This window comes from Pituophis catenifer, unplaced genomic scaffold, assembly GCF_029215685.1.
Source record: "Pituophis catenifer annectens isolate HBS135680 unplaced genomic scaffold, rPitCat1.0.hap2 SCAF_4, whole genome shotgun sequence".
NCBI classification, from domain to species: domain Eukaryota; kingdom Metazoa; phylum Chordata; class Lepidosauria; order Squamata; family Colubridae; genus Pituophis; species Pituophis catenifer.
In genome coordinates, this window is record NW_027256884.1 from 48,663,599 (window position 1) to 48,735,687 (window position 72,089).

The 72,089-nt window shown below is 38.7% G+C and overlaps 1 protein-coding gene across 1 annotated transcript; it reads right to left on the minus strand.

Moving 5' to 3' along the window:
- Window positions 1-4,743: 4,743 nt before the first annotated feature.
- On the minus strand, window positions 4,744-35,370 carry CLTRN (collectrin, amino acid transport regulator). Its single transcript, XM_070943486.1, has 6 exons — window positions 35,271-35,370; window positions 34,238-34,296; window positions 21,528-21,613; window positions 17,516-17,632; window positions 9,912-10,106; window positions 4,744-4,900 (listed from the first exon to the last, which is right to left on the minus strand). Exons 1-6 carry the CDS (start codon window positions 35,368-35,370, stop codon window positions 4,744-4,746), a joined length of 714 nt encoding a protein of 237 aa, XP_070799587.1.
- Between the last annotated feature and the right edge of the window lie 36,719 nt (window positions 35,371-72,089).

Below are 72,089 nucleotides of genomic sequence, written 5' to 3' on the forward strand. Positions count from 1 at the left end.
GGTAAGGAAAATAAGGACTTTTCGTCAATCGGTGAAGAAAAATTCCAGGAATGGGTGAGCCTCTTTTTCTCAGTCTCAACTTGCTGGAAGACTGAGTTGAACTGGGAAGCACCCAGGCAAGGGAGGCATGACCAAGAAAAATTGACTTGGTCTCCAAGCAGAGAAGCAGAGTATTACCCAATCCTGGATGATTTTCCCCACCACAATGGAGAATTACAACTTTTCTTATCTGCCAGTATCTTTTTAACCAGTATGCTTCACCTAGTACAGTGATGGCTAACCTTTTTGCCATCACGTGCCAAAAGCAGGGGTTGCACAGGGGGGGTTGTGCGTGCGCGTGCCCATGCCCATGATGTAATGCCCCATGTGCCCCATCCCCCATACATGCACATGTGAACCCCCATCCCCCATGCCCCCCAGGGATGCACACGCAACACTCCATGCTCCCCCACCCCCATGCATGCACGTGCGACCCCCCCCCATGCTTCCATCCCCCCGTGCATGTGTGCACAACCTCCACCAGCCTGTTTTGGGCCTGGCAGGCCTCCCTGAAGCCTCCTGGGACCTAAACCATGTGTGCATGACCCCACCCACCCCTGCACATGCACACGGGACCCTCCACGTAAGCACACCCATCTCCCGCCTGTGCCCCACCCCCACACCAGAGACGCAAAATATCAGCTGGCCGGCAGGAGGCGCATGTGCATGTTTGATAGAGATGAGCTGGGTGTCGGCTCACATGCCAGCAGAGAGGGCTCCATGTGCCATCTGTGGCACGTGTGCCATAGGTTTGCTATCACGGACCTAATACATCTTTAGAGCACCAGTCCAAGACATATGGTACTGGGAACGAGGAGGTAAAAAACTGTAGCTTCTAGGAGGAATTAGATCAGGAGTGTTAAACTTGGGCCCGCGGGCCAAATGTGTCACATGCTAGCCCCACCCCCACCTGGTTTAGCAAAGGGGGAAAAAGTCCCAATACATCATGTGACGACGCGAGTTTGACACCCCTGAATTAGATCAACTTATTTATTAGGTAAAGTAAATAGATAAAGACTAAAGAATTAGTTATATCTGTTCATACAACACAGCCTGTGAATTAATTACAACTGTTTAGATTTACCCAAGCTAGCAGCCATGGTTTACAAACTACAGTGCTGGGTTTGTGTAATGCACTAAGCCACAAAGAAGCATGCCACATAGCTTAGTATAGTACTGAATTCAGTTCGGTTTAGAGTAGAGAATTAAGGAAGCTCTTTGTCACTAATTCCCACTGAAATTAAAAGTATTGATTTCTGAGTAGATTATATTGCTTTATAGCTGCAGTTGTAGCACTGGAAATTAGTCCCATCACAATAAATAAATTATCATAAATGTTTATCCTGGGACCAAGCAATTTAGCATTTACCTTAAAGATAAAAGCAATAGGCAGAATGCCTGATTCATTCATTTGCCTTCACAAATTCCAAGCACCGTTTGATGGCAAGATTTTCTACAGAGTGATCTTATACAAGAATGAGTATCATGTGTTTTCAAAGTTTGCAACATATGTATGGTTAAAGTTGAAACTCGAAACTCACTTCAACTCACTTCAAATGACATCTTTAAACTGATCAGGCCAAAATTCTCCTTTGGCAAATGTAACTCACTGGAAAATGAGGAAAGGCTTTCAATGTTACTACCCAGGAGCAAATATTGTATAAGGATTAGGATAAATTCAGATTGCATTCAGGGTATGAGAAAAGTTTTGGGGGTTTTCCCCCTGATTCCAGCATAAACACAAAATATTCCTATTTATAGATTATTAGATCCAAGGGAAAAATCATTCAGTGACTTTGTTAAAATAACTTTTACAGTATGTTGCAGATTTTAAATTCAGAAATGTTAATGATCTAGGTAAATTGAGATTAGAGTATACCTGGTGGGATCCAGAAGAAGGGCCTTCTCTGTGGTGGCCCCCTTTCTCTGGAACATCATCCCCACAGAGATTAGAATGGCCCCCACTTTAGCATTCTTCCAGAATGGTTCTGCCAGCAGACCTGGGGAACCCAGAGTGGGATGGAGCCCATTAAATGGTTTGTGTGAGGTGCTGTCGCTGGGATGGGGGATGATTTTAGTATATTAATTTATTATGTGACTTTTTTTATTAGTTTTATTGTTTTTACATGGGGTTTTATATTCTGTAGGCCGCCTTGAGTTGCCATGTGCGAATAGGCGGCAATATACATTCCCTAAATAAATAAATAAATAATTTCTGCTGCCACAACTCCCTGAAAACATCTAATTTGATCAACAGTCTAATAAACAACAGAATACTGGAAAGGGTTTTTTTTTTTTGCACTATTCTTAGCATTAAAATAATTATTACTAATTCATAACAGATTCTGCTGTTAGATTCCTTATCTATTTTCTGAGTTATTTGACCATTTCTCAGTTTTTGAACTTTAAGTGATTTAGATTCTTAATTGTGTTATAATTCACTGTTCAAAAATCCAAAATATATTATATACCCCTTTTAATATTCAACTTTGATGTATGTTCTATTATTCTATCTATATTCTATCTATTATACATTCTACTTCAGCTATTCCATTTTCATCATCCAATTGGTGCCCCTGATAAAATATGCTAAAATAAACACATTTATTTATTTATTTATTTATTTATTTATTTATTTATTTATTTAATTTGTATACCGCCCTTCTCCCAGAAGGGACTCAGGGCGGTGAACAGCCAAAATTAAAAAACATACAAATGCAAAAGTTAAGATAATTAAAAGAATTAAATCATTGGCTACCCAAATTTAAAACCCCAAATCCATAAAATTTAAAATCCCAATTAAAAAACCATTTAGGCTAGGCCGGCTTGATGAAATAAAAACGTCTTCAGGGCTTTACGGAAGGTCCGGAGGTCCGGGATCAATCGTATTCCAGGAGGCAGCTCATTCCACAGGGCGGGTGCCCCCACAGAGAAGGCTCTCCCCCTGGGGGCCGCCAGCCAACATTGCCTGACCGAGGAGGCCCTGTCTGTGAGAGCGTATTGGCCGGTGGGAGGTTATCGGTAGCAGCAGGCGGTCTCGCAAATACCCTGGCCCTAAGCCATGGAGCGCTTTAAAGATGAGAACCAACACCTTAAAGCGCACCCGGAAGACCACCGGGAGCCAATGCAGCTCGCGCAGGAGAGGTGTTACGTGGGAGCGCCACGTCGCTCCCATAATCACCCGTGCGGCCGCATTCTGCACCAGCTGGAGCCTCCGGGTGCTCCTCAGGGGGAGCCCCATGTAGAGAGTGTTACAGTAGTCCAGGCGTGACGTAACCAAGGCATGAGTGACTGTGCACAAGGAGTCCCGATCCAGAAAGGGGCGCAACTGGCGTATCAGGCGAACCTGATAAAAAGCCCCCCTGGCCACGGCCGTCATATGCTCTTCTAAAGACAGCCGTGTGTCCAGGAGGATGCCCAAGTTGCGAGCCCTCTCTGTGGGGGTCAGTGACTCGCCCCCAATAGCCAGCGATGGCACCAGCTGGCTATACCGGGACGCCGGCATCCACAGCCACTCAGTCTTGGAAGGGTTGAGCCGAAGCCTGTTCCTCCCCATCCAGACCCGCACGGCCTCCAGACACTGGGACATCTCTTCGAGGGCATCATTGGGGTGGTCTGGGGTGGAAATGTACAGCTGAGTGTCATCAGCGTACAGATGGCATCGCACCCCAAAACCACGGATGATCTCACCCAGCGGCTTCACATAAATGTTGAACAGGAGCGGCGAGAGGACCGACCCTTGCGGCACCCCGCAAGCAAGGTGCCTCGAGGTCGACCTCTGCCCCCCTGCCAACACAGACTGCGACCGGTCAGAGAGATAGGAGGAGAACCACCGCAACACGGTGCCTCCCACCCCCAGTCCCTCCAGCCGGCGCAGCATGATACCATGGTCGATGGTATCAAAAGCCGCTGAGAGGTCTAACAGGACCAAAACAGAGGAACAACCCCTGTCCCGAGCCCTCCAGAGATCATCCACCAATGCGACCAATGCCGTCTCCGTGCTGTACCCAGGCCTGAAGCCGGACTGGCACGGATCTAGATAGACGGTTTCATCCAGGAACTGTGGGAGCTGTCGCGCAACCACACTCTCCACAATTACATCTATAGGAAAAAAACATCTGCAGGACAAAAACTTAAATTACGAACCACTATAAAACTTTGCAGTAAGTTTGTACAAAGACCCTAGTGGGAGAATTGTAATAACATCTATAATAGTTTAACTGTACAGGTGTCCAAGAACACTTTGTAAATATAACCTACCATTTGTTATTTTTATCAGTTTTTAATAATTATATTTTGCTGTTGCTTTGGTGCCCATTGAGGTGAATAGAATCCTATGGTAGCAAAAGTTGGCTTGTATGTTAGAAGAAAGCAGCTCACATGTTTCCTGCTATAAAATAATAGAAAAGGTGAAGATATGACTAAATCATAATAAGGAAGCATCTATGGCCTTTCATCACTGATACATCCAAAGAACATTTAACAGTGGAAGTTTTATTAAACATTTACATGTTTTCATGAAGAACATTGCCTTGAATGAGAAACTCTTATCACTATATAAGCTCGCTTATCAAAAGAAATGCACCAAAGGGCAAAAAAACCCCAAAGTACATAATTTTCTTGTTATTGATAATCAGCAGTAAGAACCAGATAAAAAGAGGTCAGAGTCTCAGAAACAGACTGAGAAATGGCATCCATTTATGTTCATAAGGGAGTAAACCGATCGTCATCTGCTGCTACATAGACTCCATTAATATGCCCAGCTTTTAAATCTAAAGTATGACAGGGAATTCTATTTTCCATTGTTATGGCTGCTTCGTATTTATCATCTAAATCTTCTGTTTTTTCAGCATTCTTGTGTCTGGAAAAGAGAGAGAATAAAATTGCTACTGTCAGTAAAATATGAAAAGCATACATCTTTTCAGCCTTAATGCTGCAGATAAATTATCCTTCTATAAATATTACAATATAGTACAGCTTTGGTGTAGTAGTTAAAGTGCTCAGGCTACAAACTAGGAAATTGTGAGTTCAAGTCACTCTTTAAGCACAAAGATAGCCCTTGGGCCAGTTACTCTCTTTCAACTCTAGGGAGGAGGCAATGGCAAAATGTTGCCCAGAAAACTTCACAGCTGTGTCCACCAACTGCTTGGAATCAATACCAAGCTGAGGGCACCAGAAATACCACCACCAAATAGTTATACTTTAAACAAATTTCAATTACAAAGTCCTATCTCAAAAATATTGAACATTCTGTGCCTGCCTCCCCTCAGCCATGTTTCTTTTAAGATGCCACTACCGCTTATTTGAGGAACATTTAGATGGAGGAGAAAATATAGTTTCCTTGTTCCAATGCTTTTGCTATTAAAGGATTCAATAATTTAATTATTTAAAATGCACATAGTAACTCTTGATGTACTGTGATAAACCAGCCTGGGGTTAAACTAGAGGAATCTCCTTTGGTCTACCCTGGGATTCTGCTCTTAGGAAAAGATCTAGAGCTCCATAACCCTTAGACAATGGGCAGGTTGGCTGGCTGAATTCTCACTATCCATGTAAACATGTCCCAAATACCTCATCCTCCTGCTATCTCTACAACAGACCCAGTGGTGGGATTCAATTTTTTTTACTACTGGTTCTGTGGGCATGGCTTGGTGGGCGTGGCATGGCTTGGTGGGCATGGCCTGGTGGGCGCGGGCGTGGGCATGGCAGGGGAAGGATATTGTAAAATCTCCATTCCCTCCCCACTCCAGGGGAAGATTACTGCAAAATCCCCATTTCCTCCCGATCAGCTGGGACTCGGGAGGCAGAGAATAGATGGGGGCTGGGCCAGTCAGAGGTAGTATTTACCAGTTCTCCGAACTACTCAAAATTTCCGCTACTGGTTCTCCAGAACTGGTCAGAACCTGCTGAATACCACCTCTGAACAGACCCCAAACAACTATCTGACAAGCAAAACCTGCCTGATAACCCTAACCCAGTGGTGAAATTCAATTTTTTTTACTACTGGTTCTGTGGGCATGGCTTGGTGGGCATGGTGTGGCTTGGTGGGTGTAGCTTGGTGGACATGGCAGGGGAAGGATACTGCAAAATCTCCATTCCCACTCCACTCCAGGAGGATACTGCAAAATCTCCATTCCCACCCCACTCCAGGGGAAGGATATTGCAAAATCCCCATTCCCACCCCACTCTAGGGCCAGCCAGAGGTGGCATTTGCTGGTTCTCTGAACTACTCAAAATTTCAGCTACCGGTTCTCCAAACTACTCAAAATTTCCGCTACCGGTTCTCCAGAACCTGTCAGAAACTGCTGGATTTCACCCCTAACCTAACCCCTAACCCTAACCTTACCCTAACTTTGGAAAGGCTGCATTGGACACAAAGACAACACATTTTTACACTTACTTTGCATAACTATATAAAGGAATCACATTTCTTAGCTAAATAGTGCCTCCATTTAGCATCTCTTTGAGTATCAGAAAATTGGGGGGGGGGGGATGTCAGGAAATAGCTGTTGCTTTCATAACCTGTCTGGAAATGTTCCACATAACTAGATTACCACTAAAATCAAAACCCTGGATAACTCCAATATGGCATCTTCCACATTTAGGTGGCTGAGAATGTACCTGTCAGACCAGCCACAGCTAATTCCCTAGGAAAGAACGACCCTTGACTCCATAGGGAAAAGGTACTTTTACTAGAAATGCTGAGTGCAGAGTGAGTGAGGCAAGCTCTGAAGAAAAACTGAGAAAATCTTATATTGAAAGCAATCCCCAACCCTCCCCCTGGTCCAATAGTCCAATCAGGTCCTGTTCTGATGTTTTGGTAACCTGGTGCCTCCAGCATTGTGATAAATTCCTTTCCCAGGGCCAGCATCCTTGAAGGCGGGAAGATGGCTCGGTTTGGCATTCCTGGTTCCTGTCAGTGTCCACACCAATGGTGAAATTCAAGGTTTTTTTACTGCCGGTTTTATGGGCGTGACTTGGTGGGCATGGTGTGGCTTGGTGGGCGTGGCAGGGGAAGGATACTGCAAAATCTCCACTTTCACCCCACTCCAGGCGGAAGGATATTGCAAAATCTCCATTTCCACCCCACTCTGGGGCCAGCCAGAGGTGGCATTTGCCGGTTCTCCGAACTACTCAAAATTTCCACTACCGGTTCTCCAGAACCTATCAGAACCTGCTGGATTTCACCTCTGGTCCATACTCTCCAATTTCCCACAACATTCTTTCACACACCCAGCACTCTTCCCCTCCCAAATGCCCCCTTCCCCCTGGTTATGGCAGTTTCTAGCGAGCTTCAAAGAAAGTGAGGATAGACAGCTGACAGTACCATTTTTATTTTCTCCAATATAAATCAATATAATTCCAATGATTGCAACTATTTGATACTTCTTCCTAAAATGTAATTATATTTGTGAACCTATATTTGAAAGAGCAAATTAACAATTTCTGGTCTATTTCAGTTTTTAACCTTGAGTACCACTGATTCGTTGACAGACCATACCATATGATTTATGATATAGCATCAGCAATTTAGAGAAGATAATGAACTCAAAGGTCAAGTACAGCACATTTTAAACCCATAATACATAATGTAACAATCTCAGGATTTACATATCAGTAACATTAACAGCCATGAAACTTTATTGTAAATATCAGGCAAACTCTTGAATGAAGACATTTGCTAAAAGTAAATTACCTTGATTGCAAGGTAGGCTTTATAAAGTCTCACTAATGGAAGCCTTTCTTGCATGTCTCTCAAATGGAAAGCCACACACTCATATATTATTTCTTAACCCACTACAATTAACAGTCTGAATGAATTCCCATCTTTGTTTCTTTGTTTACTTATTTATAGAATTTCTATAACTATCCATCTCAATCAATGATTCTAGGCGGTTTACAGTTATAAAAATACATTATAGTTAAAAATACTAAAAACATCTTAAAACACTAAAAACACCCAGATTAAATATACATAGGAGTAAAGTACTTGGCCAGTTAGCAACACAGCCAGGAATCAGATCCTTGATACATTTATCACCCCAGGCACAAGAATAGAGCCAGGGATTTTTTAGGGCCTTACAAAAGGCTAACTAACAGGGTTGGGACCATTCTAACCTCTGAAGGGAGGATGTTCCATAGAGCAGGGGCCACTATGGAAAAAGCCTGACTTCTGATCACTGGCAGCCAACACTCTTTGATGGGATCTGCACCATTTTGCTCAATCTGGTTGGACTGGTAGAGACTCTTGGAAAGAGGCAACCCCGCAGGTTACCACTTTCAGTAGTCAGTTGTTTAGCATAGTAAATAAAGTGTTTCTAATATGCCCCAATGTGGCAAAAGCAAAGGTACCTCTTGAGGAAGAGGTTCCAACAAATAGCTCCATTACACAGTAGACAACAATTATGTATCCCAACCCTTTTAGCTTTCCAGAAAGTCATGGAGACCTGACTCTTCTCCTGGGTTTTGGGCTTAATGGGGATGTTGATCTGAGAGGCTACTGTGTTTTCCTGTAATAAGAGCTATCCCAAAAAATAAGCTGTAGCTTGATTTTTATGTGTGCACCTAATGTAAGCCCCAAAAATAAGCCCCAGTTAAGACCCCGCCCATTCCATCCTACCTTCTGGTTGCATGAGGTGGGGCGAGGCACATGCGTAAAAATCAAGCTAAGGCAGGGGTGGGTGGGTGGAGCTTCCCCACACGCCCCATATCCACTTATCTTAGGACCACTGCAGCCAGGCCTCCCATGCCCCAACATCTCTCACACTGCTGCCCGAGTTCTTCTGCAGCTGCTTGAAACCGCTCGTGGCCAGACGCCATGTGGCACATTGCACTGATGCCACCGCTTGTGGCCGGACGCCATTGCACATCACACTGATGCCACCGCTCATGGCCAGACACCACATGGCACATTGCACCGGTGCCACTGCTCATGCCAGGACACCACATAGTGCATCACACCGGTGCTGCTACTTGTGTCAAGATGCCATGTGCCATGTCCTGCCACTGCCACCCCTCGCATGCGCAATGGCTCAACATGCCATGCAGCCTCCTGAGCAAGCGGTGGCACAGGCGCAATGAGCCACATGGCATCTGACTGTGAGTGGCTGCAAGTGGCCGCAGAGGTAGTCAGGTAGCGGTGCGATAGGTGTCGGAGCACGGGAGGCCTGGCTGTGGTGGTCCTAAGGTAAGCGGGTAAGACATCCCCCCAAAATAAGACCTGGTGCTTATTTTGGGCCCCAAAACAAAATAAGACAGAGTCTAGTGGAAAGAGTGGAAAGGGTGGTTTGTATTGGTTGTTGTGTGCCACCTAATGAGAAGTTCAGTAAATAAATAAATACATAAATAAATGCATTGTGGATGCTCATTCTCTAATATAGCATCTACTCAAATGTATAATTTACCCTCAGAACATCCAAGTGAAGAGGCTTCACTAAATACTCAGAGTTGCCTGAACCGTGAGATAGGTGGCAAATTAATTTTATAAATAAATAAATAAGAGTTATTTATATGCATTGCTTCTCCTGACCCCTTCAGTTCTATATGCACACCAGGCAGTGTTGCTGCATGTATTTCCCTTTCTCCCATCTCGACTTCTGATTAGACCTTTGTGTTTCCCTATATTGCTATTACAAGCACCACCTGTCTCTCTTACTTATTAGCTTGCCTTCCCTTAAAGCCTACTTGGCACAAAAGATGATAACATACCATGGATCAGCTAGTATTTACATAGAGAAGAGGCATCTGTTAGCCTAACCCTTCATTTACTAAAAAATGGAAAAAAATAAATCAGGAAGCAATAAGCAAAAATATTGTTCATTCCTATTTGTGATTGGGGACTGACCCAAAGCAAGACAACTCAAAATGCTCACCTCTTGCGGTGATAAATCCCAAAAGATACGACTAAAACAATTCCAATCACGACGATGCCAAGAATAACCCCAAATACAATCAGCCAAGTGGGCAGAGGTTGCTCAGCTGATGGAGCTAAAGTTGATGAGATTTCCAAGAACTGCAGAGTGTCATCAGTTAATAAAAATGCATTGTTGATCCGGTTTCTATTCATTCTTTAAAAAGAATTAGTTTGGCATATTTATAATCAATCAAATCAAATGTAGTCAATAAAAATAACAACTTACGTTGAGCATGTAAAATGGCTGACACCAGTTATCATTAATTTCATTTCCAAAATTAATTATTATTATAAACTTTGTGTAATATTGCCTTAAAGTTGGTCCCAAAACATAAACTGATATAATAGAAAACTGTAAGTATTCTGACAGAAATTATTAATTCTCAAATTAAAATTAATATTTTTTTTTGGCTATCAGTTATTTTTTCTGGGATCAGTTCAAATTGCTGGTTCTGAGTTTAAATCTTCAAAGATCAGAATATTTTTCCACCTTAAAGAAACTATATATTCATTCCACTTTTTTAGATCTCATAAACATTTAAAATCAGAAAGGCAAGAGTTCAAAATGAGTTTTTCATTTATGGCATCAGGATTTGAATAAATGGCACCCCGAGGAGGCCCTCTCTGTGGGAGCGCACAGGTTGATGGGAGGCCGTCGGTAGCAGCAGGCAGTCTCGAAGATAACTATTTGAAATTTCAGCATGGCAGTAATCTCACACATACTTCCAAATCAATCATAAAATATTTACAGGACAGAAAGATAAAGGTTTTGAAATGGCTTCATAATTTCCAAACTTTAAAATTATTGATAATCTGTGGGGATCTTCTCAAATGTATATACAAGGTGATCTAAAAATATTTCCAGTCCAGAAAAGTTCTACAAGAAATGGTGGTAGGAGAATTCAAAAGCAAAAATAGAAGGTCTAACTGTAGCTAGCTATAGTAAACATTTAAAAGCTGTTATTTCTGCCAAGGAAAGTGTTACAGAATATTGATTGAAACTTTTGCATCTGTCTTGTTCACTGTTTTCTTATTCTGTTTTGGTAAGCAACTGTTAACAAATACTACATATACATTCAATTTTTATATGCAAAATTTGAATATATATTTAATATTTATTGGAAATTGCTTTAAATTTGTACTAAATAGAATTTGTATCAGTTTCTATTTACCTAGGGATTCCCTGAAGCATACAATATGATCAAGAGTGCCTAAAAGTTTGCATACAATTGTATTTTGTATTCATTACCAATCTGGCATAAAAGCAATCCTACTCACTAATTCTTTAGGAATTAAAGAATTTCTAAAGGGGCCCTCGGTGGTGTCTCCATTTGTGAGGAGCTGCGCTCTCCTCCGGCTCTCCTGGAGCAGCTCTCCTCCCTGATGGTGGCTCCTACTCTTCCAGCATCCGGGCCAGAAGCGGCAGCGTGAGAACTCGCCCCCGGTGGTGGCAGGAGCAGCGGGCAGGGCGGCCGGCCACCCAGCCAGCAAACACTGCCCCACTGCCCTGTGTGCCCGAGCCGGCCAGGTGTTCCAGACCACAGATGTGCGTCGGTGCTGCAGGCTGGAGGGCTGGGGCCGCGCAAGAAGCCCACTTGGGTGGGGAGGGAGGGAAGCCTTGGCCTGCCTGTTCTTGCCAGTCTGCTCCCCTAGGAAGTAACCGCTGGGATCCCCTCTCCATTTCTTTTTTTTTAAAGTTTTTTATTTTTTAGACAAACAAACATTTAATACATCAGTTATCTTTCCCCTGCGACATTTCGGTGTTGTCTTCCAAAGTTCTTTCTTCTTATATGTAGTTGTTATTTCTTCTATCTTGATCCTTATCCAATCCATTACAACAATTCATCATAATATTCTACTCATCACATATTTATACATACTTATATAATTAGTCATTTATATTTCTTCTCCAGCCAATAATGAAAACAATTCCATATTTTAAAATATTCTGAGTCTTCTCTATCCTTAATCATCAGGGTTAATCTATCCATTTCTGCACAATCTAACTTTTTTTTTATTACCTCTTCTTCCAGAGGTATTTTCTCTACTTTCCAATTTTGTGCATAGACAATCCTTGCAGCTGTTATTACATGTATTATCAAATAAACATTTTCCTTGCTAATTTTTTCAGGTAGGATACCCAATAGGAACAACTCTGGTTTAAATTCAATACGTTTCTGTATCATTTCCTCCAGCCAAGTGTTAATTCTACTCCAACAGTTTTTAGCTTCCGGATATGTCCACCACATGTGATAATATGATCCTGGTGTTTGATGACACTTCCAACATTTGGCTGATTTTTCTTTAAATATTTTTGCTAGTTTCTCAGGTGGCATATGCCATCTATAAAACATTTTATATTGATTCTCCTTATATGCAGTGGACATTGTTAATTTATAGTTCCTTTCCCATAGTTGTTGCCATTTTTCCAAATCAATTGAATATCCAAAGTTTCTTCCCCAAACTATCATTGTTTCTTTTACTTGCTCCTCTTCTAATTCAATGCTAAGTAAGAAATTATAAAAAATTTTTATTAGGTTATCATCTGTTCCTGTCAGTATCCTATCCAACTCAGTCTTTTCCATGTAAAAACCATATAATTTAGCATCTTTCTCATATCTTGTTTGTATCTGCATATACATATACCAGTCTGTCTCAATCCCCTGTTCTTCTAGTTCCTGTTTCCCTTTCAATTCCCCCTTGTCTGTTAATAAATCCTTATATCTAACAATATTTCCAAAATTGGAAACATTTGGGTGTATTAAAGCTTCCATAGTCGATAACCATGTTGGTATTTTCACATACTACTTAACTCTTACTTTTTCTTACTTACTCTTACTTACATTATGCAATAACAGTGCATAATGTCTACATAATGTCTACGAAAATATGTATGTATCTTATTTCTACCATACCACAAGAAAGCATGCCATCCCAATTGTAAATCATAACCTTCCAATGTTAACAACCTTGTGTTTCTTAGCTCTACTCATTCCTTTAACCATGTCAGTGTTGCTGCCTGGCAGTACAATTCCCAATTTGGTAAACCAAATCCACCTCTCAATCTCGTATCTTGCAGCATTTTTTCTATTTAAAACTTCTAAAGTCAAGATAAACAACAATGGCAAGAGGGGACATCCTTGTCTAGTATCTTTCATTATACTGATCTTTTCTGTCATATCCCTATTTATCATTATCTTAACAAATTGTCTATTATATATTGTTTTTATTATGTTTATAAATCTCTCTCCAAAATCCATTCTCTGCAGTTGTTTTATCATTAACTGCCAACTCACATTGTCAAAAGCTTTTAGGGCATCCAAAAACATCAATGCCATCTGTTTTTCTGGATGATTCTCATAATACTCCAAAGTGTTCAAAATCATCCTCATGATTTGTCTTTTTGGTAAAAATCCATTTTGGTCTGGATGTATATATTCATTTAATGTTTTTTTTCAATCTGTGTGCCATTATTGACGCAAAAATCTTATAGTCCGCATTTAACAACGAAATTGATCTATAGTTTTTTATCAATTGTAAATCCGTATCTTCTTTAGATATAAGTGTTACGTATACCTCTTTCCATGAATCTGGCATTTTAGCCTTCAATAATAAATTATTAAATAAATCCAACATTACATTACTAATCGTCTCTTGTAATGTTTTATATATCTCTGCTGGTAGACCATCTGATCCTGGTGCTTTTCCACTTTTTTGTCTTTTTATTGCTTCTGTTACTTCCATTATTGTTATTCTTTCCTGTAACATTCCTTTGTATTGTTCTGGTATTTTAGTCAAATCAGATTTTTCCAAATACTTTGATATTTCTTCCTCCGGAATCTTCTCCTGAGAGTAAAGTTGCTCATAATATTCTTGAATTATTTTATTTTTATCTTCAATTCTATATTGTAATTTCCCTTCTCCATCTTGTAAGCATTTTAGAGTTTTCTTCTCCCTCTCTCTTTTTAACTTGTATGCTAGCCATCTTCCTGGTTTGTTTGCATTTTCAAAGAAATTCTGTTTAGTTGCTCTCAATTTAATAGCTAAAGCTTCTTGTTCATTTAAATTTATTTCATGTTTTTTCAATTCCATCAATTTCTTAGTTTTTTTATTTAAAGTGTCTTTTTGAAACTCTTTTTCCAATTTCTTATAATCCTCTTCTAATTTTACTTGTTTCTGCCACTTCTTTTTTTTCTTTTTTCCCAAGTACATTATTGCTAGGCCTCTGATATATGCTTTCATTGTATCCCATAAATTTTGAAGTGATTTATCCCTCTCTAAATTTCTTTGGCACGTGAGCCATTGACTGTTGCTCTTCCGGGCTCCGACACACTGGCCACCTGGTCTTCGTGTGCGCATGCACTCCAGAAACTGGAAGACTAAGTGGCCAGTGCGCATGTGTGCACCAGAAACTAGAAAATCATCTTCCAACTGCACACATGTGCAGCGGGCAACTGCTCTTCTGGTTTCCGGCACTCCCGCATATGTGAAGACCAGCTGGCCGGCACGCCGGAACCCAGAAGAGCAACAGTCGATAGCTCGGGTGCCTGGAGAGATGGCTCTGCGTGCCACTTCCAGCAAGTGTGCCATAGGTTCGCCAATCCGGGCACAGTGAATTACAAATACTTAGAAATGTGGAAGAAATGACAAATATCCTTTAGATAAAGCAGTCATAAATTCCCACACCAAGCACTGAAACTGTTCCTGTAGTTCGGTTCAGTTGTGATAGAAGGAAGTCTCTACACTAGATTAACACAGCAATATGCTAATTATATAAGATCTTATTAATTAATCTTTTATGATGGAGATGGGATAATAAGCTTTGATTTCAGAAATCTGTCTGGTTGAACTGGAGGAAGGTATATTTTGGAATTTTATTAATTTTACTTTCCTTTCTCTCCATAATTGAAACACTGCTTTTAATAAGTTATTATTTACTTCTTAGGTACAGGTAGTCCTCGATTTACAACAGTTTATTTAGTGACCATTCAAAGTTACAAAGGCACTGAAAAAAGTGACATGATCATTTTTCCCACTTAAGACCATTGCACCATCTCCATGGTCATGTGATCAAAATTCAGATGCTTGGCAACTGACTCATATTTATGATGGTTGCAGTGTTCTAGGGTGATGTGTTTCCCTTTCAAAGTCAATGATGAAACCAGATTCACTTAACAACTGTGTAACTAACTTAACAACTGCAGTGATTCACTTAACAACTATGGCAAGAAAAGTCGTAAAATGGGGCAAAATTCACTTAACTGTCTCGCTTAGCAATAGAAATTTTGGGCTCAATTGTGGTCATAAGTCAAGGACTATCTGTATATAGTTTTAAATACAGTAATAGGTATTTCAAAAGAACAGCCTACAAGTGATGGACAAAAGCTAAATCCAGGCTGTTAGTACAATGTGCCATTGATGCTGAAACAGATTTATATTAAATCTGCTTACATAGAATGAATGCTTCAAAGCACAGCCAAAAAAAATAAAAGTGCATTCCATTATTCTTTGCATGGACCAATAGGTCAGTAATCTCTTCCCCCATGCCAGTGCACTGCAGTTGCCTCTGAGTTTTTCTATTGAAAACAGTATAATCTTCTCAAAAGCTTAAAAGTTAATCTCTCCCAAACAATGCATTCTCTTTCATTCCCGCATTCGTGTTTATTCAACAAATAGCACTGCATTTCTAAAAGAGAAACCTTTTGTAAAAGCCTAAATTCAACAAGTTTAAAACATGTAAATTATAGTGATTCACTTTTGAAGCTTGTAAAGAAAATCACCAGTACATTGTTGCATTGTCTTTGAGTTTATCTGTTGTTACCTGTTGGCTGCCAGCAGAGCTAGCAGCAGAGTCAGACAAAGAGGAGGTTAAGTGAGAGCCTGGGCCAGTTTTGGAACCTTTGGAAGGCTCTGATAAGGAAACAGCATCAGAGACAGAGGCAGAACCAGGGCCTTCCATCCTCCCCAGTTGGAGAGGCTGCTGTCTTCAGGGCCTGAGCTGAGTGAGGGGGAGGAACAGATGGGGCCCATCCCAGATGTGTGTATGCGCAGAGTGGAAAGGAAAGGAGAGCAAAAGAAAACAATAAGCCAGCTGTCAAAGAAAAGCAGATGTGGACACTATTCAGTCCCCACCCCCCTGCTGGGAAATAAATAGTAGGGGTTTGGGAGTGGCCAGTTGTCATAGACAACCATTTGCTTTTAAGTACAGCAAGCAATTCGGATTTCTAGACCAGAACCAGGTCTGTTGGGACTAATTACATTTGGTTTTTTGTTTATCTATGTGACTGTTCCTACCCTATTTGAAAAGGGGTTTGTTTTTTACTCATGAAGTAAGTGGCTTATCATTACTTGCTAAGGCTGGGTCAGAACATTACCTGGGCTCAGAAGCTAAGCAGTGCCAGACTTGGTTAGAATGTTGGTGGGAGGCCTCCAAGAAATATTGGAGCTTTGAAATGGATTGGAGTCCTCAAATATCCCAGAGGAAGGCAATGACAAGCTATTTTGGTACTGTGGCCAAGAAGATAGCAGGCGCATATCTGCAAAATCATGTCAAGCTCAACCTGAAGGAGATTTTACTTTTTTAAAGGAGTTTGACCATTAACAGACTGCCTATATAAAGTTCATGGTATATAATAATAGGCTATTTTCCTTCCTACTACAGAAAAAATCCAAAACATGATTCTTTAAAAATGAGGTGTGATCAAAGGCTATAAGCGGTTTGGCAGTACAGGTAATTTTTGATTTATGACCACAGCTGGGACTAGAATTTCTGTTGCTAAGTTATGTAGTTGTTAAATGAGTTGACCACTTTTGTTATGGTTGTTAAGCGAATATGATTTCCCACACTGACTTTGTTGGAAACAAACTAGGAAAGGCACAAATGGCAATCACATAACCCAATTGCAGGGACACTGCAATTGTCATAATACATGCCAGTTGTCAAGCACCCGAATTTTAATCACATGATCCCAGGGATGCTGCAAAGGTCATTACGTGAGGACTGGTTACAAATCATTAGCACTATCATAACATTCAGCAGTTACTCTTAAGTTAAGAATTACCCATAATAGGTTTGGGTTTTTTATTTACCTTAAACTGATTAAAAAAATGAATGCCTTAAAATAAAAACTTATAAAATGAATGCTTCCAGATGGAGTAATACCTCCTAACTGCTGTTAATCAACAATGGTCCTCTACTCTGCCCTTTTTTCTTTACTGCATTTTCAGTAAAATGATACAAGGAGCAGTGGGAAAAGTGGAAAGTTACAATAGAGTGATCCAATTAACTGTACATTTCATAAAACGTTGCATTTAATGCCTGATCTGGAAATTGGACCTGGACCTGGACCTGCATTCTAATCTTGTTCAGCCAAAATGTGTACTGATTGGAACCTGAGTAGAGTTGGCAGCATGGTTTAGTACAACCCAGGACTATGACAAATCTCAATGCAGCTCTGAGCATTTTCAGACTGAAGAAAATATGCCAATGTTTCTAACAAAAATAAATACATTTGTTTTGAATAAAGTTGTGGAAATATATAATATATATGTCTGCTATATTACCTTATGGCGGCTTCCACATCATTCCTGGGAATAGTTGTTATATTTGTGAATGAATTTGTGACTACAAACCAAAATGATACCCGACTGGTAACATTGCACAGCAATACATTAGAAATTCTGAGAATTAAAAACAAACAAACATTAATATAGTATGTCTTCCCACAGACTCTCGAGACAACCACCAGGCTGTGCGTTTTAGATGTAAAATTATGATCTCACTTTCAAAGCACGAGCTTTAGAGAGAGTGTTTTATTTTTTATTACCTGCCTCAGCTTTTACACCCTCTTTAGCACTGACCATTCTGGGTGAGGAATTTTGGGAACTGAAGTCCATATAACTACAAACGTACCCAGACTGAAAAAGACTGAGCTATTCTAAGGAGAAGTAACCAGTGACCTGGGTGGATGAGCCAGTAGACTCAGCTCTTCCCCAGGTGAATTATCTGAAGTTTCTTTTCCCTTCTATTGCTAAAATGCTTCTATTTTTTCCCATAAGGCATATGATCAAGGCTAGAACATGTGAATTAGATGTCAAGATTTACATTAGTTACATTGGATAGGAGTCTCCGCTGATGCAGATTAATGGAACCAATATCATGTGTTCATCACACCTTGTTCCATTCATAGCATGGTTCTTGTTTAAAGAGTACAGGTAGTCCCTGATTTACAACAGTTCTTTTAGTGACTGTTCAAAGTTATAATGACCCTGAAAAATGTGACTTATGACCATTTTTCACTCTTATAACCACTGCAGCATCCCCATGGTCACGTGATCAAAATTCAGCTGCTTGGCAACCGACTCATATTTATGACATGATTGCAGTGTTTTGGGGTCATGTGACCCCTTTTGCGACCTTCTGTCAAGCAAAGTCAATAGGGAAACCAGATTCACTTAACAACCTTGTGACTAACTTAAAAACTCCAGTGATTCATTTGACAACTATTATAAAAAAGGTTGTAAAATGGGGCAAAACTCACAACAAATGTCTTGCTTAGCAACAAAAATTTTGGGCTCATTGTGGTCATAAGTTGAGGACTATCTGTAATTACCTCCAGTATACAAGAGTATATGCTGCTCCTTAGTGACATCTTCTGGCTGATTACCAGCAAAACAAATGGTTTCAATCACAGTTTTCCATTTTTAAAAAAATATATACACAAATTCATAGACCTCACATGCATGTACATACATAGATGAACACATATGTGATCTTCATAAAGGTCATAGTGCTAGTCTAAAGTCAGATACATTTGTATTTAATAATAAAGTCATCAGTAATGAAGATACTCGTCTGAGGTCCAAACATATATTATAAATTCATGAGGTTACATGAGGCATGCTTTTTTATGGTATGGCAAAAATAAGATGCACAGTTATTTCAAAAAGACACTATGTAAGAAATGCATTATTATTAGTATGGGAGAATGTTAGAGATAAGTATTATTTGAAAATACCAATATGGTTATCTACAATGGAAGCGTTAATACATCCAAATATTAATAATATGGGGACTATTCTTAGATATAAAGATATATTAACAGATAAGGGGGAATTGAAAAAGGAATAAGAAATAGAAGAACAAGGGATTGAAATGGATTGGTATAGACAATTACAAATACAAACAAGATAAGAAAAAGATGCTAAATTATATGGTTTTTACTTGGAAATGACAGAACTGGATGAGATACTCACAGGAACAGATGAAAAAATGATTAAAAATATATAATTACTTATTAAGTATTAAGCTAGAAGAAGAACAGGTAAAAGAAACAATGATAGCATGGACTAAGAATTTTGGATATACAATTGAGTTAGACAAATGGCAGCAAATATGGGAAAGAAATTACAAATGTCTACAGCATATAAAGAAAATCAATACAAAATGTTCTATGGATGGCACATGGCACCTGAAAAATTGGCAAAAATGTTTAAAGATAAATCAGCTAAATGCTGGAAATGCCATCAGATACCAGGATCGTATTATCATATGTGGTGGACGTGTCTAGAAGCGAGGAATTACTGGATTAAAATTAGAACATGGCTAGAGGAAATGATAAAATAACATATTGATTTAAAACCTGAACTGTTCCTATTGAGCATTTTACCAGAGAAATATAGCAAAGAGAATACTTACTTGATTATAGATATTTTAACTGCAGCGAGAATTGTATTTGCACAAAATTGGAAAGCACAGAAAATCCCTTTAGAGAGAGAAGTAATTAAGAAAATATTGGAATGTGCAGAAATGAATAGATTAACATTGGTAATTAAAGAAAAGGAAGAATCGGAGTATTTTAAAGTATGGGGACAATTATATTGATGGTTAGAGAAAAGATATATACAAAAATTTAAATAATTGATGAATTAATATAAATATAAGAAATTTGGGAAGAATGATGTAACAATCTAAATGAAAATATAAAGGTATGATAGAAATATGATATGAAAATGATGGAGGAGGGAGTAGAAGACACAAAATATGTACTCAGATGAAACACTGAATGATTAAGGATGTATTGTTTGTTTGTATGTATGTTCGTTTAAAAAAAATAAAAAACTTTTATTAAAAAAAAGAATAACAACTTCTTTGACCTTTGATTGAGCCTTGTAACTGAGATAATATAAGCAACATTCATGATTCTCATTACCTGTAGAGGAAGACATCTTAATAGTCATAGTTGATAACACACAGTAGATCACCTTCCTTAAAGGTGAAGAAAAGCCCTTATTATCAGTTTAGCTAGTCCTGGTTACAGGAACCAGAAGGAAGCAAAGATAACTACTGACCAATATCTACAATAGTACATTGTATTATCAGCCCATTTTATAGTAGCAGATTATTCCTAAAGAAGAAAAGTAAATTACTATTCCTTATACATAATACTTGTCATCTTTTTAGATAATGTTTAATTTGTTTTGATTATGGATAAGAGAAATTAGCAATTTGCTACTGGTTGGTAAGAATTTCAAATCTTAACACAACGAAAGTCACAGTTTTTGGCTCTGATATTTAAGTTAAATGGAAGTGATATGAGTATCTGTATATGAAAGTGTTCTGTTTAATGGCTAGACTATTCCAGGGGATATTGGAAAGTTCGTCTCAACCACGTGCCTGAGTAGTTCAGTCATTTCTTGAAAATAAATCTTGTGGTCCAGTTCCTAATTGAATGGGACAGCATTAACCACATCTTCATTCTAGAAGATTTACTACACAAAACTATTAAACTGCTCCCAGGACAGCCAGACTGATGCAATCTGAAGGAAGAATAACATTTTTTTAACACCCTATCCATAAAACAGAACATTTTGGGTACCACTATCCTCTAATAGATCCTGAAAAGATTTTACCTGGAACTCAGAAGAGCTTCTGTCAGTTAAAGTAGATAGTTTAAAACAATTAGTCCCTTTTAATAATTTAAACAATACAGTTAAAAGACGAATAGCAGTAGAAATGCTTGCATCTACTGCTGTTTGTCTTTTAACTGTATTGTTTAAAGTAGATAACTCTGACCTACACAGATATATCATCTTCAGAGAATCAAAGAATGTAATGATTGGAAGGGAGCTTGGTGGTAATTCAGCCCAAAATCCTGATGCAGAATCAATTATTGGAATATCTCTGACAGACAGCCATCCAGGTTCTGTTTAAGCTCCTTTAGTAATGAAGAAGCTATCATTTCCTAAGGCAGTTTGTTCCATTGCTTCACAGCTGTTACTGTTAACAATGTTCTCTGATGTCTGATAGAAATCTTCTTCCTTGCCATTTACACTCATGGCTTCTCGTCCTGTACTCTGGAACAATTCTGAACAAATCTGGCGCATCTTCTGGCAGTCACTTAATATTTGAAGAGAGTGAGTGTATCTCCTAGTCTTTTTCCGACTAAAAGTATTCAGAACTTCCAAAGTATTCCTCAAACCACTGAGGTACTCAAGTTATTTCCAGTCCACAATGAGGTAGAAGTATGCACATCCAGTTAAATAAGAATATTTTAAAAATATTGTATATACTTACTGGGTTGTTTCTTGAATCAAATATCTTCTCATTGCATAAGCTAACATTGCTTTAAATAGATATTCTTCAGTAGCATCCCAGCTATACTTAAAAAACAAACAAATCAACTGATTGGTATGCACGGAGAGCTAAAAAAAATACATTTTCCTCCCACAGCCTCTAGGGAAAACAATAAATGCTTTTGTCAATTACAGAAATAGTATTACAGTTTAGAGACATATATTTTATCTAGGAATTTCTAAATGTTACATCTTTTATAAATTTTATCAAGTTACTCTATTTCTACAAACTGCTTAGTGTCACTGAAATTATCTCTAATTAATAATAGCTTACTTTTACAGAATAAACTGTTGCAGTATGCTAATCATTGGCTGTCTAAATAGAGCCTGCATTAAAAGCTGCTGGTTTGACCAATGAACATTTAAACCTGATTTGGTTTATTTTAGATAGCTTAGACTTCAACTCCATAATGTCCTTTGATCTTTTTGGCTGGGAGTTATTAAGTCCAGCATGTTTGGAAGTTCCAATATGGCAAAGGCTACCATAAATGGTCTCAAATGATGGGGGAGAGAGGGAGGAACAAACTTTTTGTGTCCAGAGGCCACTGTTTTAATTATTTGAGCATGGTGATACAACAGGGGCCCCCTGACCTCACAAACGGGATAGGCCAATGGAGGAAGGGAAGGAATTGCTTGGTGGCAATGATTTTAGTTGATTTAATAGGTCAGCATTGCATTTCTTTAGTGTTTATGTTTATTAAACAGGTTATTATCAAATTTATAACCTGTCTTTTTGCTTAAAGGATGGCTTACAATAATAAAGCAAAATAACAAGCTACAAAACACACTATAAAATTGTACAATTAAAATTAAAATATTTTAAAAACCAGTAATTCTATTGGGCACAATAAAGAGTTTAGAAGGAGGCATATAGTTTGCAGATCACCCAAGATAAGCACATTTTTCGGACTTATACAATACAGCGTTCCCAGATTGCTTCAGAGAGAAAGCCTTTGTGGAAATTGTCTCCAAAGAACTATTTACCTGGAACCTATTTTGCTTTGGGCATCTTCATGCTTGGGGGGCGAGGAATATCTTTCTTACTATTGCACGAAGTGGGACTGGTCCTTTTGCCAGATTTGTTTTATGTAGATATGTGACTAAATTTTAAATTCTGCTTCATTTTTAGTTAATAACTGGAGTATAGTATTGTATGTAACTGGGATTTTGAATGATAACTATAAGCAAACGTGAGAGTAATTAAGATAAAAAAGGGCCTGGTTATCAACATATATCAGAGTTCTGTGCAGTTTTACCACATAACATATGTATTCTGTAGCTAGTGAACAGCAAAATTTCAGACATTTGATACAGAGAAGTATGTTCTTTATTGCTGAAAAAAATACCTGCACACAATTACATTGCATACTACATAATACCAAAATCAACTTATAATAGGTCAGTCCCAGAGTTTAAATCCTAAGCTATTTCTTCCTGCTTCTGAGACAACAAAGTACTTTTTCTGATATAGAGGAAAGAAATCACGTTTATTGAAGCAACAAAGTTTGGACAGATGGTCCAGTAAAATGGCTGCATAGGGGCCCCATACTAATCTGTGTATGTTAACTCTTCCATGTATTTATCATATAAATACAGCAATATATTTATTACATTTTACTGCATTTTTAAATTAATACTAACATGCAAATATCTGTTTAATTTTATCGATTTATTTTATTACATTTTTATTCCTGTGAGTAGTCGTCGGAGGGGCCCCAGTCCACTGCTTCGTAGGGGCCCATAATGCTGTTAAGACAGCCTTGCTCTTATTTAATTTGTACTTATATTTATGTGACTCTTTCTTTTATTCAGTCTTAGATATTCATATCATTGTTCAATTGCAAATATGTGTGCTGAGACTAAATAAAATAACCAAGTCAGGAGCTTCACTGGAGGGTTTTGTTTTTTTACATATAAACTATACTTTAGTGAGTATAGTTTCTGAGAACTGAATAGCTACTGTGCAGGACTTGATAAAGAGTACAATATAATTTCTGCTGAAGTTAGAATGTGAACATAAGGCATACCAGCTGTATTAGGGGAGAAGTTGGAGATGCTAGGAAGGCATTAGCTTTTTGTTTAATTGCTGGTTTTTGGTCCAGTTTCCTGTTTAGAAGTGTGATTTAGCTCTACCTATTCTTCATAGGATCAGGAAGGGATCATTAAATATTCTCCATCAAACAAAAGTAGCTTTAAACAGGTTACTAAGGTTTTAAATGACTAGAACTGGCACAAAATTCATTCACTTCAATGGAAATTTGCACAATCTGACATTTGGTGCTATTAATTCAATCATTGTTTGGCACTACTTGGTACTTACCAGTAATTACTCTCCATTTAAATAACAACAATTATAATAAGTAAAGATTAGAAAATGGACAGCTTCGTCTAATGTCTTATTCAGAATCAGAATGCACACTATTTAGGAAAGGTAAAAGGATGACACTCAGAAAATTTGCTCTTTTAAAGAATATAAGAATGGCATTCATCTTAGCAATGTTAGCCAGATTTCAAAGGAAGACTTTGAAAATTTAGATATTTTTAGACAAGACTTTCTTTTTGTTTTCTCAAGATGAAGCTGTCTCACTAGAACAGGGCTATCAAATTCCTGCCCCATGAGCTGGATGCGTCACATGCTGGCCACGGCCACACCCAGTTTAGTGAAGGAGAAAAAAGTCCTGATACATCACATGACGCTGCCATGACAACATGAGTTTGACACTCTTGCACTAGAATAAGATAACCTTTATTGTCATTTTTTTTCACTGTGAGCACACTGGCCCACTGGCCCAATTGTTGCCTAGAAGAAAGTATATATCTACCCATACACATATATAGCACAGATATACACATGCTATATACACACACATGTGTGTATGTGTTTATAGCATGTGTATATATGTTCTGCCCCAGCTATGGACCCCAAAGAACACATCACACACAAAATCTGTACAAAACTTAAATTTACTAAAATAACTCAGTCTTTTCCAAACAAAGGCTGTTAATAAACTTTCTTAACAGCCTACAAGAAACCAAAGATAAAGTAATCACAATCTTACTAAGGTTGCAGAAATGAAGATAGATTTTAGAAGAAACCCTCTTATTCTACCACCTCTTACAATACTAGGCAACACAGTATCAACAGTAGAGACCTTCAAGTTTCTAGGTTCTATCATATCTCAAGACTTAAAATGGACACCTAACATCAAAAACGTCATCAAAAAAGCACAACAAAGAATGTTCTTTCTGTGCCAACTCAGAAAGCTCAGACTGCCCAAGGAGCTGCTGATACAGTTCTACAGAGGAATTATTAAGTCTGTCATCTGCACCTCTATAACTGACTGGTTTGGCTCTGCAACCAAACAAGACAGACACAGACTTCAACACATAATTAGAACTGCAGAAAAAACAATTGCTACCAAACTGCCTTCCATTGAGGACCTGTACACTGCACAAGTCTGGTGGCTCAGAAGACTGGTGGCTCAGCAGACTGATAGCATTGTGATTAACACCAGCTGTCTGCAATTACTGTAAGTTCGAATCTCACCAGGCTCAAGGTTGACTCAGCCTTCCATCCTTTCTAAGGTAGGTAAATTAAGGACCCAATTTGTGGGGGCAATAAGCTGACTTTGTATAAATATACAAAGTATGAAGGCTATTGCTTAATGCATTGTAAGCTGCCCTGAGTCTCCGGAGAAGGGCGGCATATAAATCAAATTAAATAATAATAATAATAATAATAATAATAATAATAATAATAATAATAATAATAATAATAATAATAATTTTTTTAAAAAGTCAAAAAGAGGGCTGAGAAAATATCTACAGACCCCTCACATCCTGGACGTAAATTGTTTCAACTTCTACCCTCAAAAGGACGCTCTAGGGCATTGTACACCAGAACAACTACTAGACACAAGGACAGTGTTTTTCCCCCATGCCATCACTCTGCTAAGCAACTAATTCCCACAACACTGTCAAACTATTTAGTAAGGCTGTATTATTATTATTCTCATCTTTCCTATTACCTATCTCTTTTTCTACTTATGACTATAACTTTGTTGTTTGTATCTTTACAATTTATATTGTTTTATTTAGTTTCCTAGTATGATTTATGCTGATTGCTTATTTAGCATCCTATAACTATCACTAAGTGTTGTATTTTATGATTTATGATGAATGCATTTTTATGATGACTATGATTTATCATTTACAGCTTTTATGTACACTGAGAGCTTATGCACCAAAGACAAATTCTTTGTATGTTCCATCACACTTGGCCAATAAAGAATTCTATATAAATATTAATCACTGCTCATTTTGAATACATAGTGGAAAGAGGAGAGTTGAGAGTTCACAAGTTTGATGCTAAATGGAACAAAACTGGGACTGAATCTGGATGTTCTGCTTCGGGTACCATGAAGCCTCCTCCCAGAAGGTAACAAGGAAAACAAGTTATGAAGAGGATGTGTAGTGTCCCAGACAATCCTGCAGACCCTGCTCAAGCATCGCTTATATGCTATGTCCTGGATAGAAGGAAGTGAACTACTAATAATCTGCCATCTTCACGACTCTCTGCACTGCCTTCCTGTCTGAAGCAGTAATGCTTCCAAACCAGACAGTAATGCAGTATGACAGGATGCTCTCAATCTTCCCTCTATAGAAAGTGGTAAGGACAGGGGTAGGAAGACATACTTTTCTCATGCGACCCAGAAAATACAGACGCTGCTGTGCCCGTTTCACCAGTGTCTCACTGTTAAGTGACCAAGCTAGCCTACTCATTAGCTGCACACCCAGAAACTTGATGTTGCTAACCACCTCCAAAGGTGAATCTTTAATACACAGAGGTGTGTGGCTATGCCTTTATTTTCTAAAATTGACAATGATCTCTTTAGTCTTTCCTATATTTAAAATGAGGCTGTTTTTGTTACAGCAGTTCACCAAACCCTCTACTTCTTTGCAGTAAGCACCCTCTGTTAAGAATATTCTTGGCTCATAACCGATGTTGTGGGTTATTGAGCAGAGTACCCTTTGAGTAAACGCATGAAAAGCGACTGGGAGTGGTTGTGAACAATCACAGTTAACATACTGTTAGAATCTATGTTAAAATTTATTCCTTTTATGTTTTGAATTTTTACTTTTAAAAAATGTAATGGGAAATTGTGAATGGAGCTTGTTAAAGGAATGTAAGCGTGGTAACCATCTATGACCGGATCGAGACTCTGTTCTTGAAAGTTATATTTTATGTTTATGTTTGAAAAAAATAAAAAAATATTTACAAAAAAAAAATCACAGTTAACATACAAACACACTGAGTTGTTGTAGTCTTTTACTTTTAGAAAAAGTAAAGCAAAAACAATCCAAGTCATACACAGATAAGACGAGAGTTAAAAGATCAATCCAGGGATATTTCAAGTACAAAGTCTTCTTACCAGTTGTAGTTATACACAATAAAACAGTTCTTCTTGAGTTTCAAAACAGGAACAAGTTCAATATCAAACATTCAATAAATAGTAGAAAGCAACATGTAGCTATGATCAAACAGTGATCAATGCAAAGAGATCAAGTAGAGAGTTACAGCAAATAAGCAGGTAAAATGGTGTAGTATCCACACAAGCCATGATCCTGACTTCCCTTAAGTACATTGGCTACAGAGCTTAGCCAATCAGGATACAGGATGATGCAATACAGTCTTAAAGCAATATAATACATTTCTGACTGCAAACTGTCACAAGTAAATGCCTTATTCTCTAATAGGGGAATTGTATATACACGGGGTATCAGGGGTTAATTTATTCTTCCTCCCTTAATATATTCATATGTAACCACTCCTATCCTTTACTCCGCCTTGTTAATATAAAAGGGGATGTATGCACCTCCTCCTTGCTTCTATCTACAATCATTCAGAGAATATAGAATGCCTACTGTAAATAAATAGTGTTATGTCTGAATACTTCATTCTTGAATCATTTATTGAGTCTGATCCTTAAAATTACACAACAATCTGGTAGCAGAGGATGGTTGGATTGACTCAATAAAAATCAGATATGCCTAAGAGAGAAAACTCCAGAAACAAAAGAGAAAGACCCAACACCAGGGCACACAATAAAGAGATGGAAACGGATCAAGAAATGATCGATGAATCCACAACTATAATAACAAAAGAATCTGAAGACTGCACTACAGACAACGAGATGATCGATGAAACTGATGACCAGGAAGAGAACGAGATAGAAAACAGCGAACTCAGATCAGAGATACTGAGACTATTGAAAAGCCAAAAGGATGATGAAAATCTCATCGTGAACCTCCAAGACATCATAAAAAACAGCGGAGCAGCGAGAGAAAAACACATCGTAACAGATGAATCTAAAGAACTAAAAATGGTGAGCGAATTGCCTGTAGATAAGAATATAACAAAAAAGAAGACTAACGGTCCCGCACAAAATTTTGAATGGCAGCCATCTTGGTTTCAACAGACCACTAAGATGAGCGAAGCAGAGCCAATCAGAAAACAGAATTCAAAATGTCTGGCGCGAAAAGCCCTACATAATGCAAAAAGCAAAAAAGAAAAAATCTACTCTTCAGAAGAATCTGACACAGACATCGAAGAAACTTCAATCGAAATGCAAATAGAATCAGCAATGAAAACTCTCTTTGCAACATTCGGTCCAAAATTAAGAATTACAAAAAAATCAACGAAAGCTAGCAATCAAGGAATAAAGAAAAGACAAGCAAGCAAGCAAACATCTCAGAATCTACCCGCTTCTATCCAAACGACAAGAGCACCGACGCCTGAACCCAGAGAACCCTGTAAATACTCCCCCACGCCACAGACGATTCCAGGAACCAGAGACCTCAACAAGAACTATTTCAGCGAAAAGAAACAAGCGCCAGTCATCACCTGGACACCCAAGATCGAACCGGAGACCGAGTCATCGGAAGAAGAACACTACGAGGGAGCTGCAGCAGCGAGAACCTCTCCCGACAGCTTCAGAAGCGAAATGAGCAACGCGCATGCGCAAACACACGCAGACAACTACGGAGGACATGAAGAGCAGAGAGAGCCATTCAGACTCATTGCAAGCATACCCACACCATTCTGCAACTATCAACATTTGCAAGATCACGGACTACCTCCAGTTGTAAGTAATGGAACAAATAATATTGGGAACTTGCCCAATGATTTCCCAAAACTGAAAATAGATGGTATTAATTTGCAGGAATGGTGTCAACAACTTCAGGTTGTTTTTCTAAAAGAGAACTTATTATTCTTTAAAACTAACCCCCCCAAAAGGCCTTGGACTCTAAAATTGGACTGCCTGCACCACAGAGCATTCTACTTATTAATATCTAGTATATCTCCTGCTATGTACCATAGTATTAAGCATAACTTGACTGTCTCAGAAATTATTCAATGCATGTTTAAATTGTTTCATAGTGAAAGTGTAGCAACCACTACAAGAATGTCTAAAGATTTCTTCTCAGCTAGGATAAAACCTGGGGTTACTATAAGTGAACATTTGATATCTCTAAACAAAATCAGAGCAGAGCTACATTTAAGGGGAGAGATAATTTCAGATCAAACAATGAAAAGTGTTATCATTAATTCATTAGACCCATCGTGGGATAACTACATATCACATTTAGACACAATTAATTTAGGATACTTATCCATAGAGAATTTATCAAATAAGCTAATAGCTGAAGATAATTCAAGAAGGAGTCGCTGTAATAATCACATAGAACATAGACAAAGTAAGAGAGTAGTATTTCAAGAAAAATATCGAGAATCAATTGAATGTCACAATTGTGGATCCAAAGAACATTGTAGAAGAGATTGTCCTAAATTTCTTAGAGAAAGGCAAAAACATGACTATAGAAGCAGATACCATAACAGACAATCATCCATTGATAGACATAGATATAGAAACTCACCTAATTATAGAGAGCATAGAGGGGGCAGAGATAATTCGAGAGATAGAAAGTCTGGATCACTAAATGGATTAGATAAACATAATATAACTAATATACAACATTCAGGGGATAATGATTGGCTCATTGATTCTGGGGCAACTAATCACACAACACATAACAAAAATATATTATCTTCCTTTATAGAAGATAAATTTGTAATTAAGGTAGCCAATCAAGAAAAAGTTCAAGTTATTGGTAGAGGAAATGTAAACTTACCCGGTCTAGGAAAAATAGAGGGGGTATTATTAATACCAGAAATACCTCATAACATACTTAGTGCAATAAAACTAAGTAGAGATTCTGACATAAATATAGTATTCTCAAAAGGAAAAACAACACTAGAGAAAAACAAAACAAGCTTGGGTAGTGTGATTATCAAAGGGGGTCTACCATATTTGGTCATAAAAGAAAAATGGTTACACAATATTGATTCTAACATGGAAGTTGACACTAACATAGAAAATGAAGACAATAGCAATAGTGATAATGAGGAACATGAAACAATTCATAATCACAAAGACACATCTATTAATGACACATTCAATAACAAAAAACCTACAATTGGAAAACCAATCCACAATGAATGTGCACATATTTTACATAGAAAATTGGGACATGCTAGTTTTCCTGTAGTACAAAAAATGATTGAACATGCTGAAGGTGTTAAAATAAAAAATTGTAAAAATTATTTGGAATGCTCAGTATGTAAGTCCACAAAACTCAGAACTAATCCCAAGCCAAGAAAGGCAACAAGATCAACTAATCAAATTTTTGATCTGGTACATATGGATCTGGTTGGTCCATTAACACCATCAATCACATATAGAAAACGATACTTTCTGACTATTGTAGATGACTATAGTCGTTACGGATTTGTCTATACTTTGAAACACAAAGATGAAACATTTCAAAAATTTAAAGAGTTTTACAAACGTGTAGAAACACAACATAATATTAAAATAAAACAAATCATGACAGATAGGGGGTCTGAATTCATGTCAAAAGAATTCTCCCAATGGCTAAAAAACAAAGGGATGCTACACTTCACATCTAGCCCTTTCTCTGCATTCCAAAATGGAGTGGTAGAGAGAAAGAACTCGACACTACAAACCATGATTAGGTGTACATTAGAAGATGCTGGCTTAGGAAAACAATTCTGGTCAGAAGCATTACTATATTCCAATTATACACAAAATAGAACTTGGTCCAGCATCATAAACAAAACGCCATACGAATTAATGTACAATAGAAAACCCAAAATAACACACATGCACATATTTGGAGTCACAGCGGATGTACACATACCAAAACAATTGAGGCGTAAAGGAGAGAATGTATCCAGAAGACTTAGATTCATGGGATACGAAACAGGCACAAAAGGGTACAGATTTATTGATAATAACAACAAATTCATAATTTCTAGAACAGCTGTATTTCATGAACAGGCCAATTGGTCTAAAATACATCTTAATGAAATATTCCCAATCACAAATTTAGACACTGAGCATCAAGATAAAATAGAAAAGAACTCAATCACAACACACATGGAAACAAAAATAAAACATGGACAAATAGTCACCACAGAATAAAAACAGATTCATTAACAAAAAAGGAGGCAAGATACCTACACGATAACGATAGCAAACCAGAAAAAACAATCAGATGTAACAGAAATCAAGTGCCAAGTAAATACAAGGATTACATAATGTACATGATTAATGAAGCATCAACACCAAACACATACGAGGAAGTATTAAAGCTCCCCATTGAAGAAAGAAAAAAATGGGAATTAGCCATGGCCAAAGAGATGGACAGTTTACGAGAATTAAGTGTATTTACACCTACTCCTGCACCTAAGGACAAAACTATTATAGCACCAGGTGGATATTCAAAATTAAAAATCTGGAAGAAGGCAATACATTATATAAAGCTAGATTAGTTGCACAAGGTTATGCTCAAAAATATCCTGAGGATTACACAGACACATACTCTCCCACAGTAAGGACTGAGAGTGTTAAGACAGCTTTAGTTATAGCATCTGCACTTAACCTTGATGTATTTCAATATGACATACAGACTGCGTATCTACACGCAAAACTTGATAAAGAGATATATGTAAGAGCACCTCATAGCCAATACACAAACAAAAATGAAACTTGGTTATTGAATAAAAGTTTGTACGGATTAAAGCAATCTGGCAAACGTTGGTATGAATGTTTAGTCAACGTACTCAAAACTATGAATTTCAATGCCACCACTGCAGAAACTGTTTCTTTGTCAAAAAAGAGGGTGATTCTCTAGAATTTGTGTTAATTTATGTGGATGATATTTTATATATCGGTAAACATAAAGAGAAAAGAGATACATTTGTAACAAAACTAAATGAACATTTTTCTTTAAAATCATTGGGAAAGGTAAATAAATATCTTGGAGTTCAAATCAGTAAAACCAAAAAAGGATTTAAACTTTCTCAGAAAGATAAAATTATAGAACTCCTAAACAAATGTAATTTGAATGATGCTAAGACTTGTGATACTCCTATGCAGACAGATTTCTTAAGAAACATGGATGAATCATCCCCTGAATTTAAAGATAATACACTTTACAGATCAGTTATTGGTTCCCTTTTGTATATTTCTAATTGGACTAGACCTGATATTGCTTTACCCCTCAATCTGTTATCCAGGTATGTTAGCAAACCCTTAATGTATCATTGGGAAGCCGTTAAACGAATATTAAGGTACTTAAAGCACAGCTTAGACTTCTGCCTACTACTGGAACCTAATAATGTTAAAGAGCCCATTCTCACTTGTTACGCTGATGCGGATTGGGCAGGTGATACTAAATGCAGAAAAAGCACATCAGGTTATATATTTTTTCTTAACGATTGTCCAGTCTACTGGTATACTGGAAAACAGGATTTAGTAGCTACATCAACAACCGAGGCAGAATATGTTTGTTTGTCTAAAGCCTCCAACAATCTTGTATGGTTTAATGATTTATTATCAAATATTTGGAAAAATCCTTCATTACCATTTATCATACATGAAGATAACAAAGCTGCTATTGAGATATCTAGATCTGATGCTATTGGTCAAAGATCCAGACATATAGATATCAAATTCAAACACGTAAGACAATTATCTCAAGATGGATTTATTAAAGCCGTTCACTGCGAAACATCAGAACAAATAGCTGACATATTGACTAAGACTTTGCCATCTAAACAACACAAATATTTAACTTCTAAATTACAAGTTTTGTATTGTTCTGAATCTGAATGTAATTATTGCTGTATATCGAATCGGCATTTAGAGGGGGATTTGTCACAAGTAAATGCCTTATTCTCTAATAGGGGAATTGTATATACACGGGGTATCAGGGGTTAATTTATTCTTCCTCCCTTAATATATTCATATGTAACCACTCCTATCCTTTACTCTGCCTTGTTAATATAAAAGGGGATGTATGCACCTCCTCCTTGCTTCTATCTACAATCATTCAGAGAATATAGAATGCCTACTGTAAATAAATAGTGTTATGTTTGAATACTTCATTCTTGAATCATTTATTGAGTCTGATCCTTAAAATTACGCAACACAAACATACATTGTTGGTTTATATATTGCCTGACCAACTAGTTAGACAAATAACCATTTTCTAACAACCTCATTGTCATTTTGAATAAGGCCCACTACTGTTGTATCATCCTGATAGTTCAAAATATAGTTGGTGGCAAATCTAGCACAACAGTCATGGATCAACAGGGTGAACAACAGAGGATTTAGGACACAGTCCTGAGGAGAACCTGTGCTCAAGAAAACGATGTTATAAATATTAGTCCCAATTTACAAATTAATAAGAAAATCAAGAATCCGGTTGCACAAAGGAGTATTAAAGCCTAAAAGGCCGAGTTTGTGTACTAGATGCTGAGGAATGATTGTATTAAATGCTGAACTGAAGTCGACAGCATTTACACATGAGTGTTTCTGTCAGGTATTTTTCTGTCAAGTTTTGCTCACTTCCAGCTTAATGTCAGGTATGCTTCCTTCAGTATCCAGGAAAGAAAACCCCAAACTCAAGCATTTTGAAGAATTTGGTACTTTTACTGAATATGAAAAGATTAACAACCCAGGAAAAGCTGGAAGTGAGCAAAACGCGCAAAATGCATCTACTAAGCTTCTTCCCCCCTCGTGTTTATATTTTCTCAGCCAATCTAAAGGTCTTCCAAAGGTCAGGTGGCAACACGTCTGGCAGCGTCATCCATCAGGAATGTCGAGACAGTTGGTCAGCCGTCCCCTTCTGAAATCCAGTTTCGATTCCCACGAAGTCCCCTCCTACAAAGACAAACCCCCTCCTGCTCTCTTCCCCCCCTTTGCTCCATACCTAATCCCTCCCCGTTTCTTATGGCAGCTAAAGCAGAAAAGCTGAGGCTGACAGTTTCTTTCCTCTAAGTGTGCCAAGCTCAAATGGAGAACAGAAGCAAACATATCCTCTGTAGAGCGATTTGGACAGTAAACAAACTGAAGAGTCAAATGCTGGAGGGAGGCTGGATACAATAATATCCTTTATCAGCCTCTCAAAACATTTCATTACGATGGAGTGTAAGTGCAACTTACACTAGTTATTTTATGAAAAATTTCCTTAAACGGTAGATGTAAATATTTCACTTACTGCATTTTCTTTTAGAGCTGTTTTGATACTAAGCCGTACTTTGAAAGCATTCTGTGCATCTATTACAAGGAAAAAGAATAAAATGAAACATACAATTCACATTTCCTTATGCAGATGATTTGTATTTTTCAGTAGATCACAGCATACATCTGTTACATTTCATTGTACTTCAGAATATACTTCACTTAAAAATTTTAAGGTTCCAAGTAAGTTTGTTTACAATATAAATGCAAAAGAAGGAAGTCTGTAAGTTTGGAGATATTCACCATGGAGTAATCACAAGCTACTTACATAGATTTCAGTTCTAAAAGGTTCATAGAACATAGAACAATAGGGTTGGAAGTGACCTTGGAGATCTTTTAGTCTAACCCCCTGCTCAAGCAGGAGAGCTAATACCATTCTAGACAAATGGCTGTCCAGTCTCTTCTTTAAAATTTCCAGTGATGGAGCAACCACAACTTCTAGAGGTAAGCCATTCCATTAATTAACTGTCAGGAAATTTCTCCTTATTTCTAGGTTAGATTTCACTTTAATGATCTTCTACCTGTTACTTCTTGTTCTGTCCTCAACTACTTTGGAGAATAGATCAACCCTTCTTCTCTGTAACAACCCCTTAAAAACCAGAAGACTGTTATCATATCAGTTTTAGTCTTTCTCTTCGTTATACTAGACATACCTAGTTCCCTCATATATCCTCATTCATCATATGGTTTAACCTCCTGACCCCTTTTCTCTGCACTCTTTCTAGGATTTATACTCTAGACTAAATATAATATACACTAAATTCTTTTAGCCTTTATTGAACAATTAGCATCAAAGAGGCCATAAAGGGATACCCCAACAGGATTTTAATAGTTTGTTTATCCTAAAAAAATTAATAGTTGTTCTAAAAAACTAATCAAATTATTTTTATAGCCAAAATTTGTGTGTTACTCAAACATAATATTCACACATCTGCAATCTGAAGTTTCTAAATGTTACAATTTTTTATGCAAATTGAACATGAAGGATGAAGCATAGAAGGAAATCTTACCTGGTTGGCAAAGCTCAGGATAAGCAATGGTGGTTGCCCAGGCAGATGCAAGTAGCAACCTCCCTAGTAACAGTTTTCTTAACCGTCTTTGTGCTAGCATCCTTCAGTTGAGAAAACTTCAGGCAAAAAGAGAAAAAACAGCCCCTGTAATACTGTCTTAAGCTTTCTGTGATTTGGGATTAAGCAATTGCAGCCGAAATAGGAAGCAATCAAGTTTAAGGATTAATAATTAACCCACACTACTTATTTTAGAAAAAAAAAACAGTTTTAGAAAGCAATGTCCTCTTCCAGATACATCTTTTGTCTGTTAAGAGTTATATTTAATTTTTATTTATTTATTACTTTATTCTTTGTATGTATATTGTGTGCTCAATCACATTTGGTCAATAAAGAATATTCTATTCAATTTCTCAGAACACTTTGCATAATTTTTACTAATTGAAATTGAATTTAGTAATTTTACTCTTTTCAGTGGTAAAACAGTATTCCTCTCTTTTTTTCTCATAAACACACCCATGTGCACAATCTTTTTCTATGTTAGTTAAAATCCAGCTTTTCTGTTTTAATGAAATGGTGTGTAGTGACCACACACACACAAAGGTTGAGGATGTATATGGTGGTAACTTTATTGTCTTACATAGTGACATTATATAGTTCGTTACTTTCAAGTTACAGTGTACTTGGCAGCATCTCATTGGCTACAGAATCTTCCAGGTAACTAGAGTCTTTGGTTAACCATTACTGCTTTGCTTAAGGACTTATAATGTTATCTAGGGTTAACACACATCCCACTTCCTTTCCTCCTGTTCCTCTTGTTTATAGAGTTAGGGTCTTAATGCCATTTCCTGGTGCCTACATGTGAGTAACCTTCCTTATCTGAGGTTTGCCATCCAAGATAAGGAAACAGTCCTACACATAGCAGACTACAGGCTCCTACATATCCTCTCTTTTTATTTAATTTTGAGGGAACAAATGTTTTTGTATATATCGCATTTGATGAGGAGGCAGAAAAAGAGGAACAGGACGAAACATAGAATTGATGAGGGAATACACTGAATGAAACAACAGCAAGCAACTAACATGACAATAATAATCACAGCATAAAGAAAACAACTGCTTAAGCCAGGTCAACCAGTCAAAAGAAAAGGAATTAGCATGAACATTATTCTGAAAATAAGATTGGAGTTTAGCAAGTTCATCTTCAATGGTTCTGTTCAAAGAGTGAAAATGAACAGCACATCCATGACGGCCAACAAGTTTACAAAAATCTCCTTGTTGTGCTAAGAAATAGTCAATAGCAAAACGTTGTTGGAGCACATCCTGATTCAGGTCCTCAGTTTCATGTTGGAGATCACGAACAATAGCAGCAGTGGCATTAATTTATTTCTCCAGGCGACATGTTAAACCCAGGATAGAATGTCTATTTTCTTGAGCTATTATTCCAGAGTAAGCCCCTAAGGTGATCATCCCAGTAATAGCTCCAGCCACAGCACAGCCAAAGCTATTTAGAGAGGACAGTTGTGTATCAATGATAACTTCATCATTACATGTAGGACCTAATAGAGAACATCATTGTCGTGAAGAAGAAGAGAGAGCACCAATCTGCACAGGTAGGGAAAAGTAGCCAATAGCAGCACACTGATAGTTCTGAGGGTGTACATTGGTTGCATATTTGTCAAAAAAGAACCACACAGAAGCGTTAAAAATAGGAAAATTATCAGGATACATTTCAGGCACAATATTAGGTCCATACAAAGAAGAATTAAAGGTTTCCCAGAGCCAATAATAGTCAGTACAATAACTATAATTCCCTACTTTCAATAAAATATGTCAAGCCTTAGCATAATCATTCCAATTGTTAAGCCAAGTATGGCGAGCATAATAACAAAAACATAAGCCTCTAGTATATTGATTAGTACGAAGATAACACCAACGAACAGAATTAAGTTTAGGATTAAGTTGAGTGTTGAGTATTATTCAAAGCAGTAACAACTAAGAGAAGACAAGAGAATACAAAAAAGAATTGTGACAGAATTAGTTGTAATAATAGCAAAAACAGTAGCAACTAAATTTTCAGGAGTCTGAGGTAGGTCAGCTTGACTCAATTGTTGTTGAGCTTGGTATGTTGTAGCCTTCACTTGCTCCCATGTGATTGGCGAAGGTTGTTACTCAGGATTAGGAGCAAGACGATACTTGACTAGCGGTCTTGTCAGTGGTTCTATTGCAAGAAAATGAACATTAACAGGAACATCTGAAAAAGAATCTACAAGAGTTAAATAATTCCAAGTAAATTGGCAGAGGTACCCCTAAGGTTGACCCCACTGAGGAACGGAATAACTGACTGTTGACAGGAGGGACACGCTCATACAATATTCTGAGCCTGTGCCAAAGGAATATGAAACTGTTTTGCCAAAGATTTTGCATTTTGATGAAAATATGAATGACTTTTCCATGGAGTAACAGATAACACATGCTGCTCCGTTGTCTGCAACAGCATTTCCTTCTGATAACATACCTAGGAAAGACTGATGACTCCTAATATATACAATATAAATTTAATTCTTTCTAATTTGCAAAACTTGTTGTAATGTCAAAAAGAGAGACAGAAGATCATCATCCAAAGATAGTGTAACATATGCACTAGGGAGATTAAAAATCAGTTGACACACATACTGAAAATCAGAGATCAAATTAAAATCTGTTGAGAAAAAATGTGGAAAGCTAAAATAACAACAGACAATTCTGAACATTGAGAGAAAACTTTCCAGAATTCCTCATGAGGATCTTTGTAAGCAATCACTCCTCTCGTTCCTCCCCCATCAGAAAAACAAAGAGCTTGCGATAGTGGAGAAGGAAAACAATAAATGAATCATTAAGCAAATAAACCTAGGATCTGTAGACAGATGATATGAAATACAGCCTACATAGTCAATTAAAGCACACTAAAGAAATAAATTATTCTGAAAATAAAAGTTAAAGTCAGATTTTAAGATAGAAAGAAAGATACTTATTAAGTCAGTTCCATTTCTTCGACAGGCTTAAGTACGCCCCAAGGTTATAATTTCAGCAATAGCTTAAATAAAAGTGTTGGAATGAAAAAGAAGCCTTTCCCTTTAAGGAATGAAAAAGAAGCCTTTCCCTTTAAGGAATGAAAAGAAACCTTTCCCTTCTTGAATTCAAAACTCCCGGCTGGGAGATTGCTTCAAAATGATTGGAGGTCAGCTGCTTGAGACTGCAACATCAAATCTCTCCCCCACAGATTTACATGAATGGGGAGAATAACAGGCTTTAATTGAGCTGTGTGTTTGCCATTTGGTGCTGCGTCGGGCTGCTTGAGATTAGAATCAATTTATTGTTTATAGGAAGACAGACAAGAAATAAATCAAGCACAGTGTTTCGAGGCTAGCCTGTTTAAACTGTAAGAGTAACCCTTTTTTATATCCTAAAACATCTTTTGATTTTCTATGTGACCCTTTAAAGTCTTTTGAAATTCTTAATAAATAATTGTTTTATAGTCTACTCTCTGTTTTTCCTAGACCTTTTGTAGTTGTTCATTCCCTATAATTATTCAGCTTGCTATTTCTGTGTTTTTCTCCTTTCCTCATGTGTTAAAAATTCTAGTTACTTTAACTTGATTTCTTTTCCTTCTTTGTGTTTTCTTTACTTTCCTGTGTCCCATATCTTGCTTTAAATGTTGCTGGCCCCTGTAATTTCTTCTTTCCTTTGTTGTATAAAATAAGGTGGCTTCAGCTTCTTAATGGCCCATTGATAAAGGTGGGGGCTGAAACTCTGCCTAAGTTTCTGCTTTTCTCATATCTTTCAACAAGGGTAAAACATTTTTAATGGTAACAAGGCAAATAAAACCATTCAATACAATATACTTTTTGTTGTTCTAAAACTCCCAATATTTTTATGTAGTTTACTAGGAGGAAATATTAAGAAATAACTGACAATCTCTATGAGAGATTCAATCCACAAATTAGATACTCAAGATGTTATTAATTTTCTCAACTGTAGCACATACTACAGATGAAACTATAATTAAATCTCCTGGCTTTTTTTCTTTTAGTCAATTCAAATAATGGATTAAGTCAATGCGTAGGTAACAAAAAATATGAGCAGACCCAATTAATAGTACCCAGCAATTGTTTCAAATTTACTAAAGAAATAACTTTTTGTAACTTTAAATGAGGAAAAGCCAGAGCAGAAAGAAAACTGCAACAGTTTATGTCCTAAGTACAGATAAGAAACGTGCAGCTGTATTTATTCTAATCAATTTACAATCCATAGACACATAAACCATTTTATATTTCAGAAAGCCAATTAAGTTATATTTTTTAACTCCAATTAAAATATCATCCATACGATGATATACCAAATAAGATGGAAATTTCTCACGAAATGCTGGCACAAAGTAGGAGAATTAAGCATGCCCTGTGGTAAAACACACCAATGATATCGTTTATTTGGCATGCTATTATGAAAAACATCACACGGGGACAGTAGAGAGTCACTTAAGGAGAAGAGCCATCATCCAAAATCAATTTTGTATTTAAAAAAAAAGGAGGTCCCAACCCCAAATATTAGTATGAATATCAAAGGGCAAAAGGAAGTAATAGAGAGGATTAAGCAATAGAGGATTGATCAGGAAGAATTTGAAGAAGGTTCACCCAAGCCTGAATTAAAAGAGTTCCAATGTAATCAGAATCAATAACCCCAGTGACACAAAGCACCCCTTTTATGAGAAGGTAGCTGGAGGAAGCACAGTTTGAGCAGGAATTGAAGCAAATTTTTCTTTATCCTGTGGTTGAAATGGAATAGTAAAGAAACAATCTTTTAAATCAACCACCAACAATTGATAAAAATTAGGAATTAAATTAGGATTAGGAAGACCACATTGCAAAGGACCCACTAAACCAGAGGGAAAAGAGCCCTTAAATTGAGAAAGAATCAACTTAAGTTCCAAAGGAAATTTAAAATCCACAGATTCCTGAGTTATTAAATCAAGCCCAGCATTACCTGCTATGGCTGAAACTGTGGAAGAGAGACTAGAGGAGGAGACATGGGGAAGGCACTCTTTTGTCCCCTCTACCAAGCCTCTGGCAAAATTACCACTAATACCATAATCAGTGACAGCCTTTTCTCTTAAAATTTGATAAGGCAGTCCTTCCCATTCTGCAATCTGCTGTCCTGCCAATTGACCCTGGCCCTGATGATATTGTACAGGACATACAGACAACAATTCTGCAATTTCTTCCCCAGGCATGGAGGAATCCTGTTTACAGGATTTCACCATCTTCTGAAAAGAAGACTGAACAGCAGAGTCAGAAGGTTTAGTAATCTGACCTGTGTCAGTAGGAGCTGAAAGAGGCAGAATCACATATTCTGGAGAGGAAGGAGGATAGACAACAGCATTGGAATAACTTGGAGGTGAAGGAGTTAAAAGAGACAGTTCAGCAATTCCAAATTTTTCCACTGCATATCTACATAAATGCCATACCTGCAAAATCTCTACCTTAGCTCTTGGTTCAGTATGTAAAACTTTCCCAATTTTTTCCCAATCAGATAATCTTAAAGACCCCTTTTCAGGATACCATAAACACTTATTTGCAATCTCCTGGACCAGCCTTAAGAGACTGCATTGTGGCACATCAATGTAATTTTTCTTAAGTAAATAGCTTAATTCTTCCGCATGCTTTCTTTGTTCCTCAGAAAGCGAGGAGCCCATACTCACAGAAACCTTTAGAAGGTTGGAGAAGCCACGAAGGCTGACGGTGCACCAGTCCTTGCCGGATGGAGTAAGGGTCCCTGTTCAGGCGCCACTTGTAGTGACCACACACACACAAAGGTTGAGGATGTATATGGTGGTAACTTTATTGTCTTACATAGTGACATTATATAGTTTGTTACTTTCAAGTTACAGTGTACTTGGCAGCATCTCATTGGCTACAGAATCTTCCAGGTAACTAGAGTCTTTGGTTAACCATTACTGCTTTGCTTAAGGACTTATAATGTTATCTAGGGTTAACACACATCCCACTTCCTTTCCTCCTGTTCCTCTTGTTTATAGAGTTAGGGTCTTAATGCCATTTCCTGGCGCCTACATGTGAGTAACCTTCCTTATCTGAGGTTTGCCATCCAAGATAAGGAAACAGTCCTACACATAGCAGACTACAGGCTCCTACAATGGTGCTCTATAACATGCAGGAACTTATGTTGTGAATCATAATAACTTATCTATCAAATGAAAAAAATAGCTTTGCAAAGTACATTAAAAAGCAAAAAAGCAAAACGCTTTTATAGAAAATCGGACTCTTCCATCTCCTTGGATAATCTTCCAATTATCTCCTTACTTCCCAATATTCACCCTAACTTTAAAAATATTGTTTACTTAGAAAGAATTACAGTTGTTGGCACTATTCAGCACTGGGATATCATATCTGTTGAAAAACCATAATGCTGTATTAGAAAACATTTAATTTATGTCACAAAGTCAGTGGTATACAACAGGATTGCACAATCTTTGTTGCAGCTGAGAAACATTATTTTTGAGAAGTGTATCAAAAACCAAACAGAAGTGAATGGCAATAGTACAAAAAACTCTACTCTTGATTTAATATGAATGAAATCAGATTACATTATTATATATAGCTAATACAATTATTGCTTACATATTTAACATAACTTCCCCTTTCTGTCGAACACTGCAAAAATTATAATTTGGTTTGTAAATTAAAACAAGTATCTAATAGCAAGTGGTGAATCATATGTATAAAATAAGAGTTTTATACAATTTTACAACTTTTTGCATCGACTTTTATGTTTACTCTTAGCTTTTATTCTCCCGTTCCTTCTCTTTATTTTTAAATATTCATAATTAACTGTTTTGTTAGCAAGATCATTATTTACATTTATATCCAGTATGTTAATATCAAATTTCACTTTATATTCTTATTTGTTAATTTGATTTCTGTTTTCCAACCATGTATAAAACCTATTCCACACTTTATAATAATCCGAGTCTTCTCTTTCTTTGATCTCCATCATTAATTTATCCATTTTGGCGCATTCAAGGATTTTCTTTATTATTGTTGTAAAATTGTATATATCTGTTGTTAGTATTGTATTTTAACATCTGATGTGTGTTTTTGTTTTTTGTTTTTGTCTCTTGATTTCTTTTGCTATTGTGTGTTTGGTTTTAAAATGTAAAATACTCAATATTTTTTTTTAAAAAAAGAGTTTTATAGATTGAGAACAAGCCCCTCAATTATTAACAGTGTTTTGTAATATATAGTAAGCTGCACCATATATTGAAGTAGTATTTGCAAAATATAAACTATGTCCTGACTTTTGGCAATGTCAAGGCAGTGATTTTTTTCTAATTTTCTAGGCATCAGCCATATTTGTAGCTCATACTAATCTTAGAATTAGATGTCCCCTGTTTCTGAGTTTTTTTTCTTACAATCGAAGGAAAACTTTAGTCTGAAAATCTGCTAAACTAAAAAGTTTTTTTTAAAAATCAATTAATGTACACTTTACTATTCATGCAAAATAGGTTATATAATCAATCTTCATTTCACTGATTGTCTCTGATCCGGTTAGTAATGGTTGCTAAATGATTTATAACTGTTTTATAATAATATCTAAGTCCCTTATGAAGTGAAATATACTACTAGACTTTAATATTTTAAAATACACAGTGATGAGTTTTCTTACTATATGAAAGCATACACATTTTGTTTTGAAGATAAGGTATTGTGTAAATCCATTGCTGATTTAAAACTATGATTTATTAGTTAGTATGTCATGTGAAACTAAGCAATTGCAGTTTTTATTCAATAAATCATACTAAAGCCATAACTGGACATAATGTATGAATTGACTCATAGTACTAATATGGATATTTAATCAAAAGTCTTTCTACATCCCTTCATAAGGATTTAGAATTTGAAGACCCAGGACTGTAAAAAGTGTACTGTCATACAAGTTAATCAACAGTTCCAGTATGATTTAAAATAGCTGTTGTCTTTGACAAATTATCTGTTTCAAATTGTGAGGGAGTTAATCACAGCAGTTTTGCACTAAAAATTAACTTTCCTTGGAGAAAAAGTATAAATGAATTACCAATACTGTTCACTCACAGAAATAGAACCAAAAATTTTTGGAAACCTTGCCTGTCATTAAAGTGACTAGAAAGGTGTAGATAGTGTCAAACATAAAATAACATTATAATTCAGTGAACACCAGGGGTGAAATGCTCCCGGTTCTGTGAGGGATCTCACGAAGAATGATGGTTCGTTGAGACTTCCGGTTTGCCTCTTGCCGCCGCCAGACGATCCCTTCGGATCGCCGCCCCATTGCCTGTAAAAGAGCCGCCTTTACAACTGAAAGGCGGCTCGAAAAAACTCCATTTCCATGTGGAAATGGAGATAGAGCCGGCGGGGGCAGGTAGAGCTCTCTGCATAGCCCCAAAAGTTTTTTTTTTTACTTTTGGGGACGAAGCAGACGAAGCTCCCTATTTCCCCCGCCGCTGCTCCGGGCTTTGGGAGACCTCTGCCCATGCAGAGCTAGGCGACAAGAACAAGCCTACAAAAATTAACAGAACAATTAAAAAGGATATGAGCTGGACCTGTGACCCTGAATCGCAAGTATTTTATTCATTTTACAACAGTTATTGAAGAAGGAAAGGGAAAAGGAAAAAAAGAATTTTTAAAAAATGGCGACTGCCGAGGCTTGAGAAGGGGCTGAAAGGGAGAGTCCTTCCGTTTCCCATTAAGATACAAAGTAGCGGAATAAATACTTTTGGCTACACTTAAGATAAAGCTCTATTTTTGTGTTTTTCTCTTCCTGGAGATCTGATATTGATCTTGGTTGGAAAGAAGTCCTTTTTTTCTTCTTTGCCTCTCTTTTTTTTAAAAAAAAAAATAGTTCGTCTGTGTGGAAATATGGCATTAAAGCTTGCAAAGCCAGACAAACAAGCTGTGGGGGGGGATTCCCCCATTAATAAATTACGTGAACAAGTTTTAAAGCTCCAGTCTCAGAAAACTGATTTTAATATAATTGAATTTCTTTTGGAGGAGATTGTAAGAAGGGATGAGATTGTGAATCAGAACTTTGAAAAATTTAAGCAGGAAATTAAAGAATTGGTGCAATTAAAGTTTGATACTCTGGACCGAAAGATTATAAAAATGGCTAATGGCTTTTCAGAATTTATGATCAAGTTGGATGCAAATACTAACTTATTAGAGTCTAAAGTGGAAGAAATTGAGGACAATTTGGACAATAGAATACAAAAAATTGAAAATGATTTGACAAACACTCAAGACAATAGCTCAGAAGAAAAACCTAAAATGGAGGCTGATCCAAAGACTTGTAATGCAGAAAACATGCAACAACGGATTGAAAGAGAAGTTTTAATGATGCAATATAATTTTACTGAATATGCGATTAGACTGAGAGGATTGCAGGAAAATAACAGAGTTGATTTAAGGAAAATATCTTCTGAAATTCTGGCTGGGATCTTAAAGGTCCAACCTGAGGAAGTATTTTGTAGGATCGATAGAGTTTATAGAATAAACTCCTGGATTGCAAAGCAAAGGCAATTGCCTAGAGATGTGGTGATTTATTTTACAGACCCACAAAACCCACAAAAAGAAAAGAAAAAAAGAAATAGGTCTCACAAAAATAAAAACTTCTAAATTAAGCAACAGTGAAGCCAGTTATTTTTTAAAAAAATGAATGAATATATGAAAAGATAGTTGAGGCGAAGTATTGGTTAATATTATCCTGAGGAGAGTGACAGACCTCTGCAATGCCGTAATTTTAGGATGTGAAAAGAGCCTTAAATTGTTGAATTGGAATTATCTATTTTGGATTTCTTTTTTTTATTGATAAATATATTATATTCATCTTGAGCTATAAGGCAAGAGAGCTATGCTGGGGCATGCAGAAGATCTGGTTGTTACCCAATATGATGATGGGAATTAATAATCCTGATGAAAGCCACAATTACAACTATATGGAATATAATTATAATGTCACTCGGGTGGTTGTTTTTTTTCTTTTATATACATATGAGGATATTCATTACTGATGGGGGCAGATGATGACGGAGGATTTTGAACAAACTGTTGCACCAGGATGCTATGTTACCCTAATATGGATGATGGACTCAACAATCCAGTGGAAAAATATCAAAGAAGATATTATATGGATTATAAATTTAAAGTCATTGATTTTTTCTATATAATGGAATATATTTTTTTTAGCAGGGCGGGCAGTGGCTTAAAGATATTAAGAATTGTTGTGCATGGCAATTTTGTAGGAAAGTGGGTGGAAATAGGTTAGTTTACTGATTGTTTAGTTTAAGAAAAGGGATGTTTAAGTGATATATTTAGGGGAGTGGAGAAAATGGATAGAGTTGAATAAATGTTAAATTAGGATTTATGGGGAAGGCTGCTTTGAAATGTTATATTAATATACACAAAAGATTAAATGTTAAAGTAGGATTTATTATATAGTTTTAAAGTGGAAGGTTGTTTTGAAATGTTGTAATAATATACAGATAAAAGTATGGGGGAGGAGAAAAAGGGCAGATTATTGCTAAATTGGGAGTTATAATAATATTATGTTAAATTAGAAGTTTTCATACAATGTTATAGTTGAATGTTTTTTTGAAATGTATGGTAAAAGGGGAAAGTAATAATATTAATATTATTAGTAAGTAAGGGTCAGTATTTAGAGGAGGGAGTAAGGGGATGGTAAAATATTATATAATCTGTTATGAATTAGGTTTTTGTTGTGAAGAAGTCTTAGGGGGGGATGGGTGGTGAGGGGGGGTTAGGGAGGAGGGGGGGAGAAAAATGGGGGAAAAATTTGTATTGAAAACTTTTTCAATAAAAAAAAATACACCCAAATGTTTTTAATTTTGGCAATATTGTTAAATATAAAGATTTACTAACAGATGAGGGAAAATTGAAAGGGGAAACAGGAACTAGAAGGACATGGGATTGAGACAGACTGGTATATGTATATGCAGATACAAACAAGATATGAGAAGGATGCTAAATTATATGGTTTTTATATGGAAAAGACTGAGTTGGATAGGATACTCATGGGAACAGATGATAATTTAATTAAAAATATATATAATTTTTTGCTTAGTATTAAATTAGAGGAGGAGCACGTAAAAGAAACAATGATAGCTTGGGGAAGAAACTTTGGATATTCAATTGATTTGGAAAAATGGCAACAACTATGGGAAAGGAATTATAAATTAACGATGTCCACTGCATATAAGGAAAATCAATATAACATGTTTTATAGATGGCATATGCCACCTGAGAAATTAGCAAAAATGTTTAAAGAAAAATCAGCTAAATGTTGGAAGTGTCATCAAACAGCAGGATCATATTATCATATGTGGTGGACATGTCCAGAAGCTAAAAACTATTGGATTAAATTTAAGACTTGGTTGGAGGAAATGATACATCAACGTATCGAATTTAAACCAGAACTGTTCCTACTGGGTATCCTACCTGAAAAAATTAGCAAAGAAAATATTTATTTGATAATACATGTAATAACAGCTGCAAGGATTGTTTATGCACAAAATTGGAAAGTGGAGAAAATATCTTTGGAAGAAGAAGTAATAAAAAAAATCTTAGATTGTGCAGAAATGAATAGATTAACCCTGATGATTAAAGATAGAAAAGACTCAGAATATTTTAAAATATGGAATGATTTTTATTATTGGTTGGAGAAGAGATAAAAATGATTAATTATATAAGTATGTAAAAATATGTGATGAGTAGAATATTATGTTAGTGATGAATTGATATTGTGGACTGGATAATGATCAAGATAGAAGTAACGACAACTATACAGAAGAAGAAAGAACTTTGGAAGATAACACCGAGATGTCACATAACTTTTTTTAAAAAAAAAATGTTCTAACTGTCAGGAAATTTCTCCTTAGTTCTAAGTTGCTTCTCTCCTTGATTAGTTTCCACCCATTGCTTCTTGTCCTACCCTCAGGTGCTTTGGACAATAACTTCTCCGTCTTCTTTCTGGCAGCCCCTTAGATATTGGAACACTGCTATCATGTCACATCTAATCCTTTTCATTAAACTAGACATATCCAATTCCTGCAACCATTCTTCAAATATTTTAACCTCCAGTCCCTTTAATCATCCTTGTTGCTCTTTTCTGTACTTTTTAGATAACAAATAACACTGACTATATCAAACTGTGGTCTGTCAGGGTCTTCCACTGAATTGAATTAAGAGTACAACCTCAGGAAGGTGGCTGGGTCTTACCTCAACAGAAGCAAATCCCTTTAGTATGTTGCTCTCTTAGATTTTGGAAGCACAGCTTTTTTGCATACTGAAAGCAACCCAACTAAGTTGAGTTTATAGCTGGGAAGAGTCAACCAATTTGCCTGATCAGATAGATCCATCTGACTCAGACAAAACAGCAGTACACCAGTAGCTCTCAGTCAGCTGGTCTGAGTCAGCGTAGCTCCAGGATGGTTATAGTTTTAAGATGCCAAGAAATATTTGACAAAAAAAGTGAACTGAACAAACAAGAAAGAAAGAAAGAAAGAAAGAAAGAAAGAAAGAAAGAAAGAAAGAAAGAAAGAAAGAAATTTATCCTTCCTTCCTTCCTTCCTTCCTTCCTTCCTTCCCTCCCTCTCTCTCTTTCTCTCTCTCTCTTCTCAGAAATCTGTTCACAAGCTACAAAAGAATGATGATTCTTCCCAACTACCTCATTCCAAATGAAACATTAACTATCCAAAAGATGTTCCCCTTTATATATGAAAGTTACATAAATATCTCCCTTTTTCCTATGGCTGGAAATCCCTCCAAAATCTAGCTTTCTTTGTTACATTGAGAGTCTCTATACTTCTCCTGCTTTTTTCTATAACTGAACACAAAGTGAATCATTTATTTCAATTGTTCCTTCCATTCTCATTGCAGCTTTCTGAAATTCAGGTGTTTATTGCTCTCTAAATTCTATGCTCTATTCTCTGGCCTCAAGCCATCGTCCTATTGAATGGAACATATCTTCTAAATGCCATACCTTTTTCTCACTGATCTACAGTAAATGAGTTAGTGTCTGAACCTCCTGCCTTTCTCTCATTGTAACAAATAAGCTGTATAGATTCCTCACTTCATTGAATTGAACAATATACTAAATATGTTAACTTTAAATATTTTTATGCTATAGTACTCATAAATGGCCACCTGGTTGTTAATTGATTATTATAGCACTAGCTATCACAGCATTGTCTCAAATATTATTTAATAAAATGTTTGATTAAGTGTTAATTTTTCTATTTCATGCTTTCCTTTTGCTCTACTGATCTGGTCATACAAGTAATCAAAGTTAGGCAGCAATAGGGTATCTTTTTTGGTAATAATTTAACTAATAGATAAGTCATCTCTCTTTAGCTAAGTAAGAAGCCAATATTGATCAGCTGTGAATATTCGTAGGTACTTTGTACTGGGATTGACAAATGTACTCTGAAAAGAATAGAGCAGAGCAGAGCAGAGCAGAGCAGAGCAGAGCAGAGCAGAGCAGAGCAGAGCAGAGCAGAGCAGAACAGAACAGAATCTGGAAGGGATCTTGGAGGTCTTCTAGTCCAGCCCCCTGCTCAACCAGGAGACCTTATACCAGTGATGGCGAACCTTTTTCTTGTTGTGTGCCAAAAGTGTGTGTGCGCGCGTGCAACAGCGTGCGTGCATGCCAGCACCCATAATGCTAAATAAATAAATAAATAAATAAATAAATAAATAAATAAATAAATAAAGGTGATGGATAGGGACTGAAGATTACAAACTGGAGATGATGACTTACTCTCCCCCTCAACTGTCCCTCTCTCCTTTATCAGATCTAGGTCTATTACGACCACTCAGCGTTAACTTGCAATCTTAGATCGATCTGCAGCTTTATTTACCACCTATTCCCCAAGATTATCCTGATTATTTAACCCTAAATACTTTGTCCAGTGGCTCTGCCTTACTTTTTTGATCTAATCCTCGGCCATCGCTGGTATCAGGACTGGAGGAGATACAGACATTGAGAGTCTTGGATTATGGGGAGATAGACCACCTTCTCTTTGTTTGTTTCAAATGGTTTGGTCGCTGTGAGAGGATGACCCTTTGAGACCTCTACCTCCACCTCCTTTGGATGGACTTACTACAACCACAAGACTTCCCATCGTCGTGAGAGGGCAATGATGTTCCGATGTATTGACATTTGTAACATACTGGTCTTCCTTTAACATCTATTTCCTCCCTTATTTTAAATTACCTGTCTTAACCATCTCTAACACTCTTAGAAGAAAATGATCCTTCATCTCCTTCAACTCGCTCCTATCTTTGATGTATTCAATTGCGGAGCTCCTTGCACTGCGAGATTCCCCACTCTCGCATGTCTGGCCCTCTCAGTTATCAAGGGCCACCCTTGAGGACGGGTTTTGGAACCCTGAGAGGTGGTTTGCAAAAAACCGACGGCTTTGGGGGTTTTTTAGATAAATCTTTAAGTTCTATTTTAAGGGGTTCTGGGAGGGATTGTGGGAATGGATCTGGGGGGATCCATAAATCCACTGAAAGGGGTAATGGGTCTGATGATCACGGTGGGGAGGATGGGGACAGAAATCTGACAGGATGCAGGGGGATGAAGCGATGGGCATTAGTATAGTAAGTGGGAGGGGCAGATATGATGGCTGCAGGGGGCCATATTATGTTTTGGGAGTGCGCACTCGATGTTTATGAGCGATTGCCCACTCTGACCCCCAAAGCACTGCTCGTTTCCCGGGTTGTTCAGAGTCTCAGACCCTGGGTCTACGGCTGATGTTATGTAATGCCAGGTCAGTGGTAAATAAAGCCCCCCTCATTCATGATCTTATTTCAGAGGGGGGTGCTGACCTGGCAGGGATTACGGAGACCTGGTTAGGCCAGGAGGGAGGAGTTCTCCTTGTGGAAATGTGCCCGCCAGGTTTCCATGCATTCCATCAGCCAAGGACTCAGGGAAGGGGTGGGGGAGTGGCAGCAATCATTAGAGAAAGTCTTTGCCCGAGGGAGGCCACTGTTCCTCAGATAGCTGGATGTGAGTCCCTCCTTGTGAAGTGGGGTCAGGGGATTCAGATGGGCCTACTGATTGCGTACCTGGCTCCCTGCCACATAACAGCAGTCCTGCCTGAGCTGCTCGACATTATAGCCGGGGTGGTGGTGGAAACCCCCAGACTTATTGTTATGGGGGATTTTAACCTGCCATCTGCTGGTGAGATGTCGGAGATGGCTCGGGAGTTCATGGCTTCCATGATGGCCATGGACCTGACCCAGGTAGTTCAAGGCCCCACCCACTTGGGGAATCACACTCTGGACTTGATTTTTGTCTCTGATCAGTGGCTGAATGATCTAAGAATAGGGGATATAGACATCAAGCCATTGTCATGGTCTGATCATTCTCTCCTTCACATGGACTTTCAAGTCACTTCCACCCACCGCAGGGAGACGGAACCAACCAAATGGTTCCGTCCCAGGCGCCTGATGGACCCCGAAAGGTTCCTGATGGAGCTTGGGCCATTTCCTGAGACTCTGGCTCACGACTCGACTGAGGACCTGGTGGTCGCCTGGGACAGGGCGGCTACTGGGGCCTTGGACCGCGTCGTGCCTTTGCGGCCTCTGATCCAATGCCGATCTCGTCTAGCTCCTTGGTTTTCCAAGGAGCTGAGAGAGATGAAGCGTCAGAAAAGACACCTGGAGAGCGATTGGAGGACAAGCCAATCTGAATCTGATCGAACACAGGTGAGATCTTATATTAAGACCTACCTAGTGGCGATAAGAGCGGTGAAGTCTAGCTACTTCTCCGCTCTTATTGCATCTGCAGAGAACCGCCCAGCTGCGCTGTTTAGGGTGACCCACTCCCTACTTCAGGTGGGGGTACAGGAAGATCCCTTAAAAGGTCGATCTGAGGATTTTGTACAATTCCTGCATGATAAAGTCGCTCAGATTCGGGAAGGCCTGGACTCCGATTGGATAGATCCAGGGGAGGAGATGGGGGCAGGTCTTGAGAGCGTTATCTGGGAAGAGTTTGACTCTGTGACTCCTGAGGACATGGATGGGATTCTGGGCAAGCTTAACGCTGCCACATGTTTATTGGACCCGTGTCCCTCCTGGTTGGTACTGGCCTCCTGGGAGGTTACACGAGGCTGGCTCCAGGGGATTAGAAATGCTTCTCTGAGTGAGGGTGTCTTTCCTGCTGCCTTGAAAGAGGCGGTTGTGAAGCCCCTCCTCAAGAAGCCTTCCCTGGACCCAGCTATATTATCAAATTATCGTCCATTCTCCAATCTTCGCTTTGTTGCAAAGGTTGTTGAGAGTGTGGTGGCGCGACAACTACCCCGATACCTGGATGAAATTGTCTATCTGGATCTGTTCCAGTCGGGCTTCAGGTCACGATACAGCACGGAAACGGCATTGGTCGCATTGGTGGATGATCTCTGGAGGGCTCGGGACAGAGGTTGCTCCTCTATCCTGGTCCTATTAGATCTCTCAGCGGCTTTTGATACCATCGACCATGGTATCTTACTGCACCGGCTGGAGGGGTTAGGAATAGGGGGCACCATGCTTCGGTGGTTCTCCTCCTTCCTCTCTGACCGTTCGCAGTTTGTGTTGGCAGGGAGGCAGAGGTCGACCTCGAGGCACCTTATTTGTGGGGTGCCGCAAGGGTCAGTCCTCTCACCCCTTCTGTTCAACATTTATGTAAAACCGCTAGGCGAGATCATCCGTGGTTTCGGGGTGAGTGTTCATCAGTATGCTGATGACCCACAGCTATACATCTCCACCCCAGACCACCCCAATGATGCCCTTGCTGTGATGTCCCATTGCCTGGAGGCCGTGCGGATCTGGATGGGGAGAAACAAGCTCAGACTCAACCCCTCCAAGACCGAGTGGCTGTGGCTTCTGGCGTCCCGGTATAGTCAGCTGGTACCATCACTGACAATAGGGGATGAGATCTTGCTCCCCACAGAGAGGGCCCGCAACTTGGGTGTCCTCCTGGATTCACGGATATCTTTAGAAGATCATTTGACGGCCGTGGCCAGGGGTGCCTTTTATCAGGTTCGCCTGATCCGCCAGTTGCGTCCCTTTCTGGATCGGGACGCCTTGCGCACGGTCACTCATGCCCTAGTTACCTCCCGTATGGACTATTGTAATGCTCTCTACATGGGGCTCCCCTTGAAAAGGACCCAGAGGCTCCAACTGGTCCAGAATGTAGCCGCACGGGTGATTATGGGCGCAGCTCGTTACGCCCATGTAACACCTCTCCTACGCGAGCTGCACTGGCTCCCGGTGGTCTTCCGGGTGCGATTCAAGGTGTTAGTTATCACCTTTAAAGCGCTCCATGGCTTAGGACCTGGGTACCTACGAGACCGTCTTTTGCCACCAATAGCCTCCCACCGACCAGTTTGTTCTCACAGGGAGGGACTACTCAGAGTACCGTCAGTCAAATTATGCCGACTGGCGACTCCCAGGGGGAGGGCCTTCTCTGTGAGGGATCCAACCCTTTGGAATGAACTGCCCCCGGAGATACGGAATATCCCTGATCTCCATGCTTTCCGCTGTGCCCTCAAGACCCTGATGTTTCAACAGGCGGGGCTAAACATATGAACATGTGAATGATTTTTTTTTTAAATGTTATCTAATTCTGGGTTTTATTTAATTGACCAAACTAAGTAATAATTTTAATTAGCAATTTTATGATGTTCGTGTGTCTATATTTTTCTTGACTGTACACCGCCTTGAGTCCTACGGGAGAAAGGCGGTATAGAAATATAATAAATAAATAAATAAATAATGCAATGTGAACCCCCCCTGCACATGTGCGCACACCCCCACTCCTGCGCATGCGCCCTGCATTGCGCATGTGCACACGCACCCCCGCATTGCACATGCACCTCTGCATTGTGCATGTGCGCACCCTGCACATGCGCTTCATACACCCCCGGCCCATTTTTGCCTGAAAAGCCTCCTGTAGTAAACTTTGCCAGCTCGAACGGCTTGCCAGCCTTGCGCTCTGGGCAGCATCCAGCCATGCTGCCAAGAAAAGCACCTTCCTCCAGTTGCTGGAAGTAAAAGGCGGCTCTGCACAGCTTGCCGAAAAACTTTTTTCTCGACGGCTGTTCTCTTTTGCACTTTCAGAGCCTCATGCCACCAAAACGCGAGAGGTTGCCTTGCTCTCTCACCCACCCTCCCCCCCGGCCAGACTGCCAGCCTAGAATTCACTGCGGCTTCCCCCAGTCTGGTAGCTAATCCTATCTGAGCCAGCTAAACAAGCCCTCTTGCAGCCGTTTCTCAAGCAGAGGAAAAGACGGGAGGGCTGGAGGGGGGGGCAGGAAACTGATCCAAACTCTCTCCCTTCCCCCTTCTTTCTCCCAATCCTGCCAGCCACTCTTAGTTTACCCCTAGTGAGGCAGGGTAAACACTCGGAGATGGATCGGTTCACACAACCCAGTTTCAGACAATGGATTAGAGCAGCAGCTTCGCTTGAGGAGGAGGGGAAAGGATCGAAGCAAGAAAGCTGGAGCTTTTACTCTGTTAAACATTTTTCCAAACTCGAAAGCAACTGAAGGGCAGGCTTCGAAAATCTTCAAAATCGGACTTCCGGCGGTGACGTAGAGTCGTGGCGGCACAGAAGAGAAGAGCTCTCTCTCTGTTGCCGATTTTCTGAGCTTTGGTGCCTGCTTTTGGCGGAGACCAGTCCCGAAGAGACCGGGAATAAAGAGGGGAAGCTTTGGGGGAGGCGAGGAGAGGTGCGATCTCCCGCCGTACCATAAAGAGCCCTCAATCCAGGCTCGGGAAGAAGTCGGCTGGCGCGGTGAGCACAGTTGGCCCGGAGACCCGAACGAGCCAATTGAGACCATCGGGAGCAAAGGAGGGAGTACAGTGCAGAACTGCTGAGGTCGAACAGAAACGGAACTAATTTGGATTACTAATTTCGGCGCAAAACCGAGGAGAAAGTTTCTTTTCTTTCCGGAGGGACAGCGTGAAGAAGGAAGATCTCAAAGTGTAACCGGGCGGCAACTGAAAAGGCGAGCAAAAAGGAAGTGGCAAAATACGGAGCAGTGAAGAAAGTCTAAAAAACTTTAAAACAGACAAAACGAAGGTGAGGAGAAATAACTTAAACAGAGGAGATTAAAAGAATGGACTCTCTTTTTTTACCCCCGTTTCTAGCTGCCTGAGCGGAAGGAGTGAGAAAGTCTTGGCAAAGTAAGGATTACATACAGTGACTGTGCAGAATAGAGGCCGCCATACTGTAACCGGAAAAGACTTCAACAGTTGTAAAAGAACTTGTTTTTTCTTTTTTCTTTATTGAAAACATACCGAGGCCAACAAAAACATTGAAAAGCACTGCTCCAGCTTATCATTATTTTCTTTACTTAAGTATAGATGAATTAATATTAATGCTATTTATTGGAATTAATCAATTAAGAAATATAGAGTGTATTTAATCAATTTAGAAAATATTTATAATACATAGAGATTTAGAAGTACTATTATTAGAATATCATATTATTATTAATTAATTAATTATTATATATTAACCAGTATATATTATTAGAATATTTTCTGTTTGTGGATTTTATTGAATAACTAATTACTAGATATTAAGATACTAAGAATTGATCAAATGTATAGTCTTTAATTAGATAAGATATTTATTTATATATATATTTAAACTTGTAGCTATATTTATATTCATATTTAGATTTAGATTTATATCTATATTCTTATCACATTCTTAACTGAATTTTATATAATTTTATATAGAGAGAATTAATTATTTAAAAGAATTTATTTATTTAAAGAAGGTTTATTGGATTGATCTTTTATAAGGAGGGGGGAAAAAAAGAGAAAAGAAAAGAAAGGAATTATAGAAATTATAGAAATTTGGATGGTGATTTGGGAGAAAGTTGATAAAATACTGGGAGAACAATACAAGATTTTGAAAGAAATGACTAGCACTACCACAACCACGTTGAAAACAGCTAAGAAGCCAACACCATTTTTAACAGGAACAGTGGCCTCCCCAGTGACACAGAAAACCTTGGAGGGAATGTTTGCATCAGACAAGCAACCCAGTACACCCAATATGCCAACAATGCAGGCCACGCTCATAACAATTCAGGAAACTATGGCCAAAATGCAAGAGTGTATGACCAGAAACCATGAACAATCCAGAAAAGACATGGACGAGGTAAAGAGAGAAGTCAAGAATGACATTCAAAAGATTGATGGAAAAATGGACTTAATACAAGAAATCATTCAAAAAAATGACCAAAGGATAAAAGAAATAGAACAAAAAACTGAATTGACGGAAGAAAAATTAGAAGCATTAGATACAAAAATGACAGGATTAAATAAGGAACTTGAGAACACTGTGGCCCAATTAGAAATGGAGAAGGCAGCATTCTATTTGCGTTTCCAGAACGTAGCGGAAGACCGGGAGGAAGATCTGACGATGGTAATGGCTGAGATGATAGCAGAGGCACTCCAGAGAGAAAAAGATGAGATAATTAATGAACTAGATGAAGTCTACCGAGTCCACACTAACTACGCCCGACAAAACAAACTCCCTCGGGAGGTACACATAAGATTTGTAAGAAGGAAGGTGAGGGATATTGTATATAAGATAACAAAGGACGAACCAATGTACTATAGAAATAAAGAAATAATCACCCTAAAGCAAGTACCTAAAAGAATACGAGATTTGCGAAGAGATTATTGGTTCCTGGCCACGTTACTAAACAGAAGATATATACCATTCAAATGGATAACCCCGGAAGGAATGTTAGTAACGTGGCAGGGAAAGAAAATCAAGGTGGATTCGTACAGCAAAGCAAAAGAATTATATGACCAAATGATGGGTGCTGAAGCAATAAATGGTAATAAAGAAGAGGAAGGACGGAATATCAAAGGAAAACAGAAGAGAGATCGGGAAAGAACACCACAACAAGGAGGGAAAGTAGATGAAGGAGAGACCCAGGAAGAGGAAGGAGTGCAGACAAGAGGCAAAAAAAAGGAACAGGAAGAAATAAAGAAGAAACAACAGGAAAGTCAATAAAAAAAAAATGGAACGGACTTTAAAAATACTATCTGTAAATGTTAATGGACTCAACTCACCATCCAAACGACACCAAATTTACAAAAAAAATTTGAAACAAAAATCAGACATTGTGTGCCTCCAGGAGGTACATATAAGAAAACAGGATATCAAATATATACAATATAAAAAATTAGGTAAAGAATACGCTTCATTGGCAGAGGAAAAAAAAAGAGGAGTGGTGGTATATATCAAGGAAGGAATAGACAGTAATATGAGGTATGTGGATACAGAAGGTAGGATAGTCATGGTAGAGCTAAATCTTGAGCTCAAAAAGATATTATTGGTAGTAATATACGCCCCAAATAGTCAACAATTAGAATTCTACAAAAAAGTGCATGAGAAAATTATAGAACAAAAAATGGAGAATGTCTGTCTGATTGGGGACTTTAATGCTATTCTAGATGTAAGAAAAGATTATGAATGTGGTCAGCAAAACAAAAATAAAAAAAATGTATTACCTAAAATCTTTATGGATATGGTGGAAGAGTTAGATATGGTAGATAGCTGGAGATGTCTTAACCCCGAAGCAAAAAATTATACATATTATTCGAATCCGCATAAATCATGGTCAAGGTTGGATATGATTTGGGTAACTAAGATGTTAATAATGGAGATAGAAGAAGTAGATATTTTACCAAATAATTGGGCTGACCACAACCCGATAATGATGAAGTGGAGAGGTCAGCAGAGAAAGAATAGATGGACTATGAACACACAGATACTGCAAGAAAAAGAATATAAGAATTACATAGAAAAGGAGCTAGAATGGTTTTATAAGGAAAACACAAAGCAACACACTTCCCTACAAAACCTATGGGATACAACCAAAGCATATGTAAGAGGCCTCACGATATCATATAATGTAAAACGGAGAAAAGAGAGAGAGAAAGAATATAACAAATTATTAGAAGAAATTCAAAATTGGGAATGTAAATTGCAAAGAAACCCAGGGGATGAAAAAATAAGGTTAAATTGGTTAACAGCAAAACATAACCTAAACATATTAGAGCAGGGGAAATATGCAACAGCATTGAAATATATAAGACAAAATTACTTTGAAAACGCAAACAAACCAGGGAGATGGCTGGCGTATAGGCTGAGGAAGGAAAGAGAAAAAAGAACAATTCAGAAATTACGAGATGATAAGGGAAGGATTCAATGGGCCCTAGAGGGAAAAAAGGACATAACAGTCCAATATTATCAAAAACTGTATGAAAAGGATATAGTAACAGAGGAGGAAATTGAATATTATTTAAAAGGGGAGGGATTGCAAATACTAACAGAGGAAGAAAGAGAATTATTAGATAAGGAGATTACGATGGGGGAGCTAAAAGAGGCATTGAAGAGGCAAAAAAATAATAAAACCCCGGGGACAGACGGTTTACCAATAGAATTCTATAAGACATTTGGAGATTCATTAAATGGAATACTGTTAGAAATATATAATGAGGCCCTAATGGAGGCAAAGCTACCCAACACATGGAAAGAAGCATACATTTCCTTAATATCCAAAGAGGGGACAGATACCACACTAATAAAAAATTATAGGCCGATTTCTTTGTTGAATACCGATTATAAAGTTTTCATGAGCATAATTGCCAATAGGATGAAAATAATATTACAAAATAAAATACACCAGGATCAAAATGGTTTTCTGCCTACAAGGCAGATAAAAAACAATTTAAGAATAGCATTGGATGTTTTAGAATATTATGAGGTGCATCCAGAGAGACAGGTAGCACTGATCTTTCTGGATGCACAAAAAGTGTTTGACCAAGTTAACTGGCAATTTATGAAGCAACAAATCAAAAGTATGAATTTTGGAGAAAGATTCACTAAAATGATAACATCGATATATCAGAATCAGAAAGCATGTGTCTTGGTGAATGGTGACCCAACAAAATTCTTTGGAATAAATAAAGGAGTAAGGCAGGGATGTCCACTTTCCCCTTTACTATTTATTTTAACATTGGAAAATTTATTAATTAGAATTAGAGCAAATAAAGAAATTCAAGGATTAAAGATCAAGAGAGAGGATTACAAGGTCCAAGCATTTGCAGACGACCTTGTCTTTTTCGTAGAAAACCCATTAGAAACAACCCCAAAATTAATAAAAGAGATTGAAAAATTTGGAAAGGTAGCAGGTTTAAAAATTAATAAAGAAAAGACAAAAATGATAACAAAAAATATGACAACAAAACAAGTAGAGAAATTAGTAAAAGAATCCGGTCTGCAGACAGTTAAAAAAGTTAAATACCTAGGGATAAATTTGACGGCCAAAACGACAACAATAAAAGAAGACAATTATGATACTTTAGTCCAGAAAATAAAGGAAGATTTAGAAAAATGGGGGAAACTAAAATTGTCTTTATTGGGGAAAATAGCAGCAATAAAATCAAACATACTGCCAAGACTCCTTTATTTATTCCAAACAATTCCAATAAAATTAGATAAGAAATTCTTTGATAATTTGGATAAAATAACTAAAAAATTCGTGTGGGAAGGGAAGAAATCAAGAATAAAATTGAATATACTACAAGATGATAAAAGTAGAGGTGGATTTGGACTCCCGGCATGGGATAAATATTACATGGCTGCCAGTTTATTATGGATTAAAGATTGGATAACCTTAGATAATCAAAGATTGCTAAATTTAGAAGGGCATGATTTAATGAAGGGATGGCACGCCTTTATATGGAGTTCAGGAAATAAAATATATAAACATTTTAATAACCATACAATTAGGAGATCTTTAATTAACACATGGCTACAAATTAAACAAAAACACTACATGAAAATTCCTGGCTGGCTATCGACTATAGAAGCAATAACTCACCCCAACATATTATCAAAACAAAAGATTCTAAGATATAGGGAAATAGTAGATGTTCAGGGGAAATTGAAAACTAGGGAAGAGCTCAAAGAACAAGGAATAGGAATAGACTGGTGGCCCTACTCGCAAATAAAAGTAAGATACAGAAAAGATCAAGAGGAAGAAGGAATAGATTTAAAACAAAATCGATTAGACAAACTATTAGAATCAAAAGAAGGGAAATTAATTTCAAAAATTTACAAATATTTACTCGAATTCGATCTGGCAGAAGAGTTGGTCAAAGGGCAGATGATAGCCTGGGCGAGGAACATAGGGCATAATATACAATTAGAAGATTGGGAAAGAGCATGGGAAGACAATTATAGAATGACAAAATCGGTATCATACAAAGAAAATCATTATAAAATGTGGTACCGATGGTATCTGCCACCTGCAAGGTTAGCAAAAATGTATCCAAATGTGAACCCGGCTTGCTGGAAATGTAAAAAAGCGCAGGGAACTTTTTACCATGCTTGGTGGCTTTGCCCAAAAATCAAAAAATATTGGAACAAAATAAAAACATGGATATTAGAAATAACAAATCACGAAATTGAATTAACACCTGAAGTCTTTTTACTCGGCATGATCAATAAGAATATTAGGAAGGATATAAAATACCTAATACTCCACATTATAACAGCGGCAAGATTAGCGTTGGCACAACTCTGGAAAATAGACCGTTTGCCAACTGATCAGGAAGTAATACAGAAAATCTATGTATCCGCAGAGATGGATAAATTAACCCTAAAACTACAGGATAAGGAAGATTCAAAATACTTTAAAATATGGATTAGCTGGTACCAGTGGATAAGTCAGAGAGAGGGAATGCTTAGAGATGAAAGTTAGGAGAAATCAATGCAAATAAACAACTGCACTGTCAGAGAGATATAGAAGGAAATAAGTCATTGTGCGTATATATATATATGTATATATAACATTAGAAAGTTAGATAAAATTGAGCACTATATATGTATAGTATATGTACTTGTAATTTGTGTGTTTGATTAAGAAAAACTTGTTCAGTTTTTCTTATAATTGTTTTAAATGTCTTTTTTTTTAAATACGAATAAAGTTTGTTTATAAAAAAAAAAAAAAAAAGAAAATCTTCAAAATCATCTCAACTGTTCGCAGGCAGCCCATTCTAAGAGAGCGACCAAGCCTTCCAGGGGGTATGACGTTCACACCAGAAGCGTTTCCTCTTTAAATAAGCAAACTTTATCCCTTCTTCCAGATCCCACCCCCCCCCCCCCCCATACTCTTCGCTTGAGGAAGAGGAGAAAAACTTTTAACAGAGTAATAGACTGCCGGAGCTCCATCTTTTTTCCCTCGATCCTAGTGAGGCAGGATAAACACTCAGAGCTGAATCAGGTCACACAATCCAGTTTCAGCCAATGGATCAGAGCAGCAGCTTTGCTTGAGGAGGAGGGGAAAGGATCGAGGCAAGAAAGCCAGAGATCTGACAGTCTGTTACTGTTATCTGATAACAGTCTGTTATCTTTTCCCCTGGAAAAACATTTGGCTCGTCGATTCCCCCACCCCAGGAGTGGGGAAGTGCGTAATCCCAACCCTCCCAGCATCCTTGTAAGAGGAGAGGAGCTCCCCGATCGCTCACACACATGGCTTTGCTGCTGTCTGCCTCTCGTCTGGCACCCACAGCGAGACAACTGGAGAGACGCCCATATGTTTCACAGCAGCAGCAGTGGCAGTAAAGACCCCCCAGGACTGCTGCTCCCAAGTTTCTCCTCTCAGCCTTGGCGCTTTTACCTTACATGGCAGCGGCAGTGCTTCTTCCTTGCCGCACCTTGCAAGCCAAAAATGCACTCCAGCAACACCCAAGTGGGGGCTGCACGCTTTTGCCCCGGCAACACCAGTGGAGCCACAATCTGCCACCCTCCATGCGAGCGCCAATGTTTGGGCTTGCCGCCCAGTCCATGCAGCCCATCCCTCTTGGGGATTGTAAACTGGCTTGACCCAGTCGGGCTGGCTTCCAACCCTGCCAGCCACTCTTACATTACATGGTGGGGGTGCCTCCTCCTCCTCCTCCTGGCCATGCCTTGCAGACCAAAAGTGCAGCCCTACTCCCCTGAGCGCCCAAGCTGACCAGTCTTGCCTTTCCCTTTGCAGTGCAGAGCTGCACAGGAGGAATGCCGGAGACAGAGTGCCGTCCATTGCCAGTCTTTGCACGCGCATGGGCACCAGAAACAAGGAGACCAAGTGGCCGATGCACATGCGCATTTCTGAAACAGGAAGATCATCTTCCTGAACTGCGCATGCACAATGGGTGGCTGCTCTTCCGGTTTCGGGTGCTCAGGTGCATAATGAATGCCAGGTGGCTTGCATGGCAGAACCCGGAAGAGCGACAGGAGATGGCTCCGCGTGCCCAGAAAGATGGCTCTGCGTGCCACTTCCAGCACGCATGCCATAGGTTCGCCATCACGGCTCTATACCATTTCAGACAAGTGGCTGTCCAGTCTCTTCTTAAAAACCTCCAGTGATGAAGCACCCATGATTTCGGAAGACAAACTGTTCCACTGGTTAATTGTCCTTGCTGTTAGAAAGTTTCTCCTTAATTCCAGGTTGATTCTCTCTTTGATTAGTTTTCAACCATTTTTTCTTGTCCTTCTCTCTGATGCTTTGGAGAATAATTTGACCCCCTCTTCTTTGTGGCAGCCCCTCAAATACTGGAATACTGCTATCATGTCACCCCTAATTCTTCTTTTTGCTAGATTAGCCAAACCCAAATCCTGCAACTGTTCCTCATATGTTTTACTCTCCAGGCCTTTGATCATCTTAGTTGCTCTTCTCTGAACTTTTTCCAAAGTCTCAACATCTTTTTTGTAGTGTGGTGACCAAAACTGGTTGCAGTATTCCAGGTGTGGTTTTATTATGCCTTTATAAAGTAGTACTAATACTTCACATGATTTTTATTCTATGCTTCCGTTTATACAACCCAGGATTGTATTAGGTTTTTTGGCTGCTGCCACACACTGCTGGCTCATATTCAAGTGATCATCCACTAGGACTCTCACAGTTACTGTTTTTGAGCCAGGTCTCGCCTAATCTGTATTTATACCCTTGATTTTTCCTGCCTAAATGTAAGACTTTGCTTTTCTCCACATTAAAATTCATTTTGTTGGATTGGGTCCAAGTTTTTCAAGATCTTTTTTGATCCCGAGCTTGTCTTCTGGGGTGTTTGCTACCAGCTTAGTGTTACCTGCAAATTTGATGAGTTCCCCTTTATTCCCTCATCTAAATCATTTAGGAAGATGTTGAAGAGTACTGGGCCTAAGAGGGAGTCTTGTGGTACTCCACTGCTTACTTCCCTCCATGTAGATGTAGTACCATTAAGGCCTACTTGTTGAGTACAGTTTGTCAGCCAGCTACAAATCCATCTGGTGGTGATGTTACCTCTCCCACATTTTTCTAGGTTACCAAGAAGTAGGTTGTAGTCTACTTTGTCAAATGCTTTACTGAAAACTAAGTACAGTATACTATGTCCACAACATTTTGCTGATGTACTAATTTAGCCACCTTACCAAAGAATGAAATGATTGGCTTGGCATGATCTATTTTTAACAAACCCATGCTGTGTACTAGTTATATTAGTTTATACTAGTTTATTTGTTTGTAGTTGTTTGCAGATTTTTTTTATTATTATTATCTTTTCCAGGATCTTCCCAGGTATTGATATTAGACTGATTGGTCTATAGTTTCCTGGGTCTGATTCCCCCACCCCTTTCTTGAAGATGGGAACCACATCCAAATCAGCCATCATAAATTGGTATGAAATTGAAAGAAGAGATTACCCCAAAGTCCATTGTGTCAGTTTTGGAAGACAATTTTCTTTTTTGCTTCTTAACTGCCACATGTTTTAGCTGGGGAAGTTGGGAGGGGGTTGTTGTTGGAGCAGTAGAAAATTAGTCATAACAACATTCCATGTTCAAGGACTTTTGCCTGCATCTGATGGAGACTGCCAAAAGATTGTATCCAGTTGAGTGTGAAGAGTTGATTGGACAATGTGATGAACTTGTGGGTGTGGGGCAGGGCTGTGAACTGTTAGCTGGGTGGAGAAAACCTGGAAGCTTTCAGATTCGGGTTTTCCCAGATGTGCCAACATGACATCTCTAATAAATTGGAACTTTGAGGAACCTCAGGCCTCAGAGTTTTATTTTGTTGGGGGTGTTCCTTGGAACCCTGACACATTGCTTTTCACTTTAATACTAAGAAACCCTGAGAATTTTAATTGCACCAATAAATTTAGATTTACTGTCAGAAACTAAATTTGTGGCAAAAAAAAAAAAAAGCCTTCTTACAGATCAAACTGTCACCTCAATGTTTGAGCAGTTGGGTTCCATCCATAAAGAACAATCTGGATTTACTGAAAATGATTTCCAGGCATTTGTCCAAAAATATGGAGGAAAATTTTCTGCTTTTACTGAAAAAAGGAGAAATCCCAATTAAGCTTCATGCCATAGAACAAACAACTAATAATAATGTTAATAAAGCTGACAGTGATGATCAGCAACTAAAATAACCTAATAAATCAATAGCTATTGTGGACATTAATAGTGGTAGTTTACACTCTAAAAATTTCTCTAACTTCAAAATAAGGAGCTATCCCCTGCTCACAAAATTGCTTCTTCAAGCAAAACAGATTTCTCTTCATATCTGTTTGAACTGACTGAGTTCTGATTGCTATGTCTCTAAATGTCAGAATAACCTTGAGAGACAGAGGAAGATCTATAGCCTAGACAACTATCAGATAAATGAAATCTGAGTCCAAACCAGAAATATAAACTGAGAAAGCATCTCAGAATTGACCTTCCTGGAAAGTAAAGGCAGGGAGGGTAGGAAGTGCTTCCAGATTTGCAAGATTCTGTTACTGTAATCTTACTAATAAAAGTAGTATTAGTATTTATGATTTTGGTTTTCTGTTCTGGACTACCGACATCAATTTTGCATCTGTCCTGGAATGCACATTTTTCTTATCAGGCTAGTGTTTCTTACCAGCATTGTTCCATTGAATTTGAGGGTTTTTTTCATTCAAAGGGAGTTCATTATATATTATGAACAAGACAAGTAAGAACAATTTTAAATGCCAAGAAATTAGCTTTCAGTTGAACAAGAAAAAAACCTAACAATATGAGTACCAATGGAGCAAGACTGTCTTGGGAGAAGATGCACTCTTAATTGTTGGAGGTGTTTCAACAGGGTTGGGCCGGCTATCAGGGATATCACAATAGTAGATATTTAGACTGAGTTGAGAATTGAGCTAGATCCCATCCAATCATTCTGTTCTTTTGTGGATTAAAATATGAAACTCTAAAATCTAGTACTATAAAACAAATAGCAAGAGCAGTTAGTGATTGGATGTTGACAATGTGAACCACAAGATGGCATCAGATTATCACACTACTAGCAATTTAAAAGGAAATACATTTAGTAAAAAGAGATTAAATCGTCACTCAGTACCCTACTGAAAAGTAACATAGATGGTTTAGCGGAAATTGTGACAGGGTGCTTTCTTTAATTACCACAATAAAAATTGGTATTTATAGTTTTAGTCTCAAAACACATTATTATTATATTGATGGTGTTTTCAAGCCTGCCTATGAATTTAAAAAGGCATATAATAATTGGATAACTTTGTTATTTATTAAACAGAAATTTCTTAATGGCTTGGTTTTATGCTACTGTCACAAATAATTAGAAATTATGCTGTTTGTTTCTCCTTCTAGGAAATGGAAAATAACAGAAATGTATAGTCACTTTTTTGTTCACTCTAATCAGCGTCCTGCAACAAGCTTGATACATTGGAGATGTGACAGTGGTTTTGATGGGGTTAATTGTTATGTATCTCAATTGTTTCTGAATAATCCATTCTAGCTCTGAAATGTAAATCAGTCAGTCAGCTAATACAAGTTTTCTATTGTCTATCTGCATGAAGATGAGTCAAAGGGACACTGGCTGAGCTAGCCCAGTTTCAGTAATTAACAGATACTAGTATCTGAGTACCAATTAAGTTTAACATATGTTCCCCTATGGCTGTCCATAGTGAGGGACAAATGACAAAATGAACATGATAATGTAATTATATAAGCTGATTTTTTTCTATATGTGTCCTAACAGCATATGGACTTTAAGGTATTGGACCTGTATTGGACTTATTGTGTTATTTGTAATGCATATGAAATCAGAATCACATATGAATAGTCTCAAGCAAAAGCTTTATTGTCAGTAACCTATATTACAAGAATCTCAACAGACTGACTGACTGACTGACTGACTGACTGACAACAGTCAGGGATTCTGAGAGAAGTCAGCCCTGTGTCACTTCCTATAATGTAAAAACTCTAAACTTGGTCTTCTTTTATCACCTCACTCCAGTCTTGCTAGAGATTCTATCAAGATTTATTATTGTTCATCTTGGTTTACTGTGGTTTAGCATACCTGCAAACCCAGCTCATTCTCTTTGTGAGTTAGTGTAATGTATCAGAGAACAGGGTTTGTGAATATATGTTTGCAGAATTATACCAGTGTCAGATCTTTTTTGCTGTTTGTATCACTTGTTTTCCCCAGCAGTTATAAACAGCTATTTTTTTTTATTTCCATTTAATTGTGTCTGATTCTCAGAAACTGTCTGGACAAGTTCCTAGAGTTTCTTTGGCAAGATTTTGGAAGTGGTTGATCACTGCCTTCTTCCTTGGATTGAAAGTGAATGACTGGTCTGAGGTCACCCATATATATATTTTTTTTACTTTTTCTTTTTCGGTTTCTTTTAATTGCAAGTCACCTGGAGTCACAAAGGAGTCAGGCAAACTAAAATTTGAATAAATAAATGACCATCTTTCAGGATAACCATTCCTCCAATGGTTATTGTTAGCTATCAAACAATATGAAAGATAAAGATGTCCAATGAGTACATTTCTTAAGAGACTAAACAAATACATTCATATGGCTTTCTTGACAAGATAGAAATGGCTTGTCATTTTCCAGGTTTTTGTTTTAACTTTCCCAAACAACCATAAAGGTAAATGTAATGGTTTCCCTTGTCCAGTCATTTTCGACTCTAGGGGGCAGTGCTCATGTCCGTCTCAAGGTCATTGAGCCAGTATTATCTGAACACATTTCCTTAGTTATGTGGCCAGCATGACAACACAAAGTGCTGTTATCTTCCCACCGGAGTGGTACCTATTTATCTACTTGCATTTGCATACTTTCAAACTGCTAGGTGGGCAGGAGCTGGCGCAAGTAACAGGAGCTCACTCCGTCACATGGCACTTGGGTCTCAAACCTGTTAGCTTTCCAGCTGAGAAGCTCAGCATCTTTAACCACTGAGCCACTGCACCTACTGCAAACAACTGTAAACAAAAGTAATAAATGTTATTCATAAACAAACAGATCCAAAACTTTCTGGAGCCTTTTCACAGATAAATAGGTGTAGACAGGCAAAGGACAAATTATGTCCACCTTCCTTCCTCTCTTTCCCTTCAGGGATCTTTGACTTAAAGCTGTTGGTTATCATAGCCTTGAGTAGGGGAGGGAGTTTTTGTGTATGTGAATATATATATATATATATGTTAAAAATGCCACAGGAGGCCTTGACTCTCAAAGGTGGCCCACAAATATTGTAAATAAATCTAATTACTTTGTGAGGAATGACACATACGCTATGCTTACCTTTTACCTGAGCAAAGCAATGTCAATTAATGTATGGTTATTGTACTGAGTTCTAAGCCACAGAAGCATTTAAGCAATATTGTGTCAAAACTACTTCTAGTATTAATTTTTGCCCTTTATAGAAAGCAAGGGAACAATGGGTAATTAAGGGTTTTTTTCCAGAAAATCCTTCACTTACAAAATTTATTTTAAAATCCCAACATCAGTAAATATATTTTATACCATATGTAGGCTTACATACAGATGAAAGAGATCTGTTTATTATGCTATAACTACCAAAAAACAAATAAACCTTAAGATAAACTGTCAGCTTGAATACCTGCCAACATTAGGCAGCTGTTACCATATTAAAAAATACTATTTTCTCCAACAAAGGAAATATAAGCCAATCATTTTATGAATATTTTCCTTTTTTAAGCCAGATTTTTGCAACATCAATGGCAGTTGTCTATACAGAGAGATGAAAAACAGCTTCATCTGGCAGGTTTTTCATGATCAGGTGCACAGATGGTGAGCAGCTATGAAGATAAAAATATTCACAGAGGAAGAGGATAAAATCTATATATTGTCAAGAGTGTGTGGGATAGAAAAGATAACATTGGAGGACTTCTGAACTACAGTACTTTGCCTAATCTTGGTTGACAAAATTATCATTTGAAAAGTGTAACAAATCCTTACAATGACTTTTTCAGGTTTTATATTCAATTGTGACATCTAGTTCAAGAACTTTATATAAAAAGCTGTATCTGTTGTTTATTTTGGAATAACACAGAAGTTCTGCTAGTGGTGTCATGGACATTAGATATACCAAATGCACACTGCAGAACTCGTTTCTCTCACTGGCCATTGAAAACCTCTGATAACAATTCTAGTTGGATGAAAGACTTGAGTAGAAACTGGTTCTTCAAAGAGTCAATCTTAAACACAGTAACTCAGTCTTCTTCAAAGTAGTATATATTGGGGAACAAAGTCATAACAATGGCATCAAGTATTCAGATTAAGATGAGAGCAGGGGTGAAATGCTCCCGGTTTGGACCGGATCGCCCAATCCGGTAGTGATGGCGGTGGGTGGTTCGGAGAACCAGTAGCAAAAATCCCTGCGCTCCCCCCCCACATGCCCAGCTGAGCTGCGCGATCATCAGAGGCTGTTTTTTTTTTTTTACTTTTAAAAGCATTTTTTCTACAACCTCTTTGGCCGAAGAGGTTGTAGGAAAAAAATGCCTTTAAAAGCCTCTGGCGATCCCAGCTGACTTGCCTGATCATCAGAGGCTTCTAAAAGCATTTTTTTCTGCAACCTCTTCAGCTGAAGAGGCTGTAGGAAAAAAATGCCTTTAAAAGCCTCTGGTGATCCCAGCTGAGTTGCCTCATCATCAGAAACTTCTAAAAGCATTTGTTTCTGCAACCTCTTCAGCCGAAGAGGTTGTAGGAAAAAAAATGCCTTTAAAAGCCTCTGGCGATCCCAGCTGACTTGCCTGATCATCAGAGGCTTCTAAAAGCATTTTTGTCTGCAACCTCTTAAGGTTGTAGAAAAAATGCTTTTAAAAGTAAAAAAAAAAGTTGGCCATGCCCACACAGTCACATTAACCCCCCCCACCAAGCCACGCCCACAGAACCGGTAGTAACAAATTTTACGGTGCCCGCAAGTAATATTTTAATACTACTTGCGGGCACCAGATTGGGGATGGCCAAAGTGATCAGGTCTGTGGTATTTTTTCTAATGTATTTGTACTATTTTTCTATTTCATAAATTTAAATTTATTATAATCATTTATTAAACCAATGCAAAGAACACTTTGCTTCCTTTTAAACTTTTAACAGACACAAACGTTCTCATTTATTGTTTCCTTAGCCAAACCCAACTGACTAAAAGATGCTTCCTAATGACTTTATTACTCTGCACAAATGACTGGTTGTTCTTGCTTCCACATAATTATACTGCCCCAAAGGCTGCCAAAATAAATCAAAGTAATTCATTCATGAACTCACAATAAGGATCCTAAGATCAGTACACAAAGCCATTTTAAGGGAATGGAGGCCATTGACAAAGGATAAGCCCTTATTCTGAATTACTTTCTTCCCATATTTTGAATAATAGTTTTCTCTGGCTTCATTCCACTAATAATGTGTGGGTCAGGATTAGAGGCACAAGGCAGTTTCATATTGTAGAAAAAGCAATATCATTTCTGTTAAGGATATTGTTGTTGTGTTACCAACCAGCAGAGTGTAGAGCACAGAGAAAGGTTGCTGAGAGCAATGAATAAGAGATGTGCAAATTGGTTTATCAAAAGTTTACTTTATAGTGGAAAAACAATCTCATAGTCTTTAAATCAATCCAAGTCTTTGCCAGTTAAATCAGTCCAAAATCTTCTTGCCACACAAACAGTAGTTGGTTAGTGTCAGGGCGTTGATTAATCCCATGTTTGGCTCTGGGAAAAATCACCCTGGTTTAGAGGATGGATCGAGACTTACTCCTTGTTGCAATATTCTGAAAAAGAAACGCGAAGAAAAGTTTCTAATAAAACTCATTTATTTCTTATAAAGGAAAATAAAACACCTCACTAACTAAGAAAAGTAATTGCTACATTTTTGAAATAATTCTTGCTGGCTATTTCTCAGCCGGACCTTGCTGGCAAGAGAACAAAGGAAAGAGTGAGTAAAGGAATGTGAAAGAATGCGGACATGCGTAGTAGCTTTTGATAACAATTCTTGGCAAGGTACGGAAAGTCTGATAGTCCAGAAATATGAAGCTCAGCTGGTAAATAAAATAACGCAGTGACATTCCCCTTCTTTGCCAATTGAGCGAATATCAGTACATCATCAAATAAGGCACATCTTCTTACGCAGATACTCATGTTGAGCTGCTGGGAGTGGTTTGTTGAGGATGTCAGCAATTTGATCATATGTAGTGATCTGTCCCCGTACCCACACACACACCAACACAGCCAGTCGAGGGTTAAGGAAACACTTTGGAACGCACCCAGGTCTTATCTCCCACTTGGCAGCGATAGACACACCGTCTGCCAAGTGACTTTATTTTCAAAGTAAAACAGAAAGATAAATACTCAAGAGTCCAAATGTCCGACACTTTAAATCTTTCTCTCAGCAGTTCCGGACGAGGCTTTAGTGACTATCCAAGGTTTGCTTTGTTCGTCACAAGGATCCTTGACCACCACCCTCTTATATAGTCTCTGGGGTGTGGTCCAGTGACTCAGTTCTAATCCCTAGCATGCCTCCTAAGCTGCTGCAAACATTTATCACGCCTTCGGAGGCGTGCGTCCAGGAATGATGTTTCTTCATCACTCTGATTCGAATCAGCTGTCTCCTCTCCCTCGGCCGGCACTTGAGACAATGCCAGAGGGGAGGGGCCTGGAGAGGGAGGCCTGGCTGACTCCTCTTCCTCATGCTCGGAGCTTTCTTCCTCCGATGGGACAGGCTCAGAGGGTGGGGCCACAACACTATCCCCCACCGCAGGGCCCTTCCCCCGGGTCTGACGGTCGGGATGGGGTCGGGATGGGAACTGTTCATGGAAAGCCCGCACCAGGTCAGGGGCCTGAACGGCAGACGCGTCCACCCAGGTGAAATCCTCGGGCCCGTACCCCTTCCAGGCGATGAGGTATTGGAAGCGCCCCTTCAGCCAATGGGAGTCCCGGATACTGTCCACCTCGTACATCGAGGCGTCGTCCTCGTCGGCTGCGGTGGGGGGGCAGGCGTCGGCGGGCGGCGGAGATGGCTCGCAGGGGCCTCAGGGACCAGGAGGGACCAATGAAAAACAGGGTGGATCCGCATGGAGTGGGGTAGAGTCAATCGGTAGGCCACCGGATTGATGACCGCCTCGATAGGGAAGGGACCGATAAAGCGGTGGGCCAGTTTTCTCACCGGCCGGTCTGTGGGGAGGTGTTTCGTGACAACCACACCCGATCTCCTACTTCCAGCGGTGGCGTCGCCCGGCGGGCGCGATCGGCGAACCGTTTATAATCCTCTTTCGCCCGGATCAGCTGCCGCCGCACCAGTTGCTGCACCGCCTGCAGCTCTGAGAGGAAGTCCCGGGTCTTGGGAACAGGGGAGTCCATGATGGTCAACGGGAAAAGCCGTGGATGGTATCCGACGTTGGCATGGAACGGGGTCATCTGGGTGGAGGTGTGTTGGGAGTTATTAAAAGCGAACTCCACCAGGGGAAGGTACTCGGCCCAGTTGTCCTGCTGCTGGTTGACAAAACAGCGGAGGTACTGCTCCAGTATGCCGATGACCTTCTCCGTGCCCCCGTCAGTCTCCGGATGGTGCGATGACAACAGGCACACCTGCACCTCCAGCGCGGCCATCAGGCTTTTCCAGAAGCGGGCCATGAACTGGGCCCCGCGGTCCGAAACCACCTGGTCCGGCAGGCCGTGGAGGCAGAAGATATGTTGCAGGAACAGGCGAGCCGTGGTGCGGGCTGAGGGCAGGCCGCGGCATGGGTTGAAATGTGCCATCTTCGTGAGCGCATCCACCACCACGAGGACGGTCGTGTACGTAGCGGACAGGGGCAGGTCTGTCAGGAAGTCCATGGAGATGGCTCCCCACGGTCTCTCCGGTTTCGGCAGCGGCTGGAGGAGTCCAGGAGGGGGGCCGGACGCGGCTTTGGCCTGTCGGCACGTCACACAGGATGTCACGTAGGCGTGCACGTCATGCCTTACCTGAGGCCACCAAAAAGTCCGCGTCACCAAATTCAAAGTCTTAAAGAAGCCGAAGTGCCCCGCCGCGGGGTTGTCATGGCACTGGTTGATGATGAGGGCTCGGAGCGGACTCGTGGGCACGTACAGTCGACCCCGGTGTCTGAGCAAGCCCTCCTCCACAGTCCATGGGGACGCGGGGCCGACGTCCGCTCTCTGCTGCTGCGACCAGTCGTCCCGTCGCTGCGCTTCCAGCACCTGAGCCCGCAGGTCCACCGGTTCCTGGACCGCGGCCAAGGAGTCCGCTGGCAGCACCGTCCGGGGGGGAAGGGAGTCCTTGGGGCAAAAGTATTCCGGCTTACGGGATAGCGCGTCCGCCCTCTGGTTGAGGTTGCTCGGAATGTATGTGACGTGGAAGTTGAACCGGGCGAAAAACGACGACCACCGGAT

What these genes read in the sequence shown, in the direction of transcription:
- CLTRN (XM_070943486.1), bottom strand. Translation starts at nt 35,370, where the DNA reads ATGCTAGCACAAAGACGGTTAAGAAAACTGTTACTAGGGAGGTTGCTA. An exon ending in TCCTGAGCTTTGCCAACCAG is followed by an intron (nt 34,297 to 35,270) that starts GTAAGATTTCCT and finishes TCCTTGTAATAG; the next exon opens with ATGCACAGAATGCTTTCAAA. An exon ending in TTGATTCAAGAAACAACCCA is followed by an intron (nt 17,633 to 21,527) that starts GTAAGTATATAC and finishes TTTAATTCTCAG; the next exon opens with AATTTCTAATGTATTGCTGT.